The 60,741-nt window shown below is 43.8% G+C and overlaps 1 protein-coding gene across 1 annotated transcript; it reads right to left on the bottom strand.

Annotated features, from left to right (window-relative positions):
• Positions 1-33,251: 33,251 nt before the first annotated feature.
• LOC144501576 (heparan sulfate glucosamine 3-O-sulfotransferase 3B1-like) lies at positions 33,252-60,192 on the bottom strand. The gene is made up of 2 exons (XM_078225433.1): positions 59,433-60,192; positions 33,252-36,430 (listed from the first exon to the last, which is right to left on the bottom strand). Exons 1-2 carry the CDS (start codon positions 59,960-59,962, stop codon positions 35,812-35,814), a joined length of 1,149 nt encoding a protein of 382 aa, XP_078081559.1. The 5' UTR covers positions 59,963-60,192; the 3' UTR covers positions 33,252-35,811.
• Positions 60,193-60,741: the final 549 nt, after the last annotated feature.

The following is a 60,741-nucleotide window of genomic DNA, read 5'->3' as shown; positions in this document are numbered from 1 at the left end:
CACATCGGCAGCATGCCCAGGGGCCAACGGTGGCGTCGATCTCTCTGGATCAGACCAGGCATTACAGACTGGAACATTCTATGATGGAGGTAAAGGTTAGTGGCAGAACTGTGAATTGTCTGTTTGACAGCGGAAGCACCGAAAGTTTCATACACCCTGAAACTGCTAAAAGGTGTGGACTCCGGATTCTCCCTGCCAAACAGACAATTTCCATGGCATCACGGTCCCGGTCTGTACCGATCCAAGGACGATGTATGGTAACTCTTGAGGTACAGGGCACAATTTACGAGCAATACAGGCTCCTTGTGTTACCTCACCTTTGCGCGCCAATTCTCCTCGGACTAAACTTTATGGCCCACATGAGGAGTGTGATCCTACAGTACGGTGGGCCACTCCCTTCACTGGCAGTAGGGAATCAGCCGCAGCCTCCAAATTGCCCAAAGCGCCCCGCATGGCAATCTATCCACCCTGAAAATTACTACACCATCCCTTTTTAAAAATCTGGTTCCTGGCTGCAAGCCATCGCTACTAAAAGTAGGCGTTACAGCGCTGAGGACCGGATCTTTATTAGATCTGAGGTTCAGCGGCTCCTCAAGGAAGGGATCATACAGGCCAGTGCTAGTCCGTGGAGAGCGCAGGTCGTGGTAGTCAAAAGCGGGAACAAACCTCGGATGGTCATCGACTATAGTCAGACCATTAATAGATACACGCAGCTGGATGCGTATCCTCTCCCGCGCATTTCTGATATGGTCAATCAGATTGCGCAGTACCGAGTGTTTTCTACCATAGACCTTAAGTCCGCCTACCATCAACTCCCCATCCGCCCAGAGGACCGACAATATACGGCTTTTGAGGCGGATGGTCGTCTATACCAATTCCTCAGGGTTCCATTTGGTGTCACCAATGGGGTCTCGGTCTTCCAGCGTGCTATGGACCGAATGGTGGACCAGAACGGGTTGCGGGCTACCTTCCCGTACCTGGATAATGTCACCATCTGCGGCCATGACCAGCAGGACCACGACACTAATCTCCAACACTTTCTGCGCACTGCATCTCGCCTGAACCTGACCTATAACAGGGAGAAGTGCGTATTCCGTACGCGTAGGTTAGCCATCCTTGGATACGTGGTGGAAAACGGGGTCATTGGCCCTGATCCAGACCGTATGCGCCCACTCACTGAACTTCCCTTGCCCGCTAGCACGAAAGCACTGAGGAGATGCCTCGGGTTTTTTTCGTATTATGCACAGTGGGTCCCCAACTACGCGGACAAAGCTCGTCCGCTCATTAAGTCCACGACCTTTCCACTTACGCCGGAGGCCCAATTGGCCTTCAAGGCTTTGAAGAGCGACATCTCGAAAGCCACGATGCACGCGGTGGATGAATCCATCCCTTTCCAGGTGGAGAGTGATGCATCTGACTTCGCCCTAGCCGCCACACTAAACCAGGCAGGCAGGCCCATCGCGTTCTTTTCCCGCACCCTTCAAGGCCCAGAAATTCGGCACTCAGCGGTGGAGAAGGAGGCTCAGGCCATTGTGGAGGCAGTCAGACACTGGCGCCATTACCTGGCAGGGAAGCGGTTCACCCTGATCACGGATCAACGATCCGTGGCGTTTATGTTCAGTAACACGCAGCGGGGCAAGATCAAGAACGATAAGATCTTGCGGTGGAGAATTGAGCTCTCCACCTATAATTACGATATTATGTATCGTCCAGGGAAGCTCAATGAGCCCTCGGATGCCCTCTCGCGCGGAACATGCGCCATCATGCAGGAGGACCGCTTGAAGGCTCTCCACAATGATCTGTGTCATCCTGGAGTCACCAGACTCTACCACTTCGTCAAAGCCCGCAACCTGCCTTACTCGGTGGAGGATGTCAGGTCAGTGACTAGAAGCTGTCAGATTTGCGCAGAATGCAAACCACACTTTTATCGACCAGACCGGGCACAATTGGTCAAGGCCACTCGCCCTTTTGAGAGGCTGAGTGTGGATTTTAAGGGCCCCCTTCCCTCAACGGACCGGAATGTCTATTTTCTCAACATAATAGACGAGTATTCCCGGTTTCCGTTTGTTTTCCCCTGTGCGGACACGTCAACTGCCACCGTCATTAAGGTTTTCAGTGAACTTTTTACCCTGTTCGGGTACCCCTGCTACATTCATAGCGACAGGGGCTCGTCGTTCATGAGCAACGACTTGAGGCAATTCCTGCTCTCATTCGGGATTGCCTCTAGTAGAACCACGAGCTACAACCCTAGGGGTAACGGACAGGTGGAAAGGGAGAATGCTACAGTCTGGAAGGCTGTCCTACTGGCACTGAAATCCAGGGGCCTTCCAGTCTCCCGTTGGCAGGAGGTCCTTCCAAATGCGCTCCATTCTATCCGCTCCCTCCTGTGTACGGCAACCAATGCTACTCCCCACGAGAGGATGTTCTCATTCCCTCGGAAGTCGTCCTCGGGGACCTCATTGCCAGCCTGGTTGACGTACCCAGGACCCGTCCTTCTGCGGCGCCATGTGAGGGCTCGCAAGTCCGACCCCTTGGTCGAACCGGTCCAACTCCTCCACGCCAACCCTCAGTATGCCTATGTGGCATATCCTGACGGGCGAGAGGACACTGTCTCCATTAGAGACCTGGCGCCCGCAGGGGACGTAGCAACTCCTGTCGCTCCTATTCCCCCAGTCACGAATCCACTACTCCTCATTGCTTCCCCAGACGTGGCGCAGTCAGCACCGGGACCAGTGCACACTTTTACTCCCATGTACAGCTTGCCTGAGACTCGGAGATCGGCGCCACCATCATCATCACCACCACCACTACGACCAAACGTTCCAGGATCCCCTGCACCATCGCCTCACCAGGGCCGGCCGGCCCGGGAGTCCTTGAGGGGACAGCCAGACGTTGCTTTGGAAAGAGCGCCACCACAAGCACCTGCTCCGGTTTCGCAACCGGTGTTGAGGAGATCGGCACCTGCCCCGGTTTCGCAACCGGTGTTGAGGAGATCGCAGCGTCGGTGCGGTCCTCCAGACCGTCTGGACTTGTGAATCCTGTGATTTTTCTGTTATTGTCTGTTTATATGACCTGTTTTTCGTCCACCCCGCCACCTTTTGTTCTTAAAGGAGGGGTGAATGTGGTGAACCATCGTTGGTTCACCACTGGGGTTTGTTACTATGTTACTGTTGGGCTAGGGTGTTGTTACTGTGGGGGTTGTACTATGTTGTTGGGTTAGGGTGTTTACCTGTTATAAGAGTTATCATGGCACATTCCAGTGGGGTCCCGCCTCCGGTGGCGAGGTATAAGACCCCCTGCTCCGGCAGGACCCCTTCAGTCTGAACTGGTGTAGTCGTGTTAGTAGTTCCATTGTTACTTTATTAAAGCCTTCAATACCGAAGCCTTGGTTCCATGTGCTTATTGACGCGCATCACCCCCTCCCCTTCCCCCCTCCCCCTTCCCCCCTCCCCTTCCCCCCTCCCCTTTCCCCCCTCCTCCCTCCCTCCATTCCCCTTTGCCCCCTCCTCCCTCCCCCCTTCCCCCTCCACCCTCCCCCCTTCCCCCCCTCCCCCCTTTCCCCCTCCCCCTTCCCCCCTTCCCCCCTTCCACCTTCCCCCCTTCCACCCTTCCACCTTCCCCCCTTCCACCTTCCTCCTTTCCCCCTTCCCCCCTTCCACTTTCCCCCTTCCCCCTTCCACCTTGCCCCCCTTCCACCTTCCCCCCTTCCCCCCTTCCACCTTCCCCCCTTCCACCTTCCCCCCTTCCACCTTCCCCCCTTCCACCCTTCCCCCCTTCCCCCCTTCCACCTTCTCACCCAACCACCAAACTTGCAACCACTCACCCATTTTTCTGCATCATTCTTCACCTTCAATACTTTCCTCTGAAGATGCCTTTTGATCATAACTTCAGTGAACTTCCCTTCAAGCATCTCATTCCTACTCGGCTCCATCTCTCTGCAACATGTCTTGGAAGATTTTCGACATTAAAAATGTTCTATAAGTGCGTTTCTCTTGTATATGAGTTTCTATATGAGTGTGAATTGTTGTTGAGTCCACAATCAAATGTTCTGAGCAACTATCGGGCAAATTCTCAAATGAAAGTGCCCATATTTCACATAGTTTCTTTAATAAAAACCATACATTTTTATTAAATTTGATTAAAATACACTTTCATATCTCATTCCATTCTTTATGCTTTGGTTTAGCTCAGCACATACCTAATCCACATGGTCACACTCCCTTTCTGATAAACTATCCGTTGCTTTGCCTTGGTAATGGGGATCAGGATAGAGGTAGCAATAAAGTACAACTGTCTTTTCTTAAGCAGACACGAGGGTGCCTTAGCATCATCAAATAAAAATGATGAAAGTGCGTCCTTGTAAAGGTACACAAGTGATAGATCATGAAACTTACATAATTAAATATAAGTTGCAGAGAGAGGCAGAATATTCCCCTGGGTGTCACCCATCCTGTGTTATAATGTAGCCAATGACAACATTGGAATCTGTTTTAATGTAGCCAATGATAACGCGCTGTGAGGGTCAGCTGACCTGGTCGACAATGTAACCAATGGCAATATGATGTGATGGTCAGCTGACCAACTAACTGATGCGCGTTATCACACACGAGGCTTGAGATGCTCAGGAAATAAAGGCTTTTATTTGCTGTAACAACGAAGCTACTAATTATATACACGATCCCAGACTGAGGGGTCCCAGACAGAGCAGAGACCTTTATACCTCTCCCAGGAGGCGGAGCCCGACTGGGATGTACCACAATAACTATAATACAAGGTGTAACAGCCCAACCCTAACCCCAACAGCAACAAGTAGAACAACCCATCCCGAACCCAACAGCAACATATATACATACTTGTAGTACTGGCCAGACCCTGGCTCAGTACTATCTAGTGGGAACCAACGATGGTTCACCACACTAACCCAGTATAAATAAAAGCAGATGGGGATGGTGGGAATCTGGTGTGGCCCGAGTGTTGTGTAATGCAGTAATAGAGTCCCCAAACCCCTGCAATATTTCACCAAAGTCCAAGAGCTTGGAACTGATGTAGAACCAGAATGACCCTTTCAAATAATGGAATGGAAGCTGAAACCTTTCACAGTTGGTGTAGATGTGAAACAAGGACACAGCAATGAGAGAATAGTTGCAGTATGTTCCACTCATTCACATTCCACAATTGCCAATGCCAGTTGTGAAAGAGGACTGCTGCTGTGCTGGTAAATAATTATTTTTCCTTGGGTACACACTATCCGTTCACTTCATTCATCAATATGAAATGTGCATTTTGATTTATGCAATAAAAACACAAGTCCCTTTTTAACTAGCTCAAGTCAGCTTACATAAAGCTCCCTCTTTGAGATAGGGTAAGTATGCTGTGGTACAGAGCAATTAGAAACCAACAGGCTGGACTTTGCTCCTGTGGAAAATTTGTGGTTTCATACAAGGTCAGCATAAGTCTAAGAGAAATGCATTCACATTGCGTTTTGTTATTTTCAGAAGCTTTGAGCCAAGCGCCTCATACAGCCCTCCTAAAAAAGTGAGGGGATATCTATGTCAGTCTGGGATTTATCTAAACCTCGGCCACAAAAGCCAGGTGATGTCATATGGGTGGTTCACTGTCTTTGCCTCCATTTCATGTTTTAATGCTGTTGGTTCGCAAAGTCAGTGATTATCTGAGTGTGTCCTTTCACGGTGGCACAGTGGTTAACACTGAGACCTTTTTCTGGAGGCTTCCCTGCGCATGCAGGCCTCCAGCCTGTTAATTAGGTTAGCTGTAGGTGGGAAATGGACAAAGAATTTTACAGCAGCATTGCAGTTTCAATTGAGGGTGGCACAGTGGTTAGTACTGCTGCCTCAGCTCCAGTGATGTGGGTTCAACTCCCAGCCTTGGGTGACAGTCTGTGTGGAGTTTGCACATTGTCCCCGTGTCTGCATGGGTTTCCTCCGGGTGCTCCGGTTTCCTCCCACACTCCAAAGATGTGCGGGTTAGGTTGATTGGCTATGCTAAATTACCCCTTAATGTCTGGGGATTTATCAGCATAAATACATTGGGTTACAGGACTGGGGCCTGGATGGGATTGTTGTCAGTGCAGTCTCAATGGGCCGAATGGCCTCCCTTTGAACATTTGCGAAACCGGTTCTTCCAGACTCAAAGTAACCCCAGCTTGGAACACTTCCAGGCCATAGTTCTCCTTCAACTATTAGTTCTGGAAGTGTATTCCACTGCCTCATATTTCTGCCAGTAAAGATGTTTTCCTTGTTTTCTCTACACCTCCTGCATGTAGGCTTTAATGTAGCCCTTAATTCTAGACTCCCAATTAACTTCAAAAAGTCAATTTCTATCTGTTCTGTTCCACCCTAAGCAAATTTTTAATGTTTCTACTCTATTCCTTTGTAACTTATCTTGTTCTTGCCCTTGTATTTGCATTTCCTCATACCATGCAGTATTTTGTTACATCTGCATTGTGCCTTCTTGAAAGTCTCAATGTCCTTGTCATTACAGCACCAAGTATTCTAACTGACCTCATTAAGGTTTTATATAGGGGGCGATTTTCCGGTCCCACACCTTAATGCGCAAATTGCACTGGAACCACACGGAGCTGGAGAATTGCGGGGGAGGGGCCAAGCGCATTTAGCACCAGCGAGAGCCCCCTTTGGAATTCTCCCAGCATCCGTGCCCCAACTTAAACTGCTTCCCACTCACCGGGGGTGGGAACCAGTTTAGCATATTTAAATATGCTTTGTCTGTTTCAAGCCGGATTCTTCCTTCTCCCAGGATTCTCCAACTCTTGGTCACAGCAGGAACCGGCGTGAATCACTGTCTCCACAAACAGAGGTGATGGCTTCGTTATGGGGGCTTGGAGACCATTGAAGGCCCTGGGTGTTGGGGGGCGGTTGGGCAGTGTTCAGGGTCTGCCCCTCTCCACCACAGGAATCATAGGGGACGAGACAGAAAATTTGGCGCCATTCAAAGGTCTGTTGAGCTTGCGTGGAAATTTCCAGGAAAATCCCACCCTCGGCCTTGTATGTACTTCTTGGTAGAACAAGTGAATTAATCCCAATGATAGGCATTTCTGCAGCCTAAACAGACCGTAGAAATGCAGGATACAAAACGTAAGCACTAAACTTGTGGGAAACAAAAGGTCCAAAAACAAGTGAAACCTCAAAAACAAGTGAAACCTCAAAGACAAGTGAAAGCGATGAGTAAATGAACAAATTTATCCCAAAAATGTGAAAGCCCTTGTGACAAATATGGATTGAGGTTATGGTAAATGTAATGGTGCATTAGAAGCATAGATAGATCTTGATAGAAAGGTAGAAGATAGCAGTCTTGAGGGTGGTTAGAATATGGGAGAAATTCTGCTCTGGGTCAAAGTGAACATGAGGACTATGCAAGTCCGCTTCATCTAAACGAGTGGGCAATGACAGAGACAGGCCCAGGTTCTCACCCCCGCATCAGGTGCGCAAAGTTGGGAGACTTCCTGGCTCAGCAAACCCAACCATTAAAAATGTCAGCATTAAGGATGATGTGGAAATGCCGGCGTTGGACTGGGGTGGGCACAGTAAGAAGTCTCCCAACACCAGGTTAAAGTCCAACAGGTTTATTTGGTATCACGAGCTTTCGGAGCACTGCTCCTTCATCAGGTGAGTCAACATCACTCACCTGATGAAGGAGCAGCACTCCGAAAGCTCATGATACCAAATAAACCTGTTGGACTTTCACCTGGTGTTGTGAGACTGCTTACTGAGTATTAAAGATGACGACAGCAGTGCAGAGATGGAACTGAGTTTCATTAGCAACATGTAGAAGTAGGCTCTGTGCCTTCGGATGAAGTTATCAGAGGAAAGTTTGTAAAAAAGGGGTCAAAAATAAATCTTTGGGGGCAATGTGGGATAGAAGGGAAAGCCATTGCTGAAAATGAACTGACTGCATTGGGACAGTTAGGGGAGGATCTACGTGAGGAAAGAATGATGGGCGGCACGGTAATGCAGTTGCTAGCACTGCTGCCTCACAGTGCCAGGGACCCGGGTTCAATTCTGGCCTTGGGTCACTGTCTGTGTGAAGTTTGCACAATCTCCCCATGTCTGTGTGGGTTTCCTCCGGGTGTTCCGATTTCCTCCCACAGTTCAAAGATGTGTGGGCTAGGTTGATTGGCCATACTGAATTGCCAGGGGGAATAGCAGGGTAAATACATGGGGTTAAGGGGATAGGGCGTGGGTGGAATTGTTGTTGGTGCAGGCTTGATGAGCTGAATGGCCCTCTTCTGTACTGTAGGTATTCTATTCTATTCTATGACGGAACTGGGCCACAGAGGAAATGTGATAGTGATGAATGCCAGGGTCAGTTATGATGAATGGAAAAGTGCTGTGGCTGAATTTCCGGAGGATGCTGTTGGTGATTTTGACCAAGGGGACCTTAGTGATGTGCACATACTGTAAACGAGGTTGAAGAAATTTAAGCACAGAGTTATGTGGGCAGGGAGGTATAACACGAAAGACAAGAGGATACATGAACATAATGAAAATAAACGGTGCTTAAATGGGTGCATGGAAGATTATGTGGGTGTCAGCTGTGGCTCAGAGACAGGAACTTGGCCTCTGAAACAGAAGGTTGTGGCTTCAATACTCACTCCAGGTACTTGAGTGCAAAATCGAAGGTGGCACTTCAGTAGAGTTCTGAGGCATTATTATTGATTGTTTTCAAAGGAGAATTTAAACTAAATGCCTCTCCGGTCTCCAGTGATTAGGAAAGATCCCACAGCGCTATTCATAGGACAGGGAGGAGTTCTGCTGGCATCGTGGTCAATATTTATCCCTCAGCCAACATCTTAAAAGAGATGACCTTGTCACTAATTTCACTGTTGTTTGTAGAACATTATTATCTGCAAATTAGCTGCTCTGTTTCCTACAATAACTGCACTTCGAAAAATATTTTACTGGCTGTAAAGTTCTTTGGATTCTCTGTAAGTCACGAAAGATGATATATAAATGCTAGTTCTTTCTTTAGACAATGCTGAAGTTCTCCATGGTGTATAATTTGGCCATTTTGTTTCCTCTTACAGTTAATGATGGTTATCAAAACCAACTCCTTGTGTTATACTTTGCATTCTGCACATAGTATAAATGAGGCACAAGAATACATAGGAATGTGGAATGAGTAAACACCTTTCAGCTCAGTTAACTTACCCATTGTTTGGTTCCATGTTCAGGACCTGTAGAGTCTATTTTTACTTCTTTGGCACCAAGCCCATGCTTCTATTCCCTCCTGAATCAGGTAGCTGTCTCTTTTTTCAATGCTTCTCTTCATACTGTGTTTTACATTGTGCTCTGTGTCAGTGTATTCCATGAGTACTTTATCCCCTCGAGTTACACCCACTGTTCCTCTTTATTGGTAAATCTCCACCTATGCAGTCACCTTACCATGACCCACCGTCTTTCTTCACAAACAGAAAGAAGTATGAGGCTGGTACGGGTTTCGTTGAACAGTGGATGTTTGGGGATGAATTACAGACATGTGTTGTGGCTCCACATACATCCAACTCTAATTGACCCCAAACCAATCATTATACTAGTTTTAATATGTACTGTGTTTGGAACTTCCTCAGTCTACAGCAGAGTATTCTTTGCTAAGTATACAGTAAGTGCTTACAAAGGAGTGTTATAACCATCTGCGAATATTGAGAAACTGAAGTTCAGTAGACAATGCCACAAGGACCAGACTTCTCACCAGTGCATTCCAACATTCCATTTACAGTATACAAGTACACAAGGCTGAAGAGAGAGTAAGTTCTAAACTAGTCTCAGAAGAGTGTCAACATTTTATTATCGAGGTTTGTATTGTCTTCTGAACCCTGGATTGCAGTTTCAGTGGGGGTAATTTTAACATATTCCTCTCCCTGCATGTTATTTCTAATTATATTGCTCCCAGACTGTTTGAGTGACAGGGGGATTATGTTGACCCAACTTGATTTAATAACTAGTCAGATTCCCACTCGTCCCTTGTTTGTATGTATTTAATCAAATATGGCCTGATGGCAAAACTTTGGATCTGGCATCTGTCAAGAAACCACTGAGTTGGAAATGGTTGTGAACTGCACACTATGATTGATGTCTAAATTTGCTGCCTTATTCTCCAGAATGTGAGACAGTTGCTGATTTTAGTTGAGTCTTTTTCTAAAATAACTCTTTAAGTGGTCGGGAAGAACGTTCATAAATTTACTGGTTAAACACTATGGGGATTTGATTTCTTCTGGCAGCTCACTTCTGAACACATTATGATAATTGGGTTAATGACTGCGCCAAAGTGTCAGCTCAACCCTACTGTTGACATCTAGGTCTTTCACTCAGGGAGGTGAAAGGACAACTATAGGCTGACACTCCAATGCAGTGAGGAGGGAGTGTTGTCTTGCTGGGGAATCGTACTTTGAATGTAACATTAAACTGCCATTTTTGTTTTAAATTTGGGAGATGCTAAAGATTCCAAGGCACAATTTGAAGTCAAGAAAAGAGTTCTTCTGGTGTTTTTTTAAAAATTTACTCCATTCTTAAAGTTACAAAGCTAATACGTAGAGTGGACAGGGCACGCTTTAAATCCTTCTCCTTTCTTGCTCCAAAAATCAATTCAAATTGAATCCAATTCATGGCGCCCACAAGAGAGATGTACAAGATCCAAGCCGACAAGACAAGGCATTGCACCTGATCTTGGGCTTGATTTGATGCTTGATCTTAGCCAAAAGATGGCGAAGCTTTTTCTTAAAACGTTTTACTTCATTCTTAAAGTTATAAAGCCGATGCACACAATGGACCAGGCAAACCCAAATCTATCTCCCTGCTTTCTCCAAAATCCAATTGAATCCAATTCATGGACCCACAAGAGAGACATACAAGATACAAGCCGACAAGATAAGTGTGGTGAACCATCGTTGGTTCCCACCAGGTAGTGCTGAGCCAGGGTCTGGCCAGTACTATGAGTCTGTATATATGTTACTGTTGGGGTTAGGGTTGGGCTGTTCTACATGTTACTGTGTTGGGGTTAGGGTTGGGCTGTTCTACCTGTAATATAGTTCTTATGGTACATTCCAGTCGGGCTCCGCCTCCTGGGAGAGGTATAAAGGTCACTGCTCTGTCTGGGACCCTTTAGTCTGGGATCGTGTATTATATGTGGTAGCTCTATTGTTGTAGTCAATAAAAGCCTTTATTTCCTCGAGTACCTCTAGCCTCGTGAGTTATATCGCGCATCAATTTTATTGACTACAATTGAACTCTCTTCGTTGAAAAAAAGAAAACGACACAGAGAGCATGGAGCAAATGCTTAAACCCGAACGGCTTACGCTGGACCCACGTGCGGCAGGAGCCTTGAACACCTTCGACCACTGGTTGAAATGTTTTCAGGATTACCTCGAAGCCTCCGCAGCGGTCACCACCGACGCCGACAGACTCCGGGTCCTCCACGCGAGGGTAAGCGACGCTGTATATTTAGCGATCCGTGGGGCCACCAACTACAAATGGGCCCTCGAGCTTCTTAAGAAGCGCTACATTAAACCGCTGAACGAGATGCATGCTCGATATCTCTTAGCCACTCGACGGCGGCAGCCCGGCAAAACGACGGAACAGTACGCGTGCAAACTCCTACAGCTAGCCAGGGGCTGTAACTGCAAAGCAGTGTCGGCAGACCAGAACATGAACGACCTCGCTCGAGATGCGTTTGTGGCGGGAATCGGCTCGTCTTATATCCGCCTTCGGCTGTTGGAGCAAGGTAATCTCGATCTCACTAAGTCCATAGAGCTAGCGGATGCACTAGAAATGGCCTCCAAAAGTCTGGCGATGTATCCCAATGACCACGTGGAGACAGCGTGGCAGGGGCAGTCACAGACCCCACTTCATCCAGCGGGACCGAAAAGCTGCGTGATTGCGTTCCCACCCTCGGGCCTGACGACGGCAGCAGCTCCAGGCGGCCTGCGGTGTTACTTCTGTGGGGGAGTGAAACACCCTCAGCAGCGATGTCCCGCTAAAGCGGTGTTGTGCTTCGCCTGCAGCAAGAAGGGGCATTATTCGAAGGTATGCCGATCCAAACTTCCATCCAGGAACAGCAGTGCGGCGTGTGACTCCCCGGAGCCGGTTTCCTCGTTGTCGGCATCGTCAAGAGCTTCTTCCGCGTGCGAGGCCAGGACGTCGCCATTCCAGACGACGGAGTCGCAAGAGATGCGCGACAACCAGGGGCCGCTGATTTTGGTGCCATCGCCCACGTGCGACCTATGGGAGCAGCCATTTTGGTCGGCACCGACCGCGAATGACCAGCAGGGGTCGTCATCATCCATCTCAGCTGCCTGCAGTGGCGCCCACAAACCAACGGTGGCGTCGATCATCCTGGACCAGGCAAAGCCTCACAGACTCGACAAGTCCATGATGGACATACAGGTAAACAAACGCACGATTTATTGTCTGTTTGACAGCGGGAGCACGGAGAGCTTCATTCACCCAGACGCCGTGAAGCGGTGTGGCCTCCAGATCCAGCCTGTCAAGCAGAAAATTTCGATGGCGTCAAGGTCCCGGTCTGTCACCGTGCTAGGGAGTTGCGTGGTAAATCTGACGGTGCAGGGCACGGTTTACGAGAGCTTCAAGCTCCTGGTGTTACCGCACCTTTGCGCGCCAATACTCCTGGGACTAAATTTCATGGTCCACTTGAAGAGTGTAACCCTACAGTACGGTGGGCCACTCCCTCCGCTTTCAGTGGGAGACTCGCAGCCTCTAAATTGCCCAACGCGCTCCACCTGTAGCCTCTCGATGCTTAAGATTACCACACCCTCCTTATTCCAGAATCTCGTGCCAGGCTGCAAGCCCATCGCGACTAAGAGTAGGCGTTACAGCGCTGAGGATCGGATCTTCATTCGATCTGAGGTTCAGCAGCTCCTCAAGAAGGGATCATACAACCTAGCGCTAGTCCTTGGAGAGCGCAGGTCGTGGTGGTCAAGAGTGGGAACAAACCCCGGATGGTCAGAGACTATAGTCAGACCATTAACAGATACATGCAGCTGGATGCATATCCCCTCCCGCGCATATCTGACATGGTCAACCAGATTGCGCAGTACCGGGTGTTCTCCACCATCGACCTAAAGCCTGCCTACCACCAGCTCCCCATTTGCCCAGAGGACCGACAATACACGGATTTTGAGGCGGATGGTTGCTTGTACCATTTTCTAAGGGTTCCTTTTGGTGTCACGAATGGGGTCTCGGTCTTCCAGCGTGCTATGGACCGAATGGTGGACCATAACGGACTGCGGGCTACCTTCCCGTACCTGGATAACGTCACCATCTGCGGCCATGACCAGCAGGACCACGATACCAACCTTCTTAGATTCCTAAGCACTGCATCTCGCCTGAATCTGACCTACAACAGGGAGAAGTGTGTATTTCGCACGCGCCGCCTAGCTATCCTCGGATACGTGGTGGAAAACGGGGTCATTGGCCCTGATCCAGACTGTATGCGTCCCCTCCTTGAACTTCCCCTGCCCACTAGCGTAAACACACTGAGAAGCTGCTTAGGCTTCTTCTCTTACTATGCACAGTGGGTTCCCAATTACGCGGACAAAGCCCGTCCACTCATCACGTCTACCTCTTTTCCCCTAGCACCAGAGGCTCGTTTGGCCTTTGAAAAACTAAAAGCCGACATCGCGAAAGCCACGATGCACGCTATCGATGAGTCCATCCCCTTTCAGGTGGAGAGCGATGCATCGGATTTCGCCCTGGCCGCCACACTTAACCAGGCGGGCAGGCCCGTCGTCTTTTTCTCTCACACCATCCAAGGCCCCGAAATTCAACATTCAGCGGTGGAAAAGGAGGCCCAGGCCATTGTGGAGGCCGTCCAGCATTGGCGCCATTACTTGGCGGGAAAACGGTTCTCCCTGCTCACGGACCAGCGGTCCGTGGCGTTCATGTTCAATAACATGTTACGGGGCAAGATCAAGAACGATAAGATCTTGAGGTGGAGAATCTATCTCTCCACCTATAATTACGACATCACGTATCGTCCAGGGAAACTCAACGAGCCCTCGGATGCCCTGTCGCGTGGGACATGCGCTAGTATGCAGGAGAATCGATTGCAGGCTCTCCACAATGACCTCTGCCATCCGGGGGTCACTCTGCTCTACCACTTCATAAAAGCCCGGAATCTACCCTACTCGGTGGAGGATGTCAGGTCCATAACCAGAAGCTGCCGGGTATGCGCGGAATGCAAACCGCACTTTTACCGACCTGACATGGCACAACTCGTTAAGGCCACTCATCCCTTCGAAAGACTGAGTGTGGATTTTAAGGGCCCCCTTCCCTCGACAGATCGGAACGTATACTTCCTCAATGTGGTTGATGAGTACTCACGATTCCCTTTTGTCATTTCCTGTTCTGATATGACCGCTGCCACGGTTATCAAGGCATTTCGTGATCTTTTCACCCTGTTCGGTTACCCCTGTTACATCCACAGCGATAGGGTCTCGTCGTTCATGAGCGATGACTTGAGGCAATACCTGCTCTCATACGGGATTGCCTCTAGTAGAACCACGAGCTACAACCCTAGGGGTAACGGACAGGTTGAACGTGAGAATGCTACAGTCTGGAAGGCTGTCTTACTGGCGTTGAAGTCAAAAGGCCTTCCAGTCTCCCGTTGGCAAGAGGTGCTCCCTGATGCGCTCCACTCCATACGCTCACTCCTGTGTACGGCAACCAACGCTACTCCCCATGAGAGACTGTTTTCATTCCCTCGGAAGTCTTCCTCTGGGACCTCATTACCGTCTTGGTTGACGTACTCAGGACCTGTCCTCCTGTGGCGACATGTTAGGACCCGCAGTCCGACCCGTTGGTCGAACAGGTCCATCTCCTCCACGCCAACCCTCAGTATGCCTATGTGGCATACTCTGACGGGCGAGAGGACACGGTCTCGATTCAAGACTTGGCGCCAGCAGGGGGCTTGGAAACCCCTGTCGCTCCCATACCTCCTGTTAGAGACCCCCCAACTATTGTTTCCCCTCCTGACACGGCGCGGGCAGCATCGGGACCATCACTTAACCCTTTTACTCCCATGTACAGCTTGCCTGAGTTCAGGAGATGGTCGCCACTTCAAGGCGTGCCCAAGTTCAGCGGATTGTCACCACCTCGGGGTCTACCGGCCCGTGAGACATTGGAGGAGCCGTTGGACATCGCCTTGGGGAGAACGCCACCGCGAGTGCCTACACCGGTGTCATTGAGGAGGTCACAACGACGGTGCGGTCTCCCAGACCGTCTGAACTTATAGACTGATGAACAATTGTTCTGTGTTTTTGTATCCCGCCGGCCTTTGTTTTCAAAGGAGGGGTGAATGTGGTGAACCATCGTTGGTTCCCACCAGGTAGTGCTGAGCCAGGGTCTGGCCAGTACTATGAGTCTGTATATATGTTACTGTTGGGGTTAGGGTTGGGCTGTTCTACATGTTACTGTTGGGGTTAGGGTTGGGCTGTTCTACCTGTAATATAGTTCTTATGGTACATCCCAGTCGGGCTCCGCCTCCTGGGAGAGGCACATCCGGGAGGGGGAGACTTACCTGGACACTGTGTTTCAGGAGGCAGTCACACCTGTCAGAGTAAATAGTTTAAATCCTGCCAGTGGCCAGGGACAGCAGGGTGTGACTGCAAGTCAGGCAGGTAAAGGGAACCAGCAGTCAGGAACTCAGGAGCCTCAGCCCTTGACCCTGTCCAACAGGTACGAGGCACTTGCTCCCTGTGTGGATGGCAAACAGGGCTGCAGGAAGGATGAGTCAGCTGACCAAGGCACCATGGTTCAGCAGGCCATTCAAGGGGAGGAAGTAAATAGGCAAGTTGTAGTTGTAGGGGATTCTATTATCAGGGGGATAGATAGGATCCTTTGTGAGCAGGATAGAGTGTCCCGCATGGTATGTTGCCTGCCCGGTGCTAGGGTGCGGGACATCTCTGACCGGCTTGAAAGGATACTGGAGAGGGAGGGGGAGGATCCAGTTGTTGTGGTCCATGTTGGTACCAACAACATAGGCAAGTCTAGGAAAGAGGACCTGTTTAGAGATTATAAAGAGCTAGGATTCAAATTAAAAAACAGGTCCTCAAGGGTCATAATCTCCGGATTACTGCCCGAGCCACGTGCAAATTGGCATAGGGAGGCAAGAATAAGGGAAGTTAACACGTGGCTGAAAGAGTGGTGTGGGAAAGAAGGGTTCTTTTTCATGGGACACTGGCATCAGTTTTGGGGCAGGGGGGACCTATACCGTTGGGATGGTCTCCACCTGGACCAAGCTGGGATCAGTGTTCTGGCGAAGAGAGTAAATGGGGTGGTCAATAGGACTTTAAACTAGAGATTGGGGGGGAAGGGAAAGTCAGGGAACCAAGAGGTGAAGGAATCAGTGGGAAGCGTAGCTGCTTAGGATTACAAAAAATCACGAAAAGACAGCACTCAGGAGAGGTTACGATAGTCCCCATCTCACAAAATATGACACAGTGTCTGGAAAGGCTCAGTAAACCAAGGTCCACCACACTACGAAAACAAAAAGGGACGGTCAATAGGGAATTAAAGGTGCTATATTTAAATGCCCGCAGTGTCCGGAACAAGATAGATGAGCTTGTGGCCCAGATTGTGACTGGCAGGTATGATGTGGTAGGCATCACAGAGACGTGGTTGCAGGGGGTTCAGGACTGGCAGTTAAACATCCAGGGATTCACAACCTATCGAAAAGACAGAGGGGTGGGTAGAGGGGGCGGGGTTGCCTTGTTAATTAGAAATGAAATTAAATCAATAGCACTAAACGACATAGGGTCAGACGATGTGGAGTCTGTGTGGGTAGAGTTGAGGAACCACAAAGGCAAAAAAACCATAATGGGAGTTATGTACAGGCCTCCTGACAGTGGTCAGGACCAGGGGCACAAAATGCACCACGAAATAGAAAGGGCATGTCAGAAAGGCAAGGTCACAGTGATCATGGGGGATTTCAATATGCAGGTGGACTGGGTAAATAATGTTGCCAGTGGACCCAAAGAAAGGGAATTCATTGAATGTTTACAGGATGGCTTTTTGGAACAGCTTGTGATGGAGCCCACGAGGGAACAGGCTATTCTGGACTTAGTGTTATGTAATGAGCCAGACGTGATAAAAGATCTTAAAGTAAGGGAACACTTAGGAAGCAGTGATCATAATATGGTAGAATTCAGTCTGCAATTTGAAAGAAGGAAGGCAGAATCAGATGTGAAGGTTCTACAGTTAAATAAAGGTAATTACAGGCGCATGAGGGAAGAACTGACAAAAATCGACTGGAAGCAGAGCCTAGTGGGAAAGACAGTAGAACAGCAATGGCAGGAGTTTCTGGGAGTAATTGAGGACACAGTGCAGAGGTTCATCCCAAACAAAAGAAAGGTTATCAGAGGGGGGATTAGGCAGCCATGGCTGACAAAGGAAGTCAGGGAATGCATCAAGGCAAAAGAGAGAGCCTATAATGTGGCAAAGAGTAGTGGGAAGTCAGAAGATTGGGAAGGCTATAAAAACAAACAGAGGATAACAAAGAGAGAAATAAGGAAGGAGAGGATCAAATATGAAGGTAGGCTAGCCAGTAACATTAGGAATGATAGTAAAAGTTTCTTTAAATACATTAAAAACAAACGGGAGGCAAAAGTAGACATTGGGCCGCTCCAAAATGACGCTGGTAATCTAGTGATGGGAGACAAGGAAATAGCTGAGGAACTTAATAAGTACTTTGCGTCAGTCTTCACAGTAGAAGACATGAGTAATATCCCAACAATTCAGGAAAGTCAGGGAGCAGAGTTGAATATGGTTGCCATCACAAAGGAGAAAGTGCTAGAGAAACTAAAAGGTCTGAAAATTGATAAATCTCCGGGCCCAGATGGGCTACATCCTAGAGTTCTAAAGGAGATAGCTGAAGAAATAGTGGAGGCGTTAGTTATGATCTTTCAAAAGTCACTGGAGTCATGGAAAGTCCCAGAGGATTGGAAAATCGCTGTTGTAACCCCACTGTTCAAGAAGGGAACAAGAAAAAAGATGGAAAATTATAGGCCAATTAGCCTAACCTCAGTTGTTGGCAAAATTCTAGAATCCATCGTTAAGGATGAGATTTCTAAATTCTTGGAAGTGCAGGGTCGGATTAAGACAAGTCAGCATGGATTTAGTAAGGGGAGGTCGTGCCTGACAAACCTGTTAGAGTTCTTTGAAGAGATAACAAATAGGTTAGACCAAGGAGAGCCAATGGATGTTATCTATCTTGACTTCCAAAAGGCCTTTGACAAGGTGCCTCACGGGAGACTGCTGAGTAAAATAAGGGCCCATGGTATTCGAGGCAAGGTACTAACATGGATTGACGATTGGCTGTCAGACAGAAGGCAGAGAGTTGGGATAAAAGGTTCTTTCTCAGAATGGCAACCGGTGACAAGTGGTGTCCCGCAGGGTTCAGTGTTGGGGCCACAGCTGTTCTCTTTATATATTAACGATCTAGATGACGGGACTGGGAGCATTCTGGCCAAGTTTGCCGATGATACAAAGATAGGTGGAGGGGCAGGTAGTATTGAGGAGGTGGGGAGGCTGCAGAAAGATTTAGACAGTTTAGGAGAGTGGTCCAAGAAGTGGCTGATGAAATTCAACGTGGGCAAGTGCGAGGTCGTACACTTTGGAAAAAAGAATAGAGGCATGGACTATTTTCTAAACGGTGACAAAATTCATAATGCTAAAGTGCAAAGGGACTTGGGAGTCCTAGTCCAGGATTCTCTAAAGGTAAACTTGCAGGTTGAGTCCGTAATTAAGAAAGCAAATGTAATGTTGTCATTTATCTCAAGAGGCTTGGAATACAAAAGCAGGGATGTACGTCTGAGGCTTTATAAAGCACTGGTTAGGCCCCATTTGGAGTACTGTGAGCAATTTTGGGCCCCACACCTCAGGAAGGACATACTGGCACTGGAGCGGGTCCAGCGGAGATTCACACGGATGATCCCAGGAATGGTAGGCCTGACATACGATGAACGTCTGAGGATCGTGGGATTATATTCATTGGAGTTTAGGAGGTTGAGGGGAGATCTGATAGAAACTTACAAGATAATGAACGGCTTAGATAGGATGGACGTAGGGAAGTTGTTTCCATTAACAGGGGAGACTAGGACGCGGGGGCACAGCCTTAGAATAAAAGGGAGTCACTTTAGAACAGAGATGAGGAGAAATTTCTTCAGCCAGAGAGTGGTGGGTCTGTGGAATTCATTGCCACAGAGGGCTGTGGAGGCCGAGACGTTGAGCGTCTTCAAGACAGAAATTGATAAATTCTTGATTTCTCGAGGAATAAAGGGCTATGGGGAGAGAGCGGGTAAATGGAGTTGAAATCAACCATGATTGAATGGTGGAGTGGACTCGATGGGCCGAATGGCCTTACTTCCGCTCCTATGTCTTATGGTCTTAAAGGTCACTGCTCTGTCTGGGACCCTTTAGTCTGGGATCGTGTATTATATATGGTAGCTCTATTGTTGTAGTCAATAAAAGCCTTTATTTCCTCGAGTACCTCTCGCCTCGTGAGTTATATCGCGCATCAATAAGGCATTGCACCCCATCCTGGGCTTGATCCGACACTTGATCTTAGTCAAAAGGCTGAGAAGCTGCCAACATTCTTTCCTCAAACAACATCACCATCAATAGATTAACTGATATTTCATCTTATTTGTTCTTTGTAGTATCTCACATGGTGCAACTTCCTGCAAAACGAATGTGATTACACCTCAAAGTATGTGATGTATTTTGTGTGACAGGTGTGATTAGATGCTACAGGGATTTTGAGGAGACTTTCGGGCCTTTTGGATCAATATACTTGCCACATGTCCTGCATTATGGAAGACTGAGGCCTGTTCAGGGCACATGAGCTGCTGTCATTCAACATCTGTGCTTCTTTGTTTTATATCTGTTTGAACCTATTAACCTGTTTACCTACTGTCATAATCACCTAGCTTCATGGTTTATATTAATACGTTAGACATAACTTTTAAGTTGGAGATAAAAATGGAAATGCGTGGTTCAGGAACTGATAAACAACATTAATGTAAAGGCAAATTAAACAAGCCTGGCTTTAATTAAGCTGCATTTACATTACAATCTCAGAGTGCACAGTGAAAAAGGGAAGCTGAACATTGAATGATTGATCTCTGGACCTTTTGGTGGAGTCAATCGTTATCTCAATTAAAGAAGCTAAAGATAGCAATTCTGGGGAAGAGAGTCCATAAAAGCTATAAATTATTCATATGGGTTACAGAGCCAAAGAGTCGTGTTGAAGGTAAGGTTTGCATTTCTATATGGAACTTTCCAAAGCGTGCCACATTGTCATGGAGATGAGTGGTGGGAGCTAGATGGTCCTTTGTTTAATTGACCTGGGGTTTTCTTCCAGAAACTAGTTGCAGTTTTGGTTTGACTATAGTTCACTGAGTTGGGAAAGCCAAAGTTGATGAATATTAGTCAGGCCTGCACTTAAATGGAGAAAACACTAACCTGATTGTTCACAGCATGAAATGCAGATGGGGACTCAAACTCAATTTGGAATCCATGAGGGGAAAGAAGTTGGAAGATTTGTCTAGTTTCAAGCTGGAGGAAGAAATCTACGAATTTGTTTTATTCATTCAAGGGATATGGGTTTTTCTGGCTAGGTCAGAACTTATTGACTACTCCTAATTGCCTCAAGAAGAGGATGGTGAGTTGCCTTCTTGAACCGCTGCAGTTCAAAGGGTGTATGTACAGCCACAGTGCTGTAGGGGGGAGCTCCAGCATTTTGACCCAGCGACAGTGAAGGAACAGTGATATAGGTCCTAGTCAGGATGGTGTGTGGCTTGAATGGAAACTTCCAGCTGAGGCAGGTAAGGGGACCCAGAGGGCAGGAGTGCAGAAGTGGCAGCCTCTGAAACTGAACAACAGGTTTGAGGTTCCCATGCATCTGCTGCCCTTGTCCTTCTAGATGGTAATTGTAGATGGGATTGGAAGATATTGTCTAAGGAGCCCTAATGTGTTCCTGTAGTGCATTTTGTAGATGGTACACACTGCTGCTACTGTGCATTGATGGTGGAGGAGTGATTATCCCCCATGATTATTGCCAAACCTTTCCCACAAGCTCCCACCACCTCTTCCTTTATACTCTGTCTTACATGTAGTTACAATTATGGGACCTGTACACCACTTCCACAAGTGACTTCTTGCCTTTATCTTTTCTTATCTCAACCTAAACCGCTTCTATATATTGGTTTCCTGAACTTAGGTCATCCCTCTTTAATGAGCTAATACCATAATTAATTAACAGAGCCATCCCTCCACCTTTTTCTTGTTTCCTGTCCTTCCTAAATGTCAGGTACCCTTCAATATTCAAGTCCCAGCAGTCAAGTCATCCAGCAGTCAAGTCTCTGTAATGGCTATCAGATCATACTTACTTATTTCTATTTGCATTATCAGATCATCTGTTTTGTTTCGAATGCTATGTGCATTCAGATACACAGGCCAGAATTTTACTGCTCCGGCCACCACAGGAATTGGAGCGGACGAGGGGTGGTCCATTGACCTCGGGTGGGATTTTATGGTTTCATAATGAGCGTGGCCGTAAAATCCTGCCCATAGTCTTTAGTTTTGTCTTTTCATTATTTTTATAACATCTTGACCGTTGTTTTACTCTTAGATTTGAACTCTCTATCCCTTCCTGCCACATACTATTTATCATTTCCAATATTAATACCTTTCTCTTGTCACTACTCTTTGGTTTGCCACATTTTTCCAATTTTGATTCCTTACCACACTATTTAGTTTAAAACCCTCTTTATTTTCATCGTTAGGCAGCTCATTAGAATCCCAGTCCCAACCTAGTTCAGTGTAGACCGTCCCAATGCTACAGCTCCCACTTTCCCCGATACTGGTGCCAGTGCCTCATTTTTCAAACACCAGTCTGTGAGCCACACATTCATATTTCTAATCTTATTTGTCGATTAACAAATTAATGATGAACAAATGCCAATTTGCACATGCATCAAGTTATAATCCAGAGCTCATTAACTTTGAGGTTCTGCTTCTTAATTTGGTGCCTAGCTTCTCTTACTGACTCTGCAAGACCTCTTTTCTCATCCTGCCTCTGTCATTGGTACATACAAGGACCATGACAACTGGATCCTTCCCATCCCACTGCTCTCCAGACCAGAGCAAACTCTGATACCGGGCAGATAACACAGCCTTCTAGACTCTAGCTCTTTACTGCAGAGAACAGTGTCAATTCCCCTCATTATACTATCCCCTACTACCACTGCATTCCTTTTTGCTCCCTCCACTTGAATGGCTTCCTGTATCACAATGCCATGGTTACACGGTGGCACAGTGGTTAGCACTGCTGCCTCACAGTGCCAAGGACTCGGGTTCAATTCCAGCCTCGGGTCACTGTCTGTGTGGAGTTTGAATTTTTTCGCTGTGTCTGCGTGGGTTTCCCCCGGGAGCTCCGGTTTTCTCCCACAATCCAAAGATGCGCAGGTTAGGTTGATTGGCTATGTTAAATTGACCCTAGTGTCAGGAGGATTAGCAGGGTACGGGAATAGGGCCGGGGTGGGATTGTGGTCGGTACAGACTCAATGGGCCGAAGAGCCTCCTTCTGTACTGTAGGGATTCTATGATTCTATCCACTTTGCAGCCCCCACTGTCATTCAAACAAGCTGAAAGAACCCCAAACCTGTTGGACAGTTTCAGAGGCTGACACTTCTGCACTCCTGCCCACTGGGTCCCCTTGCCTGCCTCAGCTGCAGTCATATGCTGGTTAGGTGCATTGGTCATGCTAAATTCTCCCTCAGTGTAGCTGAACAGGCACTGGAGTGTGGCAACTAGGGGATTTTCACAGCAACTTCATTGCAGTGTTAATGTGAGCCTACTTGTGACACTAATAAATAACCTTTAAAAGAACTGACCACCTTCCAAATCAAAAGACCCTAACCTAAATGTGGCAACTGCATCTTGGTACAAAGTATCCAGGTAACTCTCACCCTCCCTGGGGAGGTGATGGCCTATTTTCACTCGACTATTAATCCAGAAACTCAGCTAATGTTCTGGGAACCTGGGTTTGAATCCTGCCGTGACAAATGGTGGAATTTGAATTCAATAAAAAATATTTGGAATTAAGAATCTATTGATGACCATGAAACCATTGTTGATTGTCGGAAAAACCCCATCTGGTTCACTGATGTCCTTTAAGGAAGGAAATCTGTCATCCTTACCTGGTCTGGCCTACATGTGACTCCAGATGCACAACAATGGGGTTGACTCTCAACTGTCTCGGGCAACTAGAGATGGGCAATAAATGCTGGCCAGCTAGCGATGCCCATGTCCCACGAATGAATAAAAAATGTGTTGCAGCGTCTGCAGCTCGGCCTCCAGCTCAAAGACTCTGAGCCAAAACTCCTCAAGCCGCAGGCACTTACTATTGACATGCTTGTCCTGGATAACACTGGTATCCAGGAGTTCCCACATGCTGTAGCCATGATACATCACCTGTCCTACCATTTTTAAGCATTTTAATGACTTTATTTTATTCAATTATTTATTTTATTTTATACATTTTACTAATCTTACCACAAATTTGTGGACCATTTTAAAGCTAAGGAATAGAGCAGACTTTAACCATTTACCAGATACTCACCAGCCAATTTGTTTCTTCCGGTGTAGTAGGGCAAGAACCAATTGCTATAGGGTGAAAAAGCTCAAAAGGACCTCCTCTTTCCCCACCCTCACGTAACATCCTTGAAGGATGTAAAATACGAAAAGAGATTAATAGAGTAAACATAGACCAAATGTTTCCTCTTGTGGGGCAATCTAGAACAAGGGGTCACAGGTATAGGTTGAGAGGCGGTAGATTTAAAACTGAGATGAGGAGGAACTACTTCTCCCAGAAGGTGGTGAATTTGTGGAACTTGCTGCCCCATAGCGCGGTGGAGTCTGAATTGTTAAATTGTTTCAAGAAGGAGATAGATATATTTCTGATTTTTAAAAAACAGGTTAAAGGGATATGGGGGACAGGTGGGGAGATGGATTTGAGACCAGGAAGAGATCAGCCATGATCTGATTAAATGGCAGAGCAGATTCGAAGGGCTGAATTGCCTACTTCTGCTCCTAATTCCTATATTCCCTCAGCTCAAACAATTGGGGGTTATAGGTGGTGACGTATACAAGGGAATGGTTGGAATTGCCTTTGACTGTGATTTATGGCATGAGAGTAGACAGAAGACAGCAAGACCAAAGGTCTGACTGTAAATATGGGTAGGAGAGTTAATAACGAGGGAGAGATCGGTGGGGTGGGGGTGGGTGGCGGGACAGAGATCAGTGAATTCAAAGTAATAAGGGTAAACTAAATAAAACATTGGAACCAGCCTGTTCCTCGGTGAGATATATTCAGGTCTTCTAATCCATGATTCCAAATCATTTTTATGACAGTGACCTGTTGAAACATTGTCTTTAAAAAGACCAATTTGTTACATGACGCGCAACAGGAAATCCCTCAAAAAATAGAAGTGTGCACCAATAAATCATCCGTCACATTAATCAAGGACTGAGGTAATAGTCCGGCCAGGACTGTCTGAAAAGAAAAAGAAACATTGGAGATGTTATTACAACAGTTTTTGATGTCGGGATAGGCTTGATATATCATTAGTTTCCAGTCGCTGCTTTCAGTGTGATCATTGGTCTGCATCAGAAGTGCTAAACATTTTATCACACTGTGCCATTAAAACACCTGCCCTATCTGAAGTTTCACACTTTAAAGGGGTTTCAAGCACTTACAGTCTTAATTACTTTCCACCAAAACTGATTGATGTGCTTCCACAGACAACAAAACACGACTGTGCCAATGCTCTTTTCCAACTACATGACGGCAATTCAGCTTTGGGAATACCAATTTTAAAAAAGGAAACATTTCCAATTGTAGAATTAATTCCTAAGCAAGTTTTCCCCTTTCTCTCTGCCTTTCTCTCCCAGGTTTCAAACAGTTGAAAAAGCCTTCATACTGTTCATTAACTTGCTGATTTAAAATGGAAGTGTGGTGCAGAGCACTGGGCAGGATTTTACGCCCCACCCCTCCCCCAGCCAGGCTTGTTTTTGGTGAGGGGTAGGCACTTGAAATATGATGGGTGGATAGCCCATCATGTAGCCGCACGCCCCCCACCCCCCGCCCTCCCCTCCCCGCCCCACCCACCCATTCTCCAGGCAGGCTGCCAATTCCCGCCATTTTTAAAAAGATAATTAATGGACAGATGAAAACAAAATTGACCTTTATGTTCTGCTGCCCACACTACGAAACTATTGGAGTGGAAAGGCCGCTTTTTTTTAAAAACAAGATTGGTTGAAAGGCAGGAGGAAAGGGGGTACACTCATCCTTTGGGGCTGTGTCCTGTATGTATCGGGGGTGCCCCCTCTCAAAGAGATTAAACCCTTTTGTCACTTCCAAGTCAACCAAATTCCCATTCCCCTGCCTAGCCTCCCCAATCTGCCCTGTCCGAAACCCAGGGCTTACCTGGGTCCAGAAAAAGATCATAGAATCATATAATTCTTACAGTGCAGAAGGAGGTCCTTTGGCCTATCGAATCTGCACTCACTCTCCGACAGAACATCCTACCCAGGCCCATCCCCTGCCCCATCTCCGTAACCCCACACATTTACCCCACTAATCCCCCTAGCCTACACACCTCTGAACACTAAGGAGCAATTTAGCATGGCCAATCCACCTAACCTGCACATCTTTGGACTGAGGGAGGAAACCAGAGCACCTGGAGGAAATTCACGCAGACATGGGAGAATGTGCAAACTCCACACAGTCAGCCAACGCTGGAATTGAACCCAGGTCCCTGGCACTGTGAAGCAACAGTGCTAACCACTGTGTAACCATGCCACTGTCTTCATCCCAGGGCCCACTTTGAGCAGCAAGCAGTTCTGATGAAGGGAGATCTAGACTCGAAACGTTCATAGAAACCCTACAGTGCAGAAAGAGGCCATTGGGCCCATCGAGTCTGCACTGACCACAATCCCACCCATGCCCTACCCCCATATCCCTACATATTTTACCCGCTAATCCGTCTAATCTACGCATCCCAGGACACTAAGGGGCAATTTTAGCATGGCCAATCAACCTAACCCGCACATCTTTGGACTGTGGGAGGAAACCGGAGCACCCGGAGGAAACCCACGCAGACACGAAGAGAATGTGCAAACTCCACACAGACAGTGACCCAAGCCGGGAATCGAACCCAGGTCCCTGGAGCTATGAAGCAACAGTGCTAACCACTGTGCTACCGTGCCGCCCGTTGGCTCTATTCTCTTCCCACAGATGCTGTCAGTTCTGCTGAGATTTTCCAGCATTTTCTGTTCAGATTCCAGCATATGCAGTATTTTGCTTTTATCTATGTTTGAGTTCTTGTGTTTCTGAGACAGCTAGAGCAGCCAGCCAATCAGATTGGTTGGTGGCTCAGGAGGGTGGGACTTCCTCCCATGAACGAAAGGGGGGCAGTCCACCACATGCTATTGCTGTGGGGTGGTTCTGTTTAACATGGTTTGGCTGGCAGCGGACATTTCCTCTGAGGAGGTGTGCAGGTGAGCAGAGTGCTCTTTCATAAGATTCAGCCCAATATGATTGTCTTGCTCTGCTTCATCAATCGGAATGTAAATGATGGCAGATGGGCAAATGCATTATCCATTGACTGCATCACTTCAGATTTGGAAGACTCGAAACATTAGCTCTATTCTCTCTCCGCAGAGCCTGTCAGACCTACTGAGTTTCTCCAGCATTTTCAGTTAGGTAGATTCTTGATAGACAAGGGAGTTAGATCGGCCACAGTCTTATAAAATGGCAGAGCAGACTCGAGGAACCAAATGACCGACCCCTGCTTCTAATTCAGTTGATTGCTATGTTATTCCTCAGCAAGCCACAAAACACAATAATCTATCCCTTTGGCATTAGTTGCCAGTATTGCCAATTGGCTAGAGTTTGCAGTAAGTATGACAACAATGCAAAAACTGTCACCGTTATAGCGAGGTAAATTAAACAGAAACCTCAGCATACGCAGTTAAGTTGGGAGGTTGCTGTCAGAGATACCCCGATTCTCCACAGGGTGTGTTGGTTCTGTCCTTGCGAATAGACTCAAAATTGAAAAGAATGTGGACCAATGGGCAACACGGTGGCACAGGGACCCGGGTTCAATACCAGGGTTCATAGGGTTCATAGCACCAGGGACCCGAGTTCAATACCAGCCTTGGGTCACTGTCCGTGTGCAGTTTGCACGTTCTCCCCGTGTCTGTGTGGGTTTCCTCTGGGTGCTCCGGTTTCCTCCCACAGTCCAAAGATGAGCAGGTTAGGTTGATTAGCCATTCTAAATTGACCCTAGTGTTAGGGGGATTAGCAGTGTAAATACGTGGGGTTACGGCAATAGGGCCTGGGTAGCATTGTGGTCAGTGCAGACTCGATAGGCTGAATGGCCTCCTTCTGCACAGTAGGGATTCTGTAAACATGTGTCTGACTATTTGAAGAGCCTTGCTCTTACTGCTTTACAAATATCCTGGATCAGAAAACAAATTAGATGAAGTTTCTACTATAAAGGCTACAAATTCTTTGCAGCCGGCTGTCAGTGAGGTGAACGTTGAGGAACATTCCTTCACTACTGACCACAAGATCCAGACCAGTCTACCTGATTGAGGTTGCAGTGTTATTCAGCAGTGAGTTCTTCAGACCTACCCTATAACCATGAGACTGTTAAATCCTGTTCTCATTAAAACGAAAGTCGAGTGGGAATGTTTTCTGTTCAAACATCTCGCTCAGAATATATCCGGGGGGAAAAAATACCAGAGCAGCAAGCAACTGGTAACATTTGCCTCAGAATAAGGCATTTTAAAGAAATGAATAAGGCTCATCTAATGTGCAAATAATCCTGCGACTGGTCTGAGAAGAGGAGAATGGGAGATCCAATTGCAGAGTCTCTGGGGTAGCCATACTATCGATGTTAACACAATGATCCAAGGAGACATATCGAGAAACCAATTAGGAAATAATTGTTGAGAATTTTTTTTAAGATTGCCAAATGCTTATAAATCCTGGGTTCCTGCCAATGGGGAACTTATTATAGTCGGAACAGCTTCAGGTATTGCCTAGAGCTCTTCGTTATTTTGAAATACTTTTGACACTTTTGAAATGTACCAGACAGATTGAAATCTCTGTCTTGAGAGAGACATGATGTGGAGAGAGACATGATGTTGAGAGAGACAGACAAACATGAATTGGGAGAAAGTACTTTGAGCTCAAGTGTAGCTCCTCCCCACCTGCATTTTCAGGCTCTATACCTTTTTTTTCTGTGATTATTTTGAATTCCAAACTTGCATTTGTCTTCGGTGAACTTCTTGATTTCATTCTTCTTAGAATTATTTTGCAAGGTGGCAGGGTTTTTTAAAATTTTATTAGTGTCACAAGTAGGCTTACATTAATACTGCAATAAAGTTACTGTGAAAATCCCCTAGTTGCCACACTCTGGCGCCTGTTTGGGTACACTGAGGGAGAATTTGTCATGGCCAATGCACCTAACCAACACGTCTTTTGGACTGTGGGAGGAAACCAAAGCACGCAGAGGAAACTCACGCAGACACGGGGAGAACGTGCAGACTCCACACAGACAGTGACCCAAGCCAGGAATCGAACATGGGTCCCTGGCGCTGTGTGGCAGCAACGCAAACCACTGTGCCATCGTGCCACACTGTGTGAATGGTGAACATCCCATCCTATGGATGACATCTGAACAGGCATCAGGTTGTTCTGTGAATGCAGGTGGCCTGGTGTGTTTTATTCCTTTCAGACTCCTAACCCACAGTGCACAGTATGTTTGGGTTGCTTTGTAAAAGAGTTGATGTTCACCTCAGGATTAATTTGGAGTCTTAAATTGGTTTGTATTGTCACTGAGAGTTTGGTTGATGGATGTATGATGGAGATGGGAATCATGTAGGTGCAGTATCATTGTGCTGTAACTATCTTTTTAATCCTTGGTGGTAAAAGAATTGTCCTACAATCATGAGGTATTTATCACTTGTTTGCTCATATTGATTTATGTTCTTTAGAAATATTATTCTTGATGGCTTGATAGATGGCTGTATCATTTGATGTTCTCATGAAGGTCCCAAGATCAATCTGCACTAATGTAGACTATCTCAGCTAGAGCAGCAGCATGGAAACAATCGTTAATCTCATCATCTTTTATTCAGGAAGGGGGAAAAAATGATGAAAACTTCCCAATCCAGATTATGATTGAGTGATACCACAAAGGTAGGTGGATGAGAATGAGGATCAACTTTTGTGTCTTCCACATGTAAAAAGACTTCTTACATAGGCTCACAAGACTGGCATGTGGAGAATGCTTACTTGGTGGACTACTTAAGTACTGCTGACACCCATAGAACATGACCACAGCATCAGAGGGCCACTTCAGGAGACATCACGGAAAAGAACAGAAAAAATGCCACATCTGTTGCATATGTTTGAATGATTGCTCCATTTTTGCACCTCCTTCAAACCTCCTTATACTCAATTAATTCAGTTTTCATCTTTCATGGGTAAGTCCCAATTCCTCAGCTCTTCAAGAATGTCTATGCTTGCCTTGAGATCTGGAAAAGCTTTTCCGCACAAACACACACAAGCAGGAAGCTCTCCTTGGTAACTGGCTTTGGGAACTGACTATGTGAGGCCTTCATACAATTTGACTTCAGTCTTCGAAAACAACAGAAACATCACCTCAGCCGTCTTTTTTAAGAATTAAAGTATTAAATGAATAAGATACAAAAAAATCCATAATAGTTATATATTTACAATAGAATGCCAGAATAAAAGAATATCTGACCTCAAATTCTAAACTGAGCCATTAGTGAGCTATATTATCTATAATTGATTGTAATAATTTATTTGGAATCATATACAGATATTATTTTGAATATTTTAATATCCTTCTCTTGGTCTACTATGGAGATCAGTACTGAGAACTGGAACTCACTCCTGCTTTGAACAAACTGTCTTTTACAGTAAGCACTGCTGGTGTTTAAGCACTGGCTCTCAAACTTCTTTGATTGATGGACTCTTTTTCAAATAGAAGCGTAATCACAGATGCCAATCTAAATTATTATACCACATAATACTCATGCAATGAGAGTTCTGCATGTCAGTGATATTTTCATATGCTGTTAAGAAAATAATATATACTTAGCCATCAGTGAGGTATGTACATGCTTCTCACTGCAGAGTTTGTCTATCCTTGCATTCTGGATTCTAGGTGAGACAGCCAGTCCATTCTGTGTTGCACACATGGAAACCATTCCCTGCTCCCACCTCACATATCACTTTATTCTGTGGACCCCCTGGAATGACTATCTATTGACCAGTTTGCAAACCATTGGGTTAAAAGTATACCAAGCTGCCCCAAACCCCATAGAAATGTCCCTCACATTGCCCCTATTTAACCATTCTGAATATGTGCCAATTAAATTCAAGCCACACTTCTTACAAAGAGCTAGAAGGCAAATGCATCCTAACACTTGAGATTAAACTCAAGTCTTGAAGACTCAACACTCAAACGTCCCAGTAACCAGAAGCTGACTTTACCACCCAATTTTCCCTCACCCTCAGAAATATTCAAATCCTGAAGAAAGATTCAATGTACAAACAACAGTTAGGAAATTCCACCCAATGAATAGTTTCAGTCACACCCTTGCAGTAAATACTAACCTGTTAATTATTTATCTAGCTTCCAGACTCTTGCCAGTGTAAACATGCTTACCTCCAAAGCCACTCCTCAATTATCGTTTGGCTGTAAGCCAACAGGTTTTGATGCTATTTTGATTTTATTTTCCTAATCTTAACCCTTCAAGGTAATACTTCAGCACCAGTAATAAAATAGAGCTAAATTTTAATGACTTTTTTGCATTTTATTCAAAAATACCAGGAATTAAGAAAAAAAATCTTTGGTTCAGTACAGTTCTCCAATTTTACTTCAATGACATTTCAACATTAGGATTTAACATTTGTTTTTAAAATACACATAGACTTTACACTTTGACAACTGAAAAGTTCTTTTAATATTTATAGGGTTGAGTGTTTACTCCCAAGCTGCAGTCTTCCACATGAAGAGACGCATAGCAAATATAAATGCGTAGATGTTCATACATTTGACAGTGGACATCCCCTCATTACCTTGAACAGGAAGAGCCTTGCAATACTTATTCAATTCATAGCATATGTCAAAGAACATAGTGTGCTAGAAAAAATACATTTTTGTCTGTGCGTGTTATAATGAATGCTCAACATTAGAAAGTAAACACGTGAAGCAAGAAATCTTTAGAGGGAGTCTCACCATCTCAAAGACTTAAAAATATACTTGGAGCTAACTTTACATATTATCCTGTTTCAATCTCGTGTATAGATAAGATTGTTAGGCTTGGCGAGGAGGAGTCATTGGCCCTGGCGATGCAGTGGATCTGAATTAATACTTGCATAAGCATTCATGGAGATGCAAGCAGTTAAACTCGGCAATTTCTCAAAGCTACAAACACAGAGCATACAGAGAAATGAAGCATGAAATACTGTTAGACCTAATCTTTCACAATTAATTGCTTGTTAAAGCTCTTATAGTGAGACTTTCCAAGTCTCAACTAAAAATTTCTGCCTGTTGTACAAAACTAAACTGCTACCAGTTTGTTCCATCATGCTCAAGAGTCCATCCATTTTTCTTTGGCTTGGCCATTTTTCAGCTCTGAATCAACAATTCCTTCAGGAGAACAGAAGCATTTCACTTTATTAAAACTGGCTTTTGTTTGGGGGAATGCAGTGACAGAACCTGAACCTCCTTGTAACCTACCAGGTTCTCAGTGCATAACAGCATAATATTTAGCAAGCGAAAATGTCTACTCCTTTTTCAGTAAGCCAACTTCTTCATCTCCCTTTTTAACATATCCTTTATCCCCGTCTCTTTCTAGAAATCAATTGAATTATATCCTTAACCTATTGGATCAGATCAGATGCCTGTTTTACATCCTACCCAATTTTATTTTCTGTCAATTTCAGATGGAGTGTAAAATTGAGGGGGCAGATCCAATTCTGTTCATTCTCCAAGGCATTAAAACCATAGCATTCATGGTTCAGTTCATGTAACTTCCCTCTCCGAGACTACTAAACAGTATTATATGAATTGTGACTGGTATTATAGTTAATTGTTTCTTGAACCAATCTCCAACTTTGCATATGACACAAAGCTGGGTGGGAGGGTGAGCTATGAAGAGGATGGAGAGATGCTTCACTGTGATGTGGACAAGTTGAGTGAGTGGGCAAATGCATGATAGATGGAGTATAATGTAAATAACTGTGGGTTTATCCATTTTGGTAGCAAAAACAAGGAGGCAGATTGTTATCTGAATGGCTATAAATTAAGATAGGGTGACCTCGTACGCCAGTCACTGAAGGTAAGCATGCAGGGTGCAGCAGGTAGTAAAGAAGGCAAATGGTATGTTGACGTTCATAGAAGAGGATTCAGTTACAGGAGCAGGAATGTCTTACTGGAATTATACAGGTCCTTGGTGAAGCCACACCTGGAATATTACGTGCAGTTTTGGTCTCCTTATGAGGAAGCATATCCTTGCTATAGAGGGAGGGCAGTGAAGGTTTACTACACAGGTTTCTGGGATGACAGAACAGACGTACGAGGAGAGATTGAGTCGGTTAGGATTGTATCCATTGGAGTTCAGAAGAATGAGGGGGTGGTGGAGAATCTCATAGAATTCTAACAGAACTAGACAGGGTAGATGCAGGAAGGAAGTTTCTGATGGTGGGGATGTCCAGAACCAGGGATCATTTTCTAAGGATATGGGATAAGCCTTTTAGGACTGAGATGAGGAGAAATTTCTTCACACAGAGTGGTGAGCCTGTGAAATTAGCTACCACAGGAAGCAGATGAGGCCAAAGCATTGTATATTTTCAAGTGAAGTTAGATATAGCTGTTGGGGCAAAGGGAATCAAAGGATATGGGGAGGAAGATGATCAGTCATGATCATAATAAATGGCAGAGCAGGTTCAAAGGGCCGAATGGCCTACTCCTGCTCTTATTTTCTTATGTTTCTATAATCTCACCACCATATGCTTGGTAAATATTTGTATTAGTAATTTTCGCTCATCAATACTACCACATGAAAAAAAGAACAACAAATTTTGTTCACAAAAGTGTCTATTTAATATTTTTTAATTTCTTCATTGGGGGACTGATGGTGTACAGATCAGTTCAGTTCCAATTGAGTTGGGTTTGAAGCTGTGGCATTGGAATGTTGTACAAAAATCAGAGTAATTTTGATTTATTCAAGTTTTTCTTTTTTGAAATGGAGGTAGCATACATCAAATGTCAGAACAATAAAACTAATTGTTAAATAATTGTATATCCTCCCTTGATCTGAAAGGTAAAGAGCCATTGAATTATTAAGGCTATGAGCAAACTTTTCATGTTGAGAACAAGAAATGACCACCAGTTTGGTAAAATATATTTTATTTGTTTCTTCATAATAAGAAACAGTATGCTTTTATTCAATATCCTAGAAAGAAACATTTTTATCTGTGTAAAATTAATTTTCTGTTGTACATACCACAAAATATTTGATTTACTTTTTTTTTTACACATTAACTATTCTAAAGTACAATATTATCAGAAGAAATTTGCTAATATCCGTACTTTTGAATGCTGGCTGAATAAAACTCAGCCACATATTTATTATTACAAACTGATAGCTAACCACCATTTCAAGGTATAAATTTACCCTTAGGAAGACAATGGATTGGATATGCTGCGACATTACGCATCGGGCAGGACTGAACAGATGTGTAATTCATTTCAATGGCAAAACTGCTGGAGAGCAATTTGCTGCTGCCTCATTGCACTTGACATCATAGCATGTTACGGATAGCTTCCATTTTGTACAGGAACAATTGTTGTCACTGAAAGGTGGCATTTTGGACAAGATTTTCTGCTTTAAAAGCAAGAATGATTTTACTTTCAAAAGGCAAAACCTGAATCTATGGGTTAAAGCAGGATAGCATGCAAAGTGAGAATCTTAACAAAAATCGAAATTTAAAAAAAAAGACATGAAAAATTGTGCTTTGTTCATTAACAAGAAAGATTCTAACTAATCTTAATAGATCAGTGTGGTTGTAGGCTAAATAACTGACATGTGGATCGATGCTCCCCTTTCTTATAAAAAAGGGCAGCATATTATTCGTAGCACAACATAGAAATGGGTTTGAATAGTATTGTTGCAGATCTCATCGCTGTGGTCCTAATGGTTTTGATTTCTTGCCCAGGGCCCAAACAAGGCACTGGGATTCAGTATAGGTTTGAAAATAGCCAAGACCCACACAGCGGGTGGGATCTTCCAGCCTTGCTCCCCACCCCACCCAACCAGAAAATCCTGCTGAGGTCAACGGACCTTCCCATTGTCCACCCCTCGCCCGCTCCAATTCCAGTGGTGGGCGGGATGGTAAAATTCCGGCCAATAAGTCATATTTTTGTAAAGGTTGTCCTCCCGCTTTCGATTTTCCTTCTGATGAAATGTGTAGACACATTCTGAGCTAAAGTTTGAACCTGAAATGAACTTCTCTATTAGCAGTTACCAAAGTATCTTGTGCTGTTTTGCAATAATTTTCAGAGGATTTCCAACCCTTTCACTGGCGCAAATTAATTGAACAAATTGTTTCAGGCAGTGACGGTTCCGGTTTAATTTTGAACTGACAGCATTGGGTCTTCCTCTTCTTTCATAACCAGTTTCATTTTAGAATTCATTCAACATTTTCACAAATAAAAAAAGAAACATCGCGTTAGCTACGTTACTGCCACATGAGGGTGCCTGTATAGCCAGAGCTGGCCAGTGAAAGGGCTGGACAACTCCAATTTTACAATAATCATACAGGTATTAATGACAATCCGACTGTTGGCCATGACCGCAAATATCTTCCTGCCACAGGCTCATGGATGTTAGTGATGTGAATGTCTCATTAGAATAGGGGGAATAATGGATGCCATTCCAAACTTAGCCCCACGTTTATGGGAGAGGGAGTGTAAATGGAATCAGTTTGGGGATCTCCATTTACACAGACTTCACAGAATGATCATCTAATCTGCAGTAAGCCATGTCATGAAATGAATAGATCTTTATGATCTTAGAGAGAAGACAAAACAAAAGACTCAAGCAGCAAGATACTGGTAATTATCTGTTCAGTGGAGGCCTGGAATACAGTTGCTAGTGATTTAAGCAAGGTATGGAAAGGGGTTGATTATTTTTCCCTTCTTGTTGTCAGTAGGCGAACAAGATTTTCTTCATGTCCAACATCTATGTGCAGGTTCTGCACTAACTCATACCATCTGACCACTTTTTGCTTTTTTTCCATGGATTTTTACAGCAAAAACTTTCTGCATGAAGCCAAAGTAGACAGGCAAGGAGTCAAATGCCCAATTGTTAGACCATATGAACACTGAATACCCGTAACAAAAAGTTGTGCTTTTGGATATTAAATTTTAAATCAATGAATGACAGCACCATCAATGAGTAATGCAATTAAAACTGTGGAATGTTAGAAGATAGGGGCTGATCTATATACAGTGTGGTTAGGCAGCTTAGTGAATTAATTGCTTAAGAATTAAAAATAAATTATTATAAAATAGATTTCTGTACAAGTTACATATATATATAGCAATAAATTCACATGTCTTTATCATAATTACATGAGGTTAAATTGACCTTAGTCCCAGTCAAAGTTCTGTCCCGTCATTTGGTAAAATTTCATGTTGAAAGGCCTGTAGAAGTCTCTCAGCCTCTGAACCACCTCTGGGTTGATGTTGGGATGGGTTCTGCCTTTTGTTTTGCCCAGGCAATGGGGCTTGCTGCTGCCCTCTGGCTTCTTCAAGCAGGGGAAGCCCTTGGTCTTGTTGAAGTAGAAATGTTTGTCCGTGATGATCCTCTTTAGACCCAGAAAGTCTTGTACTTTGCCTAGTTCTCCTGCTGGGTCACTGATCAGCCTCTCTCCGCTCACAAACAGAATCTGGTGCATTGGGAAGTACTGTAGCCAATTCTCCAAGTGCTTGGCATAGATGCCAATCTGAATAGCACTCCACGAGGTGTCGATCAGGCCTGTAGTCCTGTTTTTGAAGGTCAAGCTCTCAAAGCTCGGGATGTCGGGTTTTTTTGAGAGAGTTTGCGTGTAGTCAGAAATAGCCCGAGTGACAGGGTCCCGAACCACCACTATTAGCTTGGCATCCTTGGACATTGCGTAGATTCGGGCAGCTACTTCCTTGGTAACAAAGTAACTGGGAGTTTTCTCCATGGTGATTTGTCCATCCAGTGTTTTAGGCATCAGATCCCTAAATAAAAAGAAAAGGTACTTTGAAGAAAATTGTCTTGAGGAATAATATCAGAAATAGTCATAAAACCATCTGAAAAATGATAGCAAATTTAATCATGTAGAATATATGTAGTGCTATCAATACCCAGAAAAGACAGCATCTAACAGCCTGGGATTTGGCAATTGGTACCTAATTGGCCTCAGAAATTTAACTTGGTGTCTCAATGGAAACAATATAGCATTCGGAGAACAGCCACAGATTAAGCGCTAGGAAAATTGCCCTTGGCTAAATTATCTGGAGCAAGGTAAGCAAGAGTAGCTGGAACATGCAACATTTCAATGACTTGTGTATAGACTTATATAGACTGTTAAAGTAGTAAAACATTCCCAAGTTGCCCAATCCAAAATGTCTGTAACTTTATTTGCTTAATATGGTAAAAGGGTAACTACTCATGATTCTCTTGGAGTTTACTGGATTGTCGGAATGCTCTTGAATCTGAAACTGCCTTATTGAAAGATTCAGCACTTAACAAAACCAGAACACTGTTGCCAATTCACATTGTGAATATCATGGTTATTTAAAATCAACAGCCATTTCAGTAGTACAACAAAAAAGGCTAAAGGGATTTAAGCAATTATGGTCTCTATTTCCAATGTTCAGATTGCTGTAGGATTCTTTCCTGTCCAAAAATGAAACATGAATGTTCTGACAATCAACCCAATGCCATTGTGATTTTTTAAAAATATGTTCTTGGAATATGACTGAAAAGATATTCTCTGAATATGTTCACTATTGGGAGTTCACAGATATTGCCCAATCATTGAGACCATTTGATTCACATGCAATAACTGCTCTTAGATAATGGTAAAATAAACAAATCATTTTTGTTAAAATAAATACGATTCAACTTGTGGAAATACTATGCTGAAATGAGCAACAGAACATGTTTATTCATGTTATATGTATCACTGCTGAATGTTTTAGACCTTACTCTAAGCACACACAGATGATTGTGAAGATGAGTCACAGATTGTCGAAAAAGAGAGGTACAATGGCACAGTGGTTAGTGCTGTTGCCTCACAGCGCCAGGATCCTGGCTTGGGTCACTGTCTGTGTAGAGTTTGCATGTTATCACCATGTCTGCATGGATTTCCTCCAGGTGCTCCAGTTTCCTCCCACACTCCAAAGATGTGCGGATTAGGATGATTGGCCATGCTAAATTGCCCCTTAGTGTCAGGGGTATTAGCAGGGTAATTGTGTGGGGTTGCAGGGATAGGACCCGAGTGGGTTTGTTGTTGGTGCAGGCTCAATGGACTGAATGGCCTCCTTCTGCAATGTAGGGATGCTCTGAAACATTTTAAAAGTGCTACTTTATTCAATTCATTAGATCCATGGCTGCGGAGAGGGACTCCAAGCTTCCTCCAAGTCACACTTAACTCAGACATGTAAGCTAGAATTTTCAGATTTTCTGGAGGAATGGAATGAGTAGCAGTTTACACCAGGGGTTCCACTGATCTTCCAGCAAAACAGCAGCAGGGGAACTGCCTAGAAATTCAGGACAATTGTGCCTTCCATTTATTATTTCTGCGTTAAAACCCTAGAATTCCCTGCTTAAGATCTTAATGGGAACACCATTAGTATATGGATCACAGCAGCTCAACAAGAAAGTCGATCACCAACTTCTTAGGACAACTTAGGGATCGGCAAGAATTGCAGCATGCACCCTAATATGTTGTGTTACTGTTAAGTACACTTGGATCAGAATACCTATAAATTGGAATGGTGATTTGGAGTGGTGTTTTGGTGAATATAAAAATTTCTTGTGGCTGGACTTGCAACAAGCCCGTGATCCGGTAACTTCCGTCTTACGCAATTCAAAGTCGGTACACACCATTGCTGGTAAGTCGATAAACAATCTGGGTGGGATTTTCCAGCCACGCTCGCCCTCAAACTGGAAAATCCTGTCCGAGGTCAACGGAGCTTTGCATGGTCTGTGTCCCACCCGCTACGATTCCCTTGCTGGGCACGATGGGAAGATTCTGCACTTTGTATCAAAACGCGATCATTTGAAGGAAGTAATGTACATTCAGCAAAATGGGAATATAACGCCCAACAAAATGTAATCATCAGAGTTTAAATGAAACAGCTTTGAATTAAGAGGAGTGTATTTATAGATTTATAAATTTTATAGATCTATCTCAAGATAATTCATGCTCTTAACTACAAGGAGAGTAACCACTTCAACACAAGTTCCATTTCCGACATTATGATTGTTCTATTGGACAATTTGTATTGCCTTTGCTAGCCTCCTAAGAATTATATTTAGGGATCCATTGTATATTATTATCTCGCAAGAACAGTCTCATAATTTAATGAGGGTTTCTTTAAAAAAAAACAGCTTTGCTGCTAATACCTGCAGAGACCTGTCTTAGACTAAGAACAGATCGACCTATTTTGCATGTTAACTACAATACTTGCATTCATTCCACATTAAGCCACAAAGTTCGGAGGAAACAAAATGCAAAATTCAGAATGCAATATAAAATGAGCAATAAGTCCTGGTTCTTTAACTATCAGAGAAAAGGAACAAACATTGACAAAAGTTATCAATTGCCAGTGTATATTTTGTAGTCTAATCCCTGCTCTCTACTGGACGTTTTGTCTGCAGAGGTGCTAATCTGCTAACATTTCTCAGAAGTAATATTCACTGGCTATAGTCAACAGGTGAGCTGGGGATTTGCAAATGTTTCATTTTTTTATATAACTGTAACAAGTCCTCCCATAGAAGACACCTTCTGCATACATATAATAGACAGGGATTCACTGGTTCTCAGGTTAAAGAAAAAACTAGCAAGCAAGTTAATGTCGACAAATTGTTTAGCTTGATAGATTTTGGTATTCCCAGGGACAAAGTTAGAAAGGAACAGTTGGATTTCATTGAACTTATTTTTACCAATCACTTACAGTTTAGGTTCTTAGAACATTTCATTCGCAGTAAATACATTTTTTTTTACAGGAACACAATTATGTGTTCTTGTAAAGCTATTGGCTCATCTTTAGCAAACTAAGAAATATTCTACTTGGCTAATACTTCAATGAAATGCAAATAAAAAATGCCAGAGCTTTGTATCATGGTCCACAGAGTTCAGCGATTCAATCTGAACTATATCAGATAGTGCACAAAAAATAAATTTGCTGTGGAATAGCTAATGTTCTGATCATTAGTTAAAACAAACTGAAACATTTCATGCAAACAGGAATATAGAGGAAGTGTTTGGGAAGTTATTGCCTGGGATCTGGGGGCAATAAATATTTTTCCCATCAACACTGAAAAATAATCTTATTCTCTTTATTTCCCGATATCTTGGGTCACAGCACTATATAGAAGAATGTTCAAAAGCTTTCTCAAAATCACTATGATGAACTATTTGAGCAGCTGGAATTTAAATTCAGGTTTCTGCAGTAGGTTTACTAATCTCTTAATGTTTCAACTCCACCCTACAAATTTATATTCCATGTAAGATGCCTTTAGACATCCAAGGGAGTGTTTTAATGCTGAAGACTTGCTTGAACAGGAAAGGTTTTAATCAAAATATACAGCTAATTCACAGCCCTTACACAATCGTGGTATTAGTCCTTAGCGCAAGTCACTTCCCTTCCCATCCAACTGTTACCCAATTTGCATTGTTACAAAACAGTTGGTTCAGCTTTGCAACAAATATAGAATACAATTCATGTGCAAACGTGCCCAAAGCACATGCAGAACCACCTGAACATGGATATTTCACCAATATAATTCCAAACTCTCTACAGCAAAGCATTCAGATAGCTTCCATTACCTCGTCCGTGGTATCAAAATTGAACTGGCATTTTTGTACTTTACATTGGCAGTATAATGTGAGCCTTCTGGTTCAGTGTGGCACCCAAGCAGCTAGTATCGCTTAAGAATAAATTATATATTTGAACCTTTGTTATTTTTGCAAGGCACAGCAATCTGACCAAGATTGTATTCTGAAGAGCTGCGGGACACAGCAATGACCCAACATTGACAAAAATACTCACGCACCATCTGCAGCTAACATCAGATATATTCACTGCTTCAGAATTATACTCTGAAGCAACCAGAGAGTACATTGTTTACAATTGATTCAGCAATAAGCTACAAAGCAATTTTATACAGCTTTCAGTACAGTATTGCAAAGTAAAACGCTCTGTGTGCTGTGCACAGACTGGGACATCATCTCATATTACCCTGTTATTGAGAAGCAAATGGCCAAAAACACCATTGGAAGCAGTTCTAGCGATAACCGAACATTATATATATATTTTTAAAAATCACTCTCCAAAACGTTGGATAGGGTTCTTTTTAACCACAATGGCCATTTGGATTTGAGATTCTGAAAGGAATAAAGTGAACATCAAGACCTACACAAAGTAAATGATTGCATAAAACGTAGGGAGAAATGTGAGTAGTCAGTTATATATGCTTGATTGTGATTTCAATGGTTTGAAAGCAACAAAAGAGTAAGAAGCTTGATTCACCATTAGATGAAAAGGGAGATTGCATCGATATGATTTATAAGGTATTCTGAGATTTCATCAGCAAACAGATGTTCTTTCACATCACTTTAGTCTTGCTTTCAAGTCTTTTGTTTGTTTCATTTACTTTTCAACTTCAGCACACAAAGCTGGAAGGCTGACAGCAGGAAGCAAGCAGCAGACCTCACTATCCCCTTTTATTCTGGAGTGGCTTATACCTGGTTGCATCAGTTAGGCAGCGGAGCCTCATCCTGCACCCAGGAAGTGTCATGCACCATTCAGAATTTCAAAAAGATGCACTGATGCTTTGGAGAAGTGCCTAAACCAGCCAAACATCAAAAGACAATCTTCACGACCCATGTTAAACAAAGGTTCATTTAGAGTCATTGACTAAAGCAAAACATGGTGCTCTAAACATTGGCTCCCGATAACAGCTTTAATCAGCTGAACTGAAAGATCTGATAGTTTTGCAGCCAAACCATCTTGTTCGCCGTTCAAACATCAAAATCTTAAAAAGAATGAGGGTTCTTAACTCACCTGCTAATGATCCAAGTCAGTGCTCAGCCATTTTAATTTGCTGTAAACCATTAAAATTAAATCAGATGTGATACTCAATGAATCAAAGTGTGTCATGTAATCAGGATCTAGACTCTAGGAAAAGGCCCAGCCGTACCATTGCCAAATTGACCATTACACAAAGATCCCAAAACGTTCACCATATTAAGATAGTTTTGAACTAGATTTTAGTTTAGACATTGCCAAAACAATTAGCTTATTGCATCATTCAATTATGTTGTACAGCTAATTGGGAATAAAGAACCAAGTCTCCTGAAAGATAATTTCCCAAATAAGTATTTTATCTCAAGTCTTTATGGTTCAACCAGTATCCAAACAAAAACCCTAGCTCCCACTCCCCAAATTAGCACGTTAAAGTCAGTTTCATTTGAACTCCTATTTCTAAACGAATTTCATAGAATCCCTACAGTGCAGGGGGTGGCCATTCGGCCCATTGAATCTGCACCAACTCTCCAAAAGAGCATCCCATCCAGGCCCTATCCCCTTAACCTCACATATGTACCCCACTAATCCCCCTATCCTACACATCTTGGGACACTAGGGGGCAATTTACCATGGTCAATTAATCTTAACCTGCATATCTTTGGATTGTGGGAGGAAACCGGAGCACCTGGAGGAAACCCACGCAGATAGGGGGAGATTGTGCAAACTCCACGCAGTCACCCAAGGCCAGAATTGAACCCAGGCCCCTGGCACTGTGATGCCTTGAATCCTTGAAATCTTTTGAAATCTGAATCCTTGAAATCTTTTAAAACTTTGCACCAATGTATGAGAATATTACTGACTTTTCCAGATCAATAAAATAGGATCACGGACCTATCTTTTCCAAATCTATTTATCATTTTTCTTTTGAAGGTCCTATTCGAAATATTAATTCGCTTAGATTTACAGCAGCATTTTGTTTTATGGCAAATCTGTCAAAAAGATTAATCATTCTGCTCATCCTCTGATTTAGAACAAGACTGTTCTGGACAATCAGAAAAACTGAACTTTGAATTGAATTAAATTCTTGTTAATAGTCAAGCTGCTTGATTAATCTATGCTCCAAATACATGACATCAAACATAGCATTTCAAGGGGGATTTCTCTTTGGTTTGCATTGAATGGTGATGATGTGCACGTGAACAATCACATGGTTGCCAAATGAGAAACTCTGCAATCATAAGGCACGGATTATGCAAAAACAGAGTATGCCATAACTTGTTCTGGAAAGAATCTGCTATAGATGAATACCTTGTGATCAACTACTGTATAAATTCAATTAAGGCAGATTAATCTTTCTCAATCCTGATGTATTCAACTTGTACAGTCCTGCCAAGCTTGGAAACACCTGCGCTTTTCATTTATGTACATTGATATCGGGTTAAGTGTATTAAATACACATATGCACATTACTTCCCCAAAGCAGAGATGGCAAAGCAGAGAAATTCTAGAGAGGCAATAGCATTAGGAACCCGCATATTCATGGATCCACACGTTCTACAATGTTAAAAGCACAGAAGCACATTCCCTCTCTTTTTATAATGGGCACTAATAAATTAGTCCCTGTAGGTTCCAGTGGGGGTTGACTGGAATAGTAACACTATGTAAACAGAAGAGGATGATACTGCAGGAACCCCATATGGCAACACTATCAGATTTTAGCTCCCTCCCTGCTGGAGAAATCTGTGCTCTCCATGGGGTAAGAAAACGGATTCTGGAGTCAAAACATGTTGGGCACACATGTACCCCACCACTCTGACTCTGTATACTGCTGCTCTCAAGCATGGCGCCATGCACAGATTAATTATTGCTTGAATTTATTGCGGGTTTCTTGGAAAAGTAGTGGGTTGCTAAATTTCAACTGATAAACAACAGTATGCATCCAATGGGCTGGGACTTCTACGTCGCTATCCCAAAGTGAAGCAAACTATGGTTCCTCAAAATTTCAAAAGGGTTCGACAAGAATTACTCCCTACGAGATTGATGACTTCCTGATATTTTTGCAAAACCTTGAAAGGATTCTAGAAACAAAACAGCACTTTCTGAAGTCTAAAAATGTTAAAAGCGGTCAAATGAACCATTGTCTGCTTGTTGACATCAACAGCTGTATTTTAAACATTGTCAGGCCATTTTATCAAATCATCATGCTTAATTGAAAGTTTCAAGGGGTTTTTAAGTCAATGCATTGTGGGAGGGTTCTGTCACAATCTACAATTGATGACTTTTAATAGAGTTCCAAAAATCTATACTCTATTCACTGCTGGGAAGGACATTTTACTTTCTCCAGTGATGAGCCTTGCAGTATTTCATAGCATGACTTTAACTCACTGAAGCATTCGGGAGGGGAATATCACACCGGTGTTGTCCAATCTTGCCCAGGCTGTCAGATGGAGTGCCGTACAGCAGTTGTGTAACCTTCCTTAAGGAGAGGTGGAGGAAATAACTCCTTTGGGTGTCTCATGTGCAAGAAAATTACACTGTGTGCTGTGCGGAGGGTGCTGACAGAGGCACATATTGTACAAACAAGTCTCTCTTCTGACCATCCCCCAACTGGAGAATGCAATGTAGCAAGGAGTTTCGCATAAAGGGGAAATGGACTGAAATAAAAGCTCTTCAAGATATCCCTTTGTTGAGTAATCTTAAGGAAAAGGTAGCGTAGGTGGCATGGTGGCACAGTGGTTAGCACTGCTGCCTCACAGCACCAAGGACCCGCGTTCAATTCCGGCTTCGGGTCACTGTCTGTGTGAAGTCTGCACATTCTCCCCATGTCTGCGTGGGTTTCCTCCGGGTGCTCCGGTTTCCTCTCAGTCCAAAGATGTGCAGGTTAGGTTGATTGATCATGCTCAATTGCCCCTTAGTGTCAGGGTAAATACATGGGGTTAGAGGGATAGGGGCTAAATGGGATTGCTGTTGGTGCAGGCTTGATGGCCTCTTTCAGCATTGTAGGGATTCTATGAAGCGTAAAATTGTGCACACCAGATAATGCTCTGTCTAGTTTTGAAATGGAATGAGCAAACAAAGTGAAATTGTGGTCCAGACCATTGCTAGAACCAAAAGGCCAGGTCTGTGTAGTAAATCAGCAATACCCACTTCGCACTGACTTTTAAAGTTGAGATGATCAATCTATTTAGTTTGGGTATTTGCCAGAGGTGTTAGTAACCTGTTACTGACCCATCTTATCGCTGAAGGAAAACAGCAGCATATCAAGGTGACAGTAGTATGGGGCCTCAGTCAGAACAAAGCTCTTAACACTCTTTTAAAAAAGGTTACATTTATCGCACCTGATCAGTCTTTCAGCAGGGTATGCACTTACCCACCTCAGGAGGCTGCGATGCTACACTTTTGAGAACAATGTTCGATTGACGTTTGCTGAAATTTGATCTGCTGAAGTGCAATCTGACTGCTCCAAACAGTGCAGCGTGGCACCTTGTTGCCTCGATCACATGAAGTTGACTGCAATTGTTTCCTGCTTTTTAAAATGCATACCTTATCAAACTGTGCAATGAGTGAATTTATCATGTTACTGTGTGCAAGTGTGAGTTATTTCATAATACCTTATAGACCTTATCAAAAACACACTATCCCTTAGTCAATTTCACTACTTTTGCTAAAGTTAAAGTTTCTTTATCAGTCACAAGTAGGCTTACATTAACACTGCAATGAGGTTATTATGAAAATCCCCTAGTCGCCACACGCCAGTGTCTGTTCGGGTACACTGAGGGAGAATTTAGCATGGCCAATGCACTTAACCAACACGTATTTCAGACTGTGGGAGGAAACTGGAGCACCCGGAGGAAACCCACGCAGACACGGGGAGAACGTGCAAATTCCACACAGATAGTGACCCAAACCAGGAATCGAGCCTGGGTTCCTGGTACTGTGATGCAGCAATGCTAACCACTCTGCTACCCTTTAATCATAAATTTATGATTACCATCTTCTCTCCTAAGAATGTTGTATGATAATTAGCAAGTAATCGACTGAAGTGAAAAATGTACAGTGGAAAATAATTTCTACCACTTAAAAACTTTTAACGGCATCCTGTTCAAATGAATAGCCAGGAACTCAGCTACCACCTGGTTCCAATACACAGGATGATGCTAACTCAGTCCAGGCTTGGCAAAAAGACAGAATTCAAAGCTAGCTTGTTGACTTCCAACTAACTCAACTTACATTCTGGACTCCATACCCCATAATTCATCACACAAGTTCTATGTGTGGCATAACCTCATTGTTGCCTGATGCATTATCTGTCCTTTAGCATTTTAAATTGCTGTGTACTGGTATAATAAGCTAGGAATTTCAATTCAAGTGAGTCCAGGGCAGAACTTGACGCCATTCTGGAGCTTGGGCACCAAAGGCGAGTATTACAGTACCAGGTTTAACAGAAGCATTTGTGACTATTCACACAGGTAACTTCTGTGCATTCTTCTGACATTTACTGATTTTGTTATTGGTCAAAAGCTACTGATTGGCTCAAACTTATTTATATATCAGTAGCTGGTCAGAATTTTACAGTCTAATGGACTACAATGTCTTAAAAGCCTCCTTAATATTGTAACTGTTGATAGATTTCACACTATCTTCTAGTTGTAATTAATTATTGTGAGTGTTGAATCTCAGGATTTCAATTTATGATCCATTGGCACTTTGGCAGTTAGTATTGCAACCATATGCATTCATAGTGAATTCAGAACAGTCACATTCAAACTTCCTCCTGCTGTATTATATGATCATAAAAATAGTCCAAGTATTTTTATCATCCAAGATCAGAGAGTTAATTATCTCCTTGCAGACATTACAGATGCTGCGGCTCAGAAGGTTTCAGCTTTCTTGAGCCCAGCCGGGATTATTTTGGGAATGGATAGGAGTAGTAAGGGCTGGAGAATTTACTCCAGAAGTTGGAAGAAAACCACATTAGTTAATGTGTGCATGCAACAAGGGGGCATTGTCCTTTGATTCTTTATTTGGTGCACCCAACTACACCCCAAATTTGTCACTTGTGTCCAGGATGGCCTCCTGAAACAAGTATTGGGCACCGTGAATGTACAACAGTGGGTCAAATGTCCATTTAAGACCCCATTTCAAATCATCCATTAATCTTAGCGGAGCATGGGCCGTGTTTAGAGGATTAGCCAGCCTGCTTTAGAGGGGCCACTGGAGTAAGTCCTCAGAAAGATATTTTAAAAGCTCAGAGGCAGAGGAGGGCTGCTCCAGGCTCCAAAATAAAAGTACTGCCGGCCACTGCCAGCCCAGGTCCACCCTCTGAAATATACCCCTACTGCATCCCCTCAGACATTGTGTGAGCCAGCTCAGGATCATTACTACCCAAGGCCCTAAACCAGTAACCTACACGCCTGGATTTGGCCGAGATTCTCTGATCTCACATGCCCCGCCGACGCTGCCAGCGAGAACGGAGAATTTAGTGCTCAGCCAAAACTCGATTCACTGCAGCGGGACCGGAAAATCCCAGCCACGTGCGAGATTGGAGAATTGCGGCCTGTGTTTCCACAGCATTCCAGGATTATGGAAGTGAGGATCAAGGCCCAATTTCTAGTGAATTTAGAATCACTTCTCAGGCTCACATTCGGGCTCTGACATTAATTTTGTGCTGGCCTCCGACACTACAACATTTTTCAGATACTCCATTTTGGACAGGAATTCTCATACACCAATATGACAATCAAAAATTGTTACTTTGGTTTCAGATTCCCCACGCTTCATGCATGCCAACACATTCTGCTTATTAATTGGGAGGTGCCATGATTCAGTAATGTGTATTTGCCTTCATTACCAGTCATGAAAGATAAGATGGCATGATTTTAAAGATGGCATCAGACAAAACAATTTCTGCAGCAGCCGTGATCATTTTCTGTAAGAATGTCACAGCTGTTCAATTTTTTTTTCTCCCTTTCTCTTCCCGTAGATTTCTTACCCGAGGGTGTTGCAATTTCCACATCAAGTTGGAGTTTTGGAAATCCCTAGTCCCAGGCAAAATCTTCCACGTGTCGAGTGATTCAGTTACATCCTGGACTGCCTTTAAAAAGTGGAAGAATTATTACAGGACTATGGGATGTGGTCAGCTTGTGCTACTGTCATAGTCGGAGGGAGCGTTGACTTTCAGGTTCTGCTGTTTTATCAAGAACTACTAAGATTATTCTCCGCTACTGTTCCTTTGCTTGGCTGGCATTGCAGTGGAGAAGCAGCCAATTAAAGTTGAATGTTTCCAGTTACATAATTGCACAACTGTCTGCTGCTTGTTAGGAGGCATTTCTAGACTCTATGAGAGACACATTGAAATGAGCTAAGGAAAACATTAATAGCCTGCCATACCTTCAAAGTCGGATAGTTTGCAGTCAATGAAGAGTATCATAAACCAAATAGGTCATTAGACTCCCAACATATATGAGTAAAACCGCACAAGTAAAACCTTCTCATCTGCAGCCGATTAAAATGGGAGACCACGGCACTTAATGGAAAAAAAATTGAACTGTTCGTTGACTTCCCTCAGATATTTTAGAACTATTGCTGCTACAAAATTAGCGGCAACTAATTATCCACATGGTTTAAGCCTCAATAGCAATATTTTACTCGAGAAACATCAATCTACACGCATGTTACTTTATCAAATAAGGATCTTCATGGAAAGAAGCCCTCAAGGTGTCAGATACTATTATAATTTTATAGCCAAAATTAGCATGCATCAATTTCCTGGTAGAGTAAAATAAGCTATTTATTCCAAGTCTGTGCCTCTTGATGAATTGATGGGTCATTGGAGCATTAAGAGTTAATAATTGATACAAGTGTAATGGAAGTAGTTTAGTCCTGGCTGTATACTTTGCTCTGGGTGTTTATTTCCTCCCTCCTCAGTTTTGCCAATAAACATCTTTGCAGGGCGGCATATTGTTAAATAAGTGTCCAACATAGAACTTAAAAACCCAGAAAATAAACCTTTCATTTGGCTCAAAACAAAAAGAATCTTGCTGAGCATTAGACCTACAAGATCAGCTGGCTTCTTTTGATACAGCTGACTTCAGCTACAGGGGAAAGAAAACCTTAATAAGGAAGAAGGAATATGTGTAAAAAGAAGTTTGATGAGGGGCTTGTTTGAATGGTCCTGAACAATAATTGGCAGTACACCATGTGTGGAAAGCTTACTGCCAACATGGGTGTTTGACATGAAGTTCCTGTTGGACTGAATTGCTTTTGTTTCCACCTTCAGCAGGAGATTCCTATCTCGCTCAGCCATGTTTTCCCAACTGTTGTGGCCACATTCAGTGGTGGCCGGCAGGGGCCAGGCCACCCCAGTAGCCTCACTCCTCCCCTCTCCCCATGTCCCCCTTACAATTAGTCTCTGTAATTCAAAGTGAAAACAATCCACTGCTTCCCAGTGCGAGATGAAAGGAGTTTGTGCAGCAGAAGTAATTCCACCGCTGTGAAGAGGCCACTCCAGGCATTGTGTCCGGTTAAGGAGTTGGAACGGGATTGGCTGGCAGGGGTTGCCATGTGATTCTGCTGCTACCTACTGTTTTTATGGTGCTTAGGTAGAGCTTGTTGGGATAACGGGCACAATAGAATACAGGAGAGAAAGTAATCTTTTAATGCACAGAGGAAAGTGTTTTATTTATACAAAACAGGTTCCTCCATTGCCTTCAAACCTAATTACACTTACTAAAAAGTGCTCTTCATGCTGAACGTCCTCTAAAGAAATCCATTGTCCTTTGCCTCACAGTGGTCTAATTACCTAAAACTTTAAACAAGCACATTTTATGGTTTGAGATCACAGCTTTTAGGACTATATTAACTTGATATGCTGAGCAAACCACTTAAGTCTGTAAATAGCACATAAATGTAGTCATGTTGGACAGTTGTTCTGAAGTCAAGCAAAAAAGAGGAGAAAGATAAATTACAATAATTCTCATTTGGAATTTTACAATCTTATATTCGCGCTTTTGCAAAAATTAAAGATTAATATCACAAATAAAGATTTTTAAAATGAAATAGAAGTCAGATTTTATATAAGCATTAGCCAGTTCTGCATCTCAATGCCCACAGCCTCAACTTTCAATAAAAAAAGATTTGAACCCCAAACAATGTCCAAATTCACGCTCTACAAACAAACCTAAACTTAGGCTTCTAATTGTTTATCTCGGTGTCACAGGTTTTGAATGATTCTGTTCTGGTAGAATACTTCCATGATTTACACTGTTTTTAAAATAGTAACTAACTTTACTCTGCAAGTGCAAGTTCCAAAGCGAGAGAATAACTTTTGTAAGTTAGATGCCTCAATGTGCTTCCAACTATCAAAATGGCTTTGGCGTGCTGCAACCCCTGAATGCTTTTTAATGCAAAGTTATTTCCAAAGGCAGAGAAGCGATGTGTAACCTAACATTAAACCTGTCTAGTCTTAAAGTCTGTTCAGAGCAGAGGAGGTGGCAGTCAAGCAACTAAAGAGAAAACGAGGTTTGGTTACTTTGTTCTTTAAACTGCAGGATATTAGTCTGACCTTTCCCAGAGTGCTGCTGGTCCAGTTGTCCATTAAAACATCCAGAATGTAAGGCTAATGAGGCATTTGGGTCAAGAGCTTGCAAACTAGGGAAACAATCGGGGTCAAAAACTCCAGTAACATTTTTTTTTAAAAAGTCTTCAGTGGGTGTGCAACAAAGAAATGCAGAACAAGATAAACAAAAAATGGGCAGCTACAATCATGTCTTTAACCCAAAAAGATCCTTTGTCTTATGGATTGACTGAATGACACAAAGCTTGCACATCAATAGAAAATGGAAGATAATGCAGTATTTGTATTATTACTTTGCAGTTCCAAATTCAATGCTGCATAGGTACCAACATCTGTGTAGCCATTTCAAATTTCAATGTTCTTGCTAATTGTAAGAGGCTTCACACTGAAACCTTGCATGAGTTTTCAAAATACATGCAAATGCCAAGAAAAGTTATGTTGCAAATTTACCGGCTGTGCAGATTATCCGAATATTAAAAATAAAGCACAATTGGATAAAAAATAAAGTTTAAAACTAAAACTGTTAAACAAAAGTAAGACTCAATATTGCATTTATCTCATTCTATAATGGTTCTTGCCAAGTGAAGCAATAAATGATACTAATCAACTCAGCAAAACTCACTGGATGATAATGGTTATATCTTTGCAGTTTAGCTGTTATTCAATTTGATTCATAGAATTAAATTATTTTTAATCTGTCTGAAACCCAGGACAGCTTAACTTAAGCAGTAAGGGTACAATATCTTTGTTCCAAACTCTTTCCTAATGTCAAATCTGAATTTTAATTTTAACAGATTTACCTACAACTAACTGTTCACCTTGGTGTGTTTAAGCAGACTTAGCATTTGGACCAACTAACTTACAATAAGATTTCTAGAAATTGGGTGAGTGCTTACCGGGGAAGGAAATTTCCATATTTAAAGCTATGTTTTATAGGTGACCTGGCTTATAAGGGTATTTTCACAATATAGTGTGAAACCACAACAACCACTAACCCTCAACTCAGAAACTGCAACAAGCACAATTAAGTCAAGTGGAAGGGAGTTCCCCTACAATTCAAAAAAATGGTATTGTCTATTGCATGGCACCTATGGTAATCACAAAGTGAACATGAAGGCAAATGTATTATTGTGGGAACTTGTAAGCCTGCATTAAGTGCAGTTCTGAGTAATAGATTTACTGGTGCTGTACAAACATCAAAGGTCTGGTCAGTTTCAGGGTAACTGCCTCAGGGATATTCAGGACAGTGGCATTAAACAAATTAAAAATATCACCTAACACCTACTAAGTTACTGATGTGCAGATAGTGTAATGATTCATGCCTTTGGTCACACAAATATTATTCAGGTCCTTACACAAACTTTCAGATCCTCATGTGGTCTCTTCCTAGTTGATAAAGTGTGGTTGTCAATGGTAAGGCAGTAGATTGACAGTCACTATCATCCGCTGAAGGAATCCTGAAGGTTTTGAAAGTCTCTTTGTTGCAGTTACCTCAATTGCTACATTGCCTTTCCTTTACAGTATCGACATCAATATGTAGTTCAGTTAGTAGGTCATTAATTAGAAACAAGAAATTTATTAGATGAGGTATTGATCACAATTGGTGTTCTTGATTGACTTGCTACGTTTTGACATCTTAACCTAATCTGTAAGACACACATTGAGAAACATTCTTAATGCACTGTCTAGGTAGTTGAGAAAATAAATTTTGCAGTCAGGGCTGCTTCAGTCATCAATGGTTCATACAAGGTTTATGACAATTTAAGCAAGGGTTGTGGGAAAAATTTGTTCAACTACGTCTACAGTTAGAAAAACTCCCCCTTTCAAGTTTTTTAAATGAATTATGAATTCTGCAAACCAATTTCTCTTGCAAATTTGTTTTCAGGGCCAGTCACTATCTGTGGGCTTGCTCTGTGACTATCAGGAGCGCTTAGAAGCACTGCGCCATCCTTTTTGAAAAGCTACAGCTGTCTGAAACAAATTCCCTTTTTTTTCAGTAATGTGCAAGTAGGAAAGGCCATCGAAAGTGCAGCAATTGAACATTTTGCAGCAATGTCCTTCTGCCTCCTTAATGCAATAAGGTTGAACAACATTTGAATTCTGTGCCAAATGGAGTAAAAAGAATGAAATATGACTTTTGCTATTCACATTCCCCCCAGCAAATCCACCACAATGAATGATTGTCTCATTAAACAATTTTTACATTCTTTAACTGGTTGTCCTCATCTTATCTATAACTTTGAAACCAGCTCATGTCCTGTATTTTACTCTCCTTGTCAGCAGAACACTGGTTCAGGCGGGTTAATTAATTATAACTGCAAATATAAAAGCCTCAATTCCTGTAAAACAAACACCAGACTCACTGGTACAGATACATGATATACAACTAATTAAACTGACAATATCTGGGCTTTTTGCAACAACCTGTAGATAATCTGAGACAGGCTAATTGCTCTGAAATATGATAACTAAACTGAAAATACGTTCAACTGTGTTAGGATTGCTAATAATGAATCTCATAATGGTCGCACACACACAGCTACTCACATTGGGAACATACCTACACCTAATGGTAATTATTGGGACTTTAAGGAAATACTGGACTTAATGGAATTAAAGTCAATAGAAAATGGCAATGGTGAAACTTAGTGCAACACAATGTGCCAAATTATATGTTGTTACCTTCCCATTTGAACAAATTTAAAGAGGCCTCTTAACCATTCAGGTAGCTATTCAATATCAGAAAGTTGTCCAATGACCTACCTTGACCTGTATTTACAAATCACATATGTAAATGTAACTCTCTTGACAATTAATAGCAGGTACAGATCTAACTTATACTAAGGGAGTGATTGTCTCCAGATACAAGCATTATATTGAATATATCTGGTTGTTAACCTACAAATTGGCAACACAGAAGTGGGAATACCCGGAGATCAATGAGACAGTGCAGTTTTACTGCTTTCTCAGGGGTAATCCTTTATTGGCATAAATAGAAAGTGAATATTAGCTTGATAAATTGAGAAATGCTTGACTGGTTGACAAATTTAAAAGTTTGTCAAACTTGATTACAATTTCAAATCTTCTCACTTATTGAAGCTATATTGTACCAGGATTCAAATCTCAATAAAAAATAAGCTCCTTGCAAAGTTCAGTTTGTGGGCCAATAAACAGAAACCAAACTTATGCTCTAAAGTAAAAAAAAACATAGTGGCTCTGTGATTTTATACCGAGAGGATGGGACTGCTCGCCAGAAACCTTCCTGACTCAGTAGATTCCGGTTTCCCATCCTCTGAGATGCATCATTGTATGTGTCATTCTAGGCAAGGACCAAACTGATGTAACCTCCTTGGTCTAGATGACAATGTGAATCTTAACATTAAATCGGCACAGAAGAGACTGGGTGAACATACACATACATCTATTATTTGCAGAGTGGAAATCTCTCAGGAGTAGACTTATATGTGGTTCGTCCACAATATGAATGGTATCATTTGCAAGGAGCCCGACTTGCGGGTTTATTTACCGACGGGATTCCAATCGGGTGATAACAGCTGATCTTACTAATTAAACAAGGAAGCCTCCCCTCTCTTTTCCTGTTCCCTCTGCTCCATATGTTAAGTGACAACCACAGCCATGTCTTATCAATTACAACCCCGACCCCCATTCACTCACTGGAGGGCACAGATCCTCCTTTAAGAATCTGTTGGAGCAAATGGATGTGGCTTTGTGAAAGATGGCTTCCTCCTCCCCATAGTGGACTTCTAAAAGATATTTTAGAAGCGATTTCTTGTTTAATCTCTTCCTCTGCCGCCAGAAAGGAAAGGAAATGATTGGAACAAAGGAATGACAGCGAAAGAAATACATTTTGCCCCAAATAAAGACCAACATTTGGTAGCTATTCAGAAAGCCGACACATGTTTTGAGGGGGGACATTGACGGCAGAACATTTTTTCCTTCCAAAGGTGACAGTGCAGATGGGTTACATTAGACAGACACCGTTCACCATGACCAGTGATGTTTGCTTAGTTCTTGTTTTAGATCCGGTGAAGTTTCTGGTGCTTCAACTTCAACTACAGTTTTTCCAGTTAACCTTTTTATAAAACTTTTTGTGTGCTGTCGGGCTGGGTGTGTGGAGGGGAGGGATTGGTTATTTTCACACTGGGGGCACGGCTCTTTACTAAATGCTTTGACAATTGGAACACTTCGGGATGATCCAACCAGTTCCCTAAAGGCGAATCAGAGAAAATGGGTTCCGCCAACAGCGGCAGAAGTGTACCAATCAAATATTAATTGAGAAATGGAATAAGTATTTAACCTCAAATCCAGTGGGTTACTGGGTTCTGGTTACATCGGCGTTTGTTTTGTTGCAAAGGTATACTTTATTCATGTACAATCTGAAAGACACACTGCAAAACATATCAAATTGTAAGGTGAAGGGGAAAAAATAGTAGTTTCGATCTACAAATTCATCTGGGATATAGTCATTACACTCTTATTAATGCAACAGAATGAACATGAGGGTCCCCAGCACTTGTAGATGGCCGGATAGATAAGTGCGGGGTGAGTTTCGAAGGCCTAGTCGGGTGAAAAACAGAAAAACACGATGCTTTTGAGTTGTCTCTCTCTCTCTCTCCCACCCCACTTGTTTGTATTCTTGTTGAGATTAGTCACCACTTGTGTGTGAGCTGTGAGATGGGAACCTGGTGGTGGCAGCACTCACACAGAATGAAGCTGCCATCTGTCTGGGCAACTCACAGGACATGGCCAAAGATCTGCCTCGCCTCCCACCGTCAGATCGCCAGCTATTTTTAATATTGGGAAAAGGACGAAGCTTTAACCTCCCCCCCCCCCCCCCCCCGCAACCTTCAAAAAGTAGAATAAGCGTTTCTTTTTAAATAGACAGCCACTTTGCGAAAACTTTCAGGTCATTTTCGAATTTTGATAGCTATGAAAAAGTTCTGTTTTTTTTTGTTTTAGAAAGGTACATCATTCAAACCCTCATCCAATTACTTTCTGGAATAAAAATACTCCCGTGTGGCAACTGGTAGAGCAAATACAGAATAACATGCGCACTGTTCAAAAAAAATCCCAATAATAAGAAAAACTGCCTTTTGAGTGTACATTTACTGTGGCTTAACTAAACTATCGTTAATTACTGCCCGGGTCAGAACACCCCAGATTTTCGGGTCTGGATTTTAAAGTAGACTAAAAACTAAAAATGGTCGTCGACATTTAGATAACTTTTCCCTTTGCTAAGTTGTTCATTGTCATCGTTGATAAATTACTCAACTCTCACTCCCCCAGTGTCAGAGTTAGCAGGCGCTTGATGTTGGAGCCGGAATCTGGCCGGGATCGCAATTATTCTCTTCAAGCTAAACAACCGAAGTAGCCGGCTATCTCCTGGCAGATGGACTCTTGTTTGTTTCTTTTGCCTCCTCCGTCCAAAATGTTGGAATTAGGGAGGGGCGGGGGGGGGGGGGGGGAAGAGAGGAAATAAACAAATGTTCTGTGTTGTGACAGTAAACAGTTAGGGCAAAACTCTGCCCCAAATCCCAGAACACCCGCCAACTCCAAACGGCGACCAGTCAAGGAGCCTATTTCCTTGTGACTGATTCATCATCCTGTGCAGATAGTGGACAACCGACAGTGAATGGGGGGGGGGGGGGGGGGGGGGAAGCAAAATAAAAACAGGACTTACTTACACCAGTTCATTAATCTAACTGTATCTGAGACGAATTAAAGGTTATTTATTAATCACAAGTGTGGCTCACATTAACACTGCAATGAAGTTACTGTGAAATAGGAAAGTCATCTGAGTATTCATGAATAAATTTGACCAGATGATATATTTTCTCTCGATTTAATAATGGGAATGATTTAGTCTTGGAACTAAAAAGAACATCTGTACAATTCAGAACCTGCTCAAAGTTTGTAATTAATGATTCTGTGCGGTGCTAGCTTGAATATTAATTCAAAGATTTTCTCTGCTTTATTGGTCAACGGCTGCTTGGTACAGGAAGGACATTTCAGAAACCCTTCCAAAATTTTCTCCCCTTATTCTAAGTCTCTGTTAAAGGGACAATCCTTAGTGTAAAACTGGAGAGTTTTGTTTTAAATCCAATGACAGGAACTGGTAATTAGATGTTCTTTGCAAGAGGATCTGAACTTGTCAAACACTCCCCCAGGACTCTGACTGCAGTTTGGTTTCAGACAAAAGTACTGATAACACCCGGGGAAGGATGCACACGTCTCTGCCGACTTGTTTTCTTTTCCACTCGAAGTTTTTGGCTAATGTTGATTTACTTTGCACTCAACCCAAGGAACAACAACTGAGCTGGAAACGGCGCAGTTTGAGCCCAGCGCCGAACTGAAGAGTAAAGTTTGCGACATTTCCAAACATTGGGTGGGAGAAATTCTGAGCACTTGGTTGGCTCCACTCATTTGCCAAGTAAAACGGACCCAGAGCAAATAAATGAGAATCGATCCCCCGCTTAATATGCGCCAAGTTACCATGTACTCAATGACCCAATGTCCTGCTCTAATGGAAATGTCGAAAATACAGAAAAGTAATTTGTGCCCAATAGTAAAATCTATTGGAATCCTAACAAAATTATACTCAGGCTCCAGGCTGGAAGGTGTGAAAATCTCTCTCGGCCCCTGATCAATTGCTTCGTTGATTCTGCTGGGATTTTATGACTCATTATTTGTCCGTTTTAAAGAGGCTTAAAATCATTGAAACGGCGGCACCACGTCTTTGGTTACATATTCTCTTGGACGCCGTTAAACAAAATTCTTCCCTTCGGGTCAATTAAGTAAATAATCCATAAATATTTTTAAAAACAAATCGGATTTTAACGACTTTTAAATTGTGCAATTCATCACGACATTTTAGAAGGTTCCTATTCGCGCGTCAGTGTGAGGACTGGGTAGAAGGATTATATATATGTTAAAAGCCTCTGACATTTTTATTGCACTGCAGTCAAAAGCGGAGAGAACTGAAAACAAGAAACGTTCTCAAACTCCCCGCATCTTTTGAAGGAAAGGAGTATTTTATCAGACAGAAAACTTCACATCAAAGTCTTTCCCTCTAGGCAAGCGTTTGTCTGTGTGTGTGTGAGAGAGGGAGAGCAGAATAAACTCCCATCAGATTGGGCAGATCTCTGATTTTCACACCTTTTCTTATCTCAATTTGAGACATTTTTTTCGAAAAGAATGAATCAAAGGGACGGGACTTTTCATTATCAGGTGAAATTAAACCAGCTCTCCCTGATGTTTTTGAGAAGACGGTCGAGTCTGCGATTTTATTTAAAGATTGGGGCCATTACAAGAAGGATGCCTCGCTCCCACTCTTGTGCAGGCGGGTGTGGAGGGGAATAAAAGTGCAACTCTTTCTGTACAAATCAGTACACCTCTCATCCCCTTCACCCCAAAGGTTTAAAGCAAACACACAAGGTATAAATGTGTCAGAAAGGGAATATGGACAGTGCATTCAATTGGATTCCTGTCTCTCGTCCATCCCCACACAACCATCGGGCCGACGGAAGGGAAAGAAATTTTTAAAAAACATTTGTGGAGAGGATTAGTCCTCACTAAATACAAGTGAATTTCCAGTAATTATTGTCAATCATCTGATCAGAAGACGTCGAGTCATTGGCTGAGCCGGTTCTGAAAGGTTGGTGTTTAAGTGTCTAATCAGGGAACTGGCTACATCGGTGAGATCTGAACTCTTCCGAAGTTTGGTGGGGGTGAGACATCTAAAGTAGTCAGAAGAATAGTTGCCTTTTTTCAAACTGCGGATTAGATGTTAGGTGAGGAGCCAGGGTGCCTTCCTGTGTCCGAGCATGGGTTGAAAGCCAAGAGAGGAACATCCCCAAGTTACACCCATCATTCGGATGTCCCATCAACTGCAGCGGGACACCGACAGCTCAGCGAGCAAAGTGGATCATCGGAGTGATCTTCAGCTGCTGGCCTGTAACAGGGTTGGGGAACAGAACTCTCCTGTGAAGACTGCATTCCCAGGAACCTTGCAGCGGCTTTCCCCAGAAAGAAGCAACAAAAAAAAAATCTCCTGTTTCTCTGCATCTCGATTTATTCCCAGGACTTGAATTACCGAGCCCTTTTCCTGGCTTGAGCTAAAGAGTCCGCTTTCACCTTTTGAACCGACACAGTATCCTTTTTTTTCCTGGCCCACTATGGAGATCTATAAAAATAAAAGCAAACTGCCCTCGGCTCCCTACAGTTTGAACCTAATGAGTTTTGCACCATAATTCACTTTAATGATCGTTCTTTCGCCTTTGCCACCCACCCCATTGAGGCTGAAGTCACTCCCCGTGTACACTGAAAGGGTGATCATTCCAGCTCAACCTGGACTCAAACTCCCGACCGAAGAAAGCTAAAAATTAAGCAGTTACTAATCTCTCACCCATTGTGTGATTTCTCATATAAAACACACGCTGACATACCACAAGTCCAATTCTAATTTCAGACCAGGGTTTGCAGTGGAGTTTAGGGTATAAACTGCTTAAGGGCTGATGGTGGAGTTGGTGAAATATCCTCTTTGCAAATGGCAGGCGGCAGGATATCTACAATAACTTTTGTATCATTTCGCACACATTTTCTCTTCTAACTGTGACGCCATTCGCCTGCCGGGTATAAAGTATCTAACCCCGCAAGCCGGGCTGTATATAAGTCAATTCGAAGGTTAGGAGTGTACATTTACGGGAGCTTTGTGAAACTGAGACAGTGAAAATAATACACACACACACATGTGCTAGATTTTACACACATACTATATTATATATTCCACTGAGGTCACCACCACCCCCCCTCCCCTCCCATGATTAAAACACAAGCCCTTCTTCCGAGAGCGGGGGATATAAAAATCCCAAGCACGGTAAATCTGGAGAGAGAGGGGGGAGGATTTAGCTCAGATTCATTACATGGAGAAGAATCATCTAACCATTGTCTTATTGTTTAAATCCGGTCTCTGCTTAACTGCTGAGCACAAGGTGTTAAAATATGTCGGCCTCAAGTCATTCTGTTTCCTGCAGGGCTGGAAGGGGTATTGAGGCTGAGTGAGGTGGGGGGCGGGGGGGACCAGAGATTTGGTTGGATAGAGGGAAGATTCCGCCTGTTGGAGTTTTTGTTTGGGGGGGGGGGGGGGAGAGAGAGTGGTGTCCCAAACCCTTTGGACATTCGCTGTTGCTTTCACATGGCAGTGAGGAGCTCCCAACAGCCTCAATGTAAAATGCAAATGATTCAAAAGTCTAATTCCAGTTCCCAGTAGGAATCCCCCCCAGTGTGGACAGGAATGCAGGGTAACTCATTGATAAGAACGTTAGGATCAGCCCCCAGTGTTTCAGCATCACCCTCTCCTCTCCCAGTGCAGCAGCCGACACTTACTTGTACCACTCCATGCCCTTGTCGTAGTGTCTGTCGAAGAAATGGGGCTCTGCCCCCACCGCCCTGATGTCGGGGTGCACCCGGAGGAACTCGAGCAGAGCCCGGGTGCCTCCCTTCTTCACCCCGATGATGATGGCTTGCGGCAGCTTCTTGGCTCCGTAGCTGCCCAGGTTGAGATCAAAGGGCTTTGGCGAGTGGCCGCTGAGGGCGGTGGGGCTCTCCTCGGTCAGCTCGGCGTTGTCTTCCTGCAGCAGGTCCCGGGAGGCGGCCGACCTGAAGGCGAGTCCGTCCCGGGCCAGCGGCGCCTCCTCCGGCTGAGCTCGGAGAGGCGGCGGCAGCAGCAGCTTGGGCTGGGGGCCGGCTGCCCCTGCCTTGGCCAGGCTGGGCACCGAGAGGCAGAGAGCGGCGCACGAGTAGAAGATGTAGACCCACAGCAGCAGCATGGTGAAGAGCAGCAAAAGTTTCTTTCGGAAGGTGGCGGCGGTAGGGGGGTTGAAATCTGAAGGATACCAGCTCAGGCTACATTCCATTCCGTGTGGAAGCGACTCATTGTAAAGCAGCCACAACTCCTACACAGAGTGCAGCAAGATGCTCAAATCCCTCTCCATTACCTAGAAAGCCAGCCGCTGCTCACAATCAGTCCCATCAGACTGCCAATTGTGGCCACATCTTTAGCAGAGCTCTGTCTCTCTCTCTCTCTCTCTCTCTCTGGGCCTCCTATCCAGCTCCTGATGCCTCTCGCTGCTAATTCCCCAAACTCAGCCGGAGCCGCAGCCTCCCTGATATAAAAAGGGGCCGCGGTGCTGGCGTCTGATTGACATCTCCCTCCACCAACCAGAAACCTTCATACATATTTAACAGCTCAGGAGCTCCTCCAATCAGAGGGGGCTGGGGTGGACCCAGCCCCGCCCCTGCGAGCCATTCCACCTCCTGATTGGCTGCCAGGCCATGAGTTAGAATCATCAAAGGCAGCAGCCCGAAAGATGTGTTGTGTGAGAAACATCCACCTGGCGCTCCATCCCTCCACCTTCAGCTGCCCCTTGCTTTGCACCCCCCCCCCTCCCACCGCACCCCCACCCCCTCCCCCCTCCCACCCCACTTCCTTTCCCCAACCACCCCTCCTGAGCCCCAACCCCTCTCCCGCGCCCAGCTCCCCTTCCATTCCCACCCTCCTCCCCACCACTCACCCCCTCCCCAACCCCCTTCCTTCCCCTCCCTCCCAATCCCCGAATTCTCCTCTCTCCCTACCCCCAGTCCCCAACCCCCAGCCCCTCTCCCCATCCCACCTTCCTCCCCACCCCCTTCCCCA

Source organism: Mustelus asterias, chromosome 12, assembly GCF_964213995.1.
Source record: "Mustelus asterias chromosome 12, sMusAst1.hap1.1, whole genome shotgun sequence".
NCBI lineage: Eukaryota > Metazoa > Chordata > Chondrichthyes > Carcharhiniformes > Triakidae > Mustelus > Mustelus asterias.
Note: the sequence above shows the minus strand (reverse complement) of the source record. Positions and strands in the feature narration are given on the sequence as shown.

Coding starts and splice junctions, on each gene's coding strand:
- LOC144501576 (XM_078225433.1), bottom strand. CDS start 59,962: ATGGAATGTAGCCTGAGCTGGTATCCTTCAGATTTCAACCCCCCTACC. Junction 36,431..59,432: donor AAGGGCATGGAGTGGTACAA/GTAAGTGTCGGC, acceptor CTTTTTATTTAG/GGATCTGATGCCTAAAACAC.